Raw genomic sequence first — 72089 nt, forward strand, 5'->3', positions numbered from 1 at the left:
ACCTGGGGAACACCTTGGAGTGTAACAAACCCTCTCTCTACACCCCATACCCAATTTGTAGGCCTAATGCAGCGTAGTTTCCGACAACTACTAAACGAGAGCATGAAGATCGAAGCTCAGGAAAGGCAACCTGGGGAACACCTTGGAGTGTAACACACCCTCTCTCTACACCCCATACCCAATTTGTAGGCCTAATGCAGCGTAGTTTCCGACAACTACTAAACGAGAGCCGGAATATCGAAGCTCAGGAAAGGCAACCTGGGGAACACCTTGGAGTGTAACACACCCTCTCTCTACACCCCATACCCAATTTGAAGGCCTAATGCAGTGTAGTTTCCAAGAACTACTAAACGAGAGCCGGAAGATCGAAGCTCAGGAAAGGCAACCTGGGGAACACCTTGGAGTGTAACACACCCTCTCGCTACACCCCATACCCAATTTGAAGGCCTAATGCAGCGTAGTTTCCAACAACTACTAAACGAGAGCCGGAAGATCGAAGCTCAGGAAAGGCAACCTGGGGAACACCTTGGAGTGGAACACACCATCTCTCTACACCCCATACCCAATTTGAAGGCCTAATGCAGAGTAGTTTCCAAGAACTACTAAACGAGAGCCGGAAGATCGAAGCTCAGGAAAGGCAACCTGGGGAACACCTTGGAGTGTAACACAACGTCTCTCTACACGACGGAAGGGCTGATTCTTAGGAAGGAAGGCTGTTGGAAATAAGCATTGCGCGTCCGAGGGTGATTATATTCTTATTAGGTATATACTCACCCTCGGACGCGCCCTGCTTCTTTATTTGGAATGAATGTTTATTTGCAATGTGGTGTTGACTTTCTCTATTATTTTGGTAATTAATGATTTTATTATTTTCATTATTTTGCATCTTCTCGGCAATAATATAAAGAAGACGCGACAGGACAACACTCGGTGGATGCCATATGTGTGTTTTCAATTTAAAAAAACTTTCAGTTAACTACTTGCAGGAGAAAGTAATTGTAGCTGGTGGCCATTTTTAGTACTGTACCAGATTAGAGTTGTGTGTTTGTTTTTAATGTTAAAATGTCTGCATTTGATATCTCACCAGTATTTTCTTTTTTATAAGCAAAATACTTATTTTTATATTTTCTGATGTTGGTTCCAGGGGTACACGGCCAGCAGTGCCCTGGTCAGTGTAGTAGTAGTTGAAAGAATGGACCGCAGACAGGCATCGAAGGCCTAAAATAATAACACATGGCTGTAGGCAATTTTAAATTGGTTCCAGGGGTACACGGACAGCAGTGGTGTGGTCAGTGGAGGCCTAGTGGAAGGAGTGACCGCAGACAGGCATCGAAGGCCTAAAATAATAACACATGGCTGTAGGCAATTTTAAATTGGTTCCAGGGGTACACGGGCAGCAGTGACCTGGTCAGTGTAGTAGTAGTTGAAAGAATGGACCGCAGACAGGCTTAGAAGGCCTAACATAACAAACTTGGGCTGGCTGTAGGCACTTTTAAATTGGTTCCAGGGGTACACGGGCAGCAGTGGTCTGGTCAGTGGAAGTCTAGTGGAAGGAGTGACCGCAGACAGGCTTCCAAGGCCTAACATAACAAACTTGGGCTGGCTGTAGGCACTTTTAAATTGGTTCCAGGGGTACACGGGCAGCAGTGGTCTGGTCAGTGGAAGTCTAGTGGAAGGAGTGACCGCAGACAGGCTTCCAAGGCCTAACATAACAAACTTGGGCTGGCTGTAGGCACTTTTAAATTGGTTCCAGGGGTACACGGGCAGCAGTGGTCTGGTCAGTGGAAGTCTAGTGGAAGGAGTGACCGCAGACAGGCTTCCAAGGCCTAACATAACAAACTTGGGCTGGCTGTAGGCACTTTTAAATTGGTTCCAGGGGTACACGGGCAGCAGTGGTCTGGTCAGTGGAAGTCTAGTGGAAGGAGTGACCGCAGACAGGCTTCCAAGGCCTAACATAACAAACTTGGGCTGGCTGTAGGCACTTTTAAATTGGTTCCAGGGGTACACGGGCAGCAGTGGTCTGGTCAGTGGAAGTCTAGTGGAAGGAGTGACCGCAGACAGGCTTCCAAGGCCTAACATAACAAACTTGGGCTGGCTGTAGGCACTTTTAAATTGGTTCCAGGGGTACACGGGCAGCAGTGGTCTGGTCAGTGGAAGTCTAGTGGAAGGAGTGACCGCAGACAGGCTTCGAAGGCCTAACATAACAAAATTGGGCTGGCTGTAGGCACTTTAAATTGGTTCCAGGGGTACATGGGCAGCAGTGTATGGTCAGTGGAAGTCTAGTGGAAGGAGTGACGGCAGACAGTCTTCGAAGGCCTAACATAACAAAATTGGGCTGACTGTAGGCACTTTTAAATTGGTTCCAGGGTAACACGGCCAGCAGTGGCCTGGTCAGTGTAGTAGTTGTAGAAAGAAGGGACCGCAGACAGGCTTCGAAGGCCTAACATAACAAAAATGTCAAAACAATGGTATTGTCAGTGCCAGGCATTGAAGGATGTCAGCGGCTAGACTACACATTGGTGAAGCTGTGAGAGATAATTTTGCTAGTGGTAGAGCACTGTTTGAGCTGGGGGGGGGAACTGTCTTGTGGCCGGCGGTACAGGCACAGGGCCCCTCATATTACAACGGTGTGTCTGACGTTGGGTGCGCACCACCACCGCCAGAGACACTTTATTGTACTATGAGGGACCCAGTGGCAGTGCCGTCGACCAAAAGCGGCCACACCCACCTCTTCAGACAAACAGCACTCTCAAGGGTCCAAGCGCAAAGTGGCGATAGCACGGCCCCGTGTGGGGAGTTTGGCCATTTCGTGAGGTGGAAACATGTCGTATGCTGGACAATCAGGTGAAGAAAATTACGAGATTGGAAAAGTCATTCAGAATAGTCCACAGGCAAGACCTTTTCATAGGAAAGCTAGGTGTCAGCCGGGCAGGGTGGGGCAAAAGATTTTGAAATCCAGTTGTGGTTCATTTTAATGAAGGTTAGATCATCTACATTTTGGGTAGCCAGACGAGTCCTTTTTTCTGTTAGTATTGAACCTGCAGCACTGAATACTCTTTCTGATAGGACACTAGCTGCCGGGCAAGCAAGCTCCTGCAATGCATATTCTGCCAATTCTGGCCAGGTGTCTAATTTGGATGCCCAGTAATCAAATGGGAATGACGGTTGAGGGAGAACGTCGATAAGGGATGAAAAATAGTTTGTAACCATACTGGACAAATGTTGTCTCCTGTCACTTTGAATTGATGCTGCAGTACCTGTCCTGTCTGCGGTCATAGAAAAATCACTCCACAACCTGGTCAGAAAACCCCTCTGTCCAACGCCACTTCTGATTTCTGCCCCTCTAACACCTCTGGTCTGCTGGCCCCTGGAGCTCGTGTGAGAACGATCACGGGCGCTGTGTGCAGGGAATGCCAGAAGCAAACGGTCAACAAGAGTTGATTGTTTTGTTGCTAATATTAGTTCCAAGTTCTCATGTGGCATAATATTTTGCAATTTGCCTTTATAGCGAGGATCAAGGAGGCAGGCCAACCAGTAATCGTCATCGTTCATCATTTTTGTAATGCGTGTGTCCCTTTTGAGGATACGCAAGGCATAATCCGCCATGTGGGCCAAAGTTCCCGTTGTCAAATCTGCGGTTGTGCTTGGTTGAGGGGCAGTTGCAGGCAAATCTACGTCACTTGTGTCCCTCAAAAAACCAGAACCCGGCCTTGCCACGCCACCAATTTCCCGTGCCCCCGGGAAAGCTTCCTCATTAAAAATATACTCATCCCCATCATCCTCCTCATCCTCCACCTCCTCTTCGCCCGGTACCTCGTCATGTACACTGCCCTGACCAGACAATCGCTGACTGTCATCAAGGCTTTCCTCTTCCTCTGGTGCAGACGCCTGATCCTTTATGTGCGTCAAACTTTGCATCAGCAGACGCATTAGGGGGATGCTCATGCTTATTATGGCGTTGTCTGCACTAACCAGCCATGTGCATTCCTCAAAACACTGAAGGACTTGACACATGTCTTGAATCTTCGACCACTGCACACCTGACAACTCCATGTCTGCCATCCTACTGCCTGCCCGTGTATGTGTATCCTCCCACAAAAACATAACAGCCCGCCTCTGTTCGCACAGTCTCTGAAGCATGTGCAGTGTTGAGTTCCACCTTGTTGCAACGTCTATGATTAGGCGATGCTGGGGAAGGTTCAAAGAACGCTGATAGGTCTGCATACGGCTGGAGTGTACAGGCGAACGGCGGATATGTGCGCAAAGTCCACGCACTTTGAGGAGCAGGTCGGATAACCCCGGATAACTTTTCAGGAAGCACTGCACCACCAGGTTTAAGGTGTGAGCCAGGCAAGGAATGTGTTTCAGTTGGGAAAGGGAGATGGCAGCCATGAAATTCCTTCCGTTATCACTCACTACCTTGCCTGCCTCAAGATCTACAGTGCCCAGCCACGACTGCGTTTCTTGCTGCAAGAACTCGGACAGAACTTCCGCGGTGTGTCTATTGTCGCCCAAACACTTCATAGCCAATACAGCCTGCTGACGTATGCCAGTAGCTGCCCCATAATGGGAGACCTGGTGTGCAACAGTGGCAGGTGCGGATGGAGTGTTTGTGCGACTGCGGTCTGTGGACGAGCTCTTGCTTCTGCAGGAGGACGAGGAGGAGGAGGAGGAGGGGGTGCGAACGGCTACAGACAACTGTTTACTAGACCGTGGGCTAGGCAGAACTGTCCCAAACTTGCTGTCCCCTGTGGACCCTGAATCCACCACATTTACCCAGTGTGCCGTGATGGACACGTAACGTCCCTGGCCATGCCTACTGGTCCATGCATCTGTTGTCAGGTGCACCTTTGTGCTCACAGATTGCCTGAGTGCATGGACGATGCGCTCTTTAACATGCTGGTGGAGGGCTGGGATGGCTTTTCTGGAAAAAAAGTGTCGACTGGGTAGCTCGTAGCGTGGTACAGCGTAGTCCATCAGGTCTTTGAAAGCTTCGCTTTCAACTAACCGGTAGGGCATCATCTCTAACGAGATTAGTCTAGCTATGTGGGCGTTCAAACCCTGTGTACGCGGATGCGAGGCTAAGTATTTCCTTTTTCTAACCATAGTCTCATGTAGGGTGAGCTGGACTGGAGAGCTGGAGATCGTGGAACTAGCGGGGGTGCCGGTGGACATGGCAGACTGAGAGACGGTGGGAGATGGTATTGTTGCCGCCGGTGCCCTAGATGCAGTGTTTCCTACTACGAAACTGGTGATTCCCTGACCCTGACTGCTTTGGCCTGGCAAAGATACCTGCACAGATACAGCAGGTGGTGCGCTAAATGGTGGTCCTACACTGCCGGAAGGGATGTTGCGTTGATGACTAGCTTCATTGGCCGAGGGTGCAACAACCTTAAGGGACGTTTGGTAGTTAGTCCAAGCTTTCAAATGCATGGTGGTTAAATGTCTATGCATGCAACTAGTATTGAGACTTTTCAGATTCTGACCTCTGCTTAAGGAAGTAGAACATTTTTGACAGATGACTTTGCGCTGATCAATTGGATGTTGTTTAAAAAAATGCCAGACTGCACTCTTTCTAGCATCGGATACCTTTTCAGGCATTGCAGACTGAGCTTTAACCGGATGGCCACGCTGTCCTCCACCAGGTTTTGGCTTTGCCACGCGTTTTGGGCAAGATACGGGCCCGGCAGATGGAACCTGTGGCGATGTTGATGCCTGCTGCGGCCCCTCCTCCTCCTCTGCTTCAGAACTGCTGCCGCCTGCACCCTGTTCCCCCAATGGCTGCCAATCGGGGTCAAGAACTGGGTCATCTAATAACTCTTCTTGTACCTCCTGCGCAACTTCGTCTGTGTCACCGTGTCGTTCGGTGGTATAGCGTTCGTGATGGGGCAACATAGTCTCATCAGGGTCTGATTCTTGATCAGCACCCTGCGAGGGCAATGTTGTGGTCTGAGTCAAAGGACCAGCATAGTAGTCTGGCTGTGGCTGTGCGTCAGTGCACTCCATGTCAGATTCAATTTGTAATGGGCATGGACTGTTAACTGCTTCACTTTCTAAGCCAGGGACGGTATGTGTAAAGAGCTCCATGGAGTAACCCGTTGTGTCGCCTGCTGCATTCTTCTCTGTTGTTGTTTTTGCTGAAGAGGACAAGGAAGTGACTTGTCCCTGACCGTGAACATCCACTAACGACGCGCTGCTTTTACTTTTACCAGTTTCACGAGATGAGGCAAAAGAGCTAGAGGCTGAGTCAGCAAGATAAGCCAAAACTTGCTCTTGCTGCTCCGGCTTTAAAAGCGGTTTTCCTAATCCCAGAAAAGGGAGCGTTCGAGGCCTTGTGTAGCCGGACGACGAACCTGGCTCCACAGCTCCAGACTTAGGTGCAATATTTTTTCCCCCACGACCACCTGATGCTCCACCACTACCACTACCCTCATTACCAGCTGACAATGAACGCCCCCGGCCACGACCTCTTCCACTAGACTTCCTCATTGTTTTAAAAACGTAACCAAACTAACGTTATTTGTTGCAGTCACACAACTTACACGGTGAGCTATAACTTCAGTATGATTTAGCTACCCCTTTACAGGTTGGTGAGACCACAGCGAAAATCAGGCCCAATGTTACACACTCTTTTTTTGGTGGCTGCAAATTAGAGAGATGCCCCACACGCAGGACTGTCACTGAAGCACAAATGTTAATATTAATGTCACACTATTATTTTTTTTTTATTTTTATTTTTTTCAGGAACACTTTAGAAACCCCCCCAAAAAAAAAAAATAGATTTTTGCAGGGAGAATTTAGAAAACAAATGTAACAAACTATATGCTTTCTATGGGCCACTGAGTGAGAGATGACGCACACAGGAATCAGGAGTGGCACACAAGCCCAGAGGCCAATATTTTTCTACCAATGATTGATGGAGTTATTTTCTCTGGTAGATTTTGGAACCCAAATCAAGGAAAAAAAATGTAGGCTTTCTATGGACCACAATTGGAGAGAGAGAGAGAGAGAGATGGCACACCCAGGAGTCAAGACTGGCACACAAGCAGAAAGGCCAATATTAATCTCCCACTGTTTTTTTTGGTTGTTTTTTTTTTTTTTTTTTTCAGGGAGACTTTAGAAAAAAAAATAATAAAAAAAATATGATTTTATCAGGAAGAATTTAGAAACCAAATAAAATAAAATGATTTTTTCAGGGAGAATTTATAAAACAAATAAAACCAAAAATAGGCGTTCTATGGCCCACTGACTGAGAGATGACGCACCCAGGAGTCAAGACTGGCACACAAGCAGAAAGGCCAATATTAATCTCCCACTGTTTTTTTTGGTTGTTTTTTTTTTTTTTTTTTCAGGGAGACTTTAGAAAAAAAAATAATAAAAAAAATATGATTTTATCAGGAAGAATTTAGAAACCAAATAAAATAAAATGATTTTTTCAGGGAGAATTTATAAAACAAATAAAACCAAAAATAGGCGTTCTATGGCCCACTGACTGAGAGATGACGCACCCAGGAGTCAAGACTGGCACACAAGCAGAAAGGCCAATATTAATCTCCCACTGTTTTTTTTTTTTTTTTTCAGGGAGACTTTAGAAAAAAAAATAATAAAAAAAATATGATTTTATCAGGAAGAATTTAGAAACCAAATAAAATAAAATAATTTTTTCAGGGAGAATTTAGAAAACAAATAAAACCAAAAATAGGCGTTCTATGGCCCACTGACTGAGAGATGACGCACACAGGAGTCAGGAGTGGCACACAAACCCAGAGGCCAATATTTTTCTACCAATGATTGATGTAGTTATTTTCTCTGGTAGATTTTAGAACCCAAATCAAGGAAAAAAAAATATAGGCTTTCTATGGACCACAATTGGAGAGAGAGAGAGAGAGAGAGAGAGAGAGAGAGATGGCACACCCAGGAGTCAAGACTGGCACACAAGCAGAAAGGCCAATATTAATCTCCCACTGTTTTTTTGGTTGTTTTTTTTTTTTTTTTTCAGGGAGACTTTAGAAAAAAAAATAATAAAAAAAATATGATTTTATCAGGAAGAATTTAGAAACCAAATAAAATAAAATGATTTTTTCAGGGAGAATTTAGAAAACAAATAAAACCAAAAATATGCGTTCTATGGCCCACTGACTGAGAGAGAGAGAGAGATGGAACGCTTAGTACTGGCACACAAGCCCAAAGGGCAATATTAATCTCCCTTTTTTTTTCCAGGGAGAATTTCTGAAACCCAAAAAAAAAATAAAATAGGCTTTCTATGGCCCACTATTTGTGAGAGAGATGGGACGCTCAGGACTGGCACAGATGGCACGCTCAGGACTGGCACAGAAGCCCAGAGGCCAATATTAATCTCCCTTTTTTTCTGGGAGAATTTATAAAACCAAAAAAATATTTAAATAGGCTTTCTATGGCCCACTATTTGTGAGAGAGATGGCACGCTCAGGACTGGCACAGATGGCACGCTCACAACTGGCACACAAGCCCAGAGGCCAATATTAATCTCCCTTTTTTCAGGGAGAATTTCTAAAACCCAAAAAAAAAATAAAATAGGCTTTCTATGGCCCACTATTTGTGAGAGAGATGGGACGCTCAGGACTGGCACAGATGGCACGCTCAGGACTGGCACAGAAGCCCAGAGGCCAATATTAATCTCCCTTTTTTTCTGGGAGAATTTATAAAACCAAAAAAATATTTAAATAGGCTTTCTATGGCCCACTATTTGTGAGAGAGATGGCACGCTCAGGACTGGCACAGATGGCACGCTCACAACTGGCACACAAGCCCAGAGGCCAATATTAATCTCCCTTTTTTCAGGGAAAATTTATAAAACAAAAAAAAAAATTAAATAGGCTTTCTATGGCCCACTATTTGTGAGAGAGATGGCACGCTCAGGGCTGGCTGGCACAGATGGCACGCTCAGGACTGGCACACAAGCCCAGAGGCCAATATTAATCTCCCTTTTTTTCTGGGAGAATTTATAAAACCAAAAAAATATTTAAATAGGCTTTCTATGGCCCACTATTTGTGAGAGAGATGGCACGCTCAGGACTGGCACAGATGGCACGCTCACAACTGGCACACAAGCCCAGAGGCCAATATTAATCTCCCTTTTTTCAGGGAAAATTTATAAAACAAAAAAAAAAATTAAATAGGCTTTCTATGGCCCACTATTTGTGAGAGAGATGGCACGCTCAGGGCTGGCACAGATGGCACGCTCAGGACTGGCACACAAGCCCAGAGGCCAATATTAATCTCCCTTTTTTTCAGGGAGAATTTATAAAACCAAAAAAAAAAATAAATAGGCTTTCTATGGCCCACTATTTGTGAGAGAGATGGCACACTCAGGACTGGCACACAAGCCCAAAGGCCAATATTAATCTCCCACTGTATTTTTATCAGGGAGAATTTATACACCCCACAAAAAAAAATACAGAAAAATGAAAAGGCTTTCTATGGCCCACTATGTGAGAGAGATGGCACACACAGGGATGGCACTCTAGCAGAAATGCCAAATTGCCAATCTTAATCTCCCACCAAAAAAAAAAAAAAAAAAAAAACAGGGAATGTCCTACAATTACTATCTCCCTGCCTGCAGTAATCTCAGCCAGGTATGGCAGGCAGCTACTATCTCCCTGCCTGCAGTAATCTCAGCCAGGTATGGCAGGCAGCAATAAGGAGTGGACTGATGCACAAATGAAATAAAAAGTGTGGACAAACAAAAAAGATAGCTGTGCAGAAAGGAAGGAACAAGAGGATTTGTGCTTTGAAAAAAGCAGTTGGTTTGCACAGCGGCGTACACACAGCAATGCAGCTATCAGGGAGCCTTCTAGGGCAGCCCAATGAGCTACAGCGCTGAGGGGAAAAAAAAAAAAAAAAAAAATTCCACTGTCCCTGCACACCGAGGGTGGTGTTGGACAGTGCAAATCGCTGCAGCACAAGCGGTTTTGTGGTTAATGGACCCTGCCTAACGCTATCCCTGCTTCTGACAAAGCGGCAGCAACCTCTCCCTAAGCTCAGATCAGCAGCAGTAAGATGGCGGTCGGCGGGAACGCCTCTTTATAGCCCCTGTGACGTCGCAGACAGCAAGCCAATCACTGCAATGCCCTTCTCTAAGATGGTGGGGACCAGGACCTATGTCATCACGCTGCCCACACTCTGCGTTTACCTTCATTGGCTGAGAAATGGCGCTTTTCGCGTCATTGAAACGCGACTTTGGCGCGAAAGTCGCGTACCGCATGGCCGACCCCGCACAGGGGTCGGATCGGGTTTCATGAAACCCCGACTTAGCCAAAAGTCGGCGACTTTTGAAAATGTTCGACCCGTTTCGCTCAACCCTACTATTAAGTGTTCAAGGGCTTATATTGAGCAACCTCTTAAACACAATCAAAATAAACTATTTTTTAAATTATAATATACATCATTATGTGTAACAATTATATGTGGTGAAACTTACTGCCGTATGAAAAATCAGTCCGATTTTTACAGCCGAGAATCAAATTTTCTTTCAGCTTTGCAAAATTGACGTATAATGGTTTGTAGGCCTGAAATTGATTACAATCATAATCAGTAACCCTGTTTAATGGCTGATCAACAGGTGTGAGCCTCTAGTCTTTGCATCCCAGTCCGTGCTTGTGTTGTGGTATTGCTGCTTTGTGTCCAACATGTCAGACAGCGTTACTTACAGCACTACTGAGCAAGGGCTTTAGCACTGGGCTTTGTCCAGATGTTTTGAGGAGCCATACCCAGTGATTGTGGATCCGAGGAGGCTGAGACGAATGTGGGTACATCCGCTTTTGAGGCGATGGCTGACTAAAAGCCATTTCCACCGTCTGTATGCTTCTCTGCACAGCCATAGTGACAAGTTCTACCAATATGTGCCCTGGGATCACCTTCAGGGACACCAATATGCGCAAGTGTATGTTGATGATGTGTTTATGTTATTTTTCAAAATGCACTCATCTATTACCTTCTTTTTACCATGTTCTTTCATTAGTTTAAATATACAAATTGTCGTTTCACATTATATGCTGATTTTTAATAAGAACAAGCCATTGTATGGCGTCACATTTTTTAAAGACAGGCCTTATTAGATAATCTCCAGAACTGTTATGAATGCCTAAATTGCTTTATGTTAGCATGGATTCTTATTTTTTTGTTTGCTTCCATTATAGATTACGCTCTACTGGGCTCTACTATGCGGCACTGCATTTACAATATTTGATAAGAAAATCCACCATTTCAGGCATTGTCCGGTCTATGTGCAAGGAAATATGGTCCAGACTGCAGCAATCAGTCATGCCTGAGCCCAAAATGGAAGACTGGCTGCGTATAGCCTGTGGCTTTGTGGAGATGTGCCAGTTTCCAAACTGCATTGGAGCCCTAGATGGGAAGCACATCCGTGTGCGTAAGCCGCCAAACTCAGGGTCCCAATATTATAATTATACATAGTATTTTTCTGTAGTGCTATTGGCCCTGGTCGACAGTGCCTACAAGTTTATAATTGTAGATATTGGGACCTATAGAAGAACAGGAGACTCAAGAGTCCTTAATTCATCCATTATGGGTCAACGGCTGCTCAATAATGAGTTGGACCTCCCACCTCCACGTCAGCTACCAGGGTCCAGTATCGAAGCGGTGGCTTATGTGCTGGTTTCAGATGAGGCCTTTCAATTAACACGCAACGTCATGAGGCCCTATCCACGTAGAGCACCGGCGCACAATATTTAATTACCACCTATCCTGAGCACGACGATTGATGTAGTGTTCCTTTGGCATACTCTGTGCAAAATGGTGGATCTTGCAGTCAGCCTTTCAACTTAGTGAAGAAGGGGCTTTTAGTAGAGATGAAGGAAAAAAAGTTGTTCAAGCGTCTGGTAAAATAGTTATTTATTTTAAGTCCATTAAAAATTTCCAAAAATTATAAAGGTTGCATAGACAAGGAAAGGGGGCAAGACGCGTTTTGAATGCTCACTTGCGTTCTTTATCACAGCTTCAATTAGTAGAGATGCAAGTTCCAAAAGTTTCTGGTGCAGGCGTCTGTTTTTTTCCTACAGGTATCCTTTGAGACTAAGTCAAGTTTTGTTTACATGGCTGTATTTGTGGTTTCAGGTTCTACCTTGAATCTAATTTATGATTATTTTGCTTTCTGTGGTTATGATTTCTCCCCATCTACCAACTCAAGTCTCTGCTATTAATTACTCTCCTTTTTCACAAAGTCATGTTACTATAAAGGTACTTATGTATGAAGGTTGGAGGATTATACATTGAATCCATTCCATTTAAGGTACCACCTTCTGTGTCTTCCAAGTTAGTGCTGGGCCTGCTATGGTTATTTATTCAGAATCTAGCTATTAATTGGGAAACCCAAGAGGCTAGGTCATGGGGTTGTTCGAACATTTCTAGATATCTGTTGAGTATTCTTTGCTTCAGTAACTTGTGTCCCCTCATATAAGTATGTTAAGACTGCTGTTTTGTTGCGTAGTGTTGTCCCAGAATTGAGGGACAAAAAACGTCTATGTTCTGGGTTGGGGAGTGTTGGTAGGTACTCTGAGGGAAAGATCTCATACGGTGCATTTAAAATGCTCATAAGGATATTGATAAGTATGTCCATAGTTGCAAAGCCTGTGCCAGGCTTAACATCTTTTATCAGGTCCATGCAGGTTTTCTCTCCTAGCAAGGTTCTGTCAAGGCCCATTATTCATTTGTCCATGGAGTTTGTCACTGATTTTCCTAACCCAGATAAGGAGAGACTTCAGAATTAACTAAAGCTAGGAAACAGATAGAAGAGAGGGTCTTTTGGTAACTAGTGACCAGGCAAAAAATGGTGCTCACACAGATGTAGGAAGGACTCTGTCTTCAGGGTGGGGAAATTTGTGTGGCTGTTCTAAAAAAAATCTACTCCTTAAAGTTGCACCTATGAGGTTTGTAACTAAATTTGTAAGCTTTAAAATTAAGTTTTGAATTCTGTGACCATTAAACTTCAATTCCTCGTGGCTTGGAAGATCATTAACTCCTTTCATTCTTGCTTTTTAAAAGATTTTAGGGGGCACCTGGTTCTCGAGACATAATTAGGTGGATTTGAAAGGGGATTTCACTGTGGTGAGAGTTCAGGGTTCCAGGCGGGTCAGACACCATTTCTAGCATCTTGTCAAATGGAAGGATTGTGGTCCTGAGGATGGCTCATAGGTTCATTCAGATGCTCTTTATGTGGATCCCCTGATGAGAGTTCCATCAGCAACGTCAGATGGTGGGGACTGCTGAGGGACCAGTACCTCTCATAGATTTCTCAGGTTTAGCATTCGATCCGGTAACCTCTTCCTATGTGATCTGTTTCCCTCTCTGTTGAGCCACAGCCTGTTTGGTCTGTCTCCAACTGCTTATGGTTCTATTGTGTTTTTGTTCCTTTCTTTAGTTTGCTTCAATACAGATATTTGTCATTTCCCTATTTAGTTCCGTCATATCACATCTTGGGAGGGGATATTTACCATATACCCACCTTTACTTGTCTTTTTTGCTGGCTAGATTTCAAAACAGCTGGTGTTTTGAGATTAGGTAAATAATTTTTTATTGCTGCACATTGATTATAGAGAAAGTGCAGGAAATGACATTCAGGGTAAGTCAATGATGAGTGGGCGTGCCATTGTGCATACTGTGGCCGGATGATCACGTGTCACCACTCATTAAGATAATGAATATTCACCTCTCTACTCCCATATGCGTGGAGTGAAATAAATATTTATTCCCTTAATGAGTGGTGACATGTGATCACCCGGCTGCAGGAGCTGCTGGAAGCCGGAACGAGATGCTGCGAGAGCGCATGGGGAAGGTAAGTACAATGTTTTTTTAATACTGGAAGCCGGTGGCTGCGGATGTAACTGTGCACGCTATAAGAGATATGAATATTCATTGCATGTGCATTGAATATTCATTTATCTTTAGCAGCGGGCACAGGCTTTGCAGCCACCGGCTCCTGCCTCCTGTGACCCACCGGTTTGCTGCTCCCCCTCCCCTGCCATAAACTGGGACAATGACTCGTGTATAAGCTGAGGAGGGCATTTTCAGCACAAAAAACGTGTTGAAAAACTCGACTTATATGTGAGTATATATGGTATATGAAATTGGAATTGCATTACTGCAATATTAAATAGAAAAGAATGAAGATACTTGGTGCACAAATTAGACAATTCATGTGTTACCAGCAGCCAACGACAAGGTGATCATCTTTGCTGGGAACCTAATGTGATTTCTCTCATGGTGTGACAGCCCACATTTATATGGGTAGGTAGGATCCTTCTGTGATTAAAACCACTGTAGGCTGATGGGTAGAGCTCTCGGCCTGCGTATACAAATATCAAAGACTGACCGTCACTTCCAAATAATGACCAGGTTATAACAGGTGCAAACCAAGAGTAGCCATCTCCAAATAAACAGTGCAACTTTGTTAGTAATATACGGAGGTGGCTACTCTTATTATGCACCTGTTTACATCTGGTCTCTGTTTGTATGTGACATTCATACTTTGATATTTATACCCTAAATTGTATCTTCCTGGTGGATATAACTTGGTATATCTTACACAAGGTCACACATGGAAAACAACATTTGGATCATTGTATGCAAATATTGAACATTATTTGGTTTTGTTTTTCAGACTGCAATCCTCCAGTTACTTTATTAATGACATTTCCAAAGACTAGCAAGACCAATGTATGAAAATTTAGTCATTTATTTGTTTGATATGTTAATCTTTTCTAATGTTGCAGAAAAACATCGGAATCTTATGAGGACTAAAGAGATGAAGTGTCTAGAAACACATTACCTTTATATAAAGCTGGAGGATTGCAAATTCCATTTAACAGATATTCATTGACTCTGGCAACTAAAAGGTATCCTGTCAGTAGTATTTCTGCTATGCAATCTGAGCATAATGTAGGGGATGAGATGCTGATTCCAGCAATGTGTCACTTACTAGGCTGCGTGTTTCTGTTTTAATGAAATCACTGTTTTATCAGCAGATTATCATTTTAACAATAGTTGTCTCATGACTTCTAGCTAACAACTTAGTACAACCCTGCCTCCACCATTGATTATCAGCTTACTGTCAAAATACAGTGTACACAGAAAATTCCTAATCAGTGAGATGGGCAGCACTCACCATTCAGAGATCTGCAACTGAGAAAACTGTGATTGTTTGAAAATGACAATGTGCAGAAGCGACACCTCACTGAAATCAGTGTCTCTGTCCATACATCATGCTGTTTTCAAATTGCATGAAAAAAACAAGTTGACAGATTCCCTTTAAGCAAAATGAGTCTGTCAAGATAGTCAAGATAGCATCAAAGACGTCCAATGATTTGTGGGCTTTGCTAATTTCCACAGACTTCAAGATTCTTTTGCGTACAATTGTAATAACTTCCCAACGATTATACACAACCAACTCTTGCTAAGTATTGTCACTTTATTCATAAGAATATTAGCAATACTGAAAAGACATTTGTTTTTTTTTTTAAAAATAGAAGTTTAATAGTCATGCAGGAGTTTAATGCCAATATAGAAGTACAAAATGTAATAACTATTTATAGCAATGAGAACATTTTGTATTCTGATAGCAAATCTTTTTTTTAAAAAAAAGTAAGAGTTCTCTGTCAAATGTTGATTGATTGAGATGACAAGACATTATCCTTTTCAAAAAGAAGGTCAGCAGCATCACGGGAATATATTATATTATTTTGAGCTGCTGGTATTCAACTCTGTATACACAATGCAGCTGCAGAAGAATATATTTGAAAGCATAATTAAAAGTTAATGTTAACAATTAGTTGATAGTGAAAGAGGAATTTTCTGAAAAACTGAAAGAGCTGAGCAGTCTCTTTGTAGGATCACATATTACAGTATAATCATACAAACGTCAGGTTTTGATAGCAGAAATGAATGTTTATATAAATATTATTTACAGATGTGTCAAAATAAAATTTTCGTGGGTATGTTTTTTTTAGGAATACATTTATTCTACTTCTTGAATATTTTACAGTAAATAGCAAAGTGTACAAATTATGCAAATGAAAATGTAAAAATATATTTCCAGTTCATTGATTACTCTGACAAATTTCAGATGTGTCGGTACGATAGTGGAACACATGAGTTTGCTTCACTTTTAATGATGTCCATGCAAATACTGTTAAAAACTGTGGCAGTTGGGAGTCCCATTGGCTCCATGTTCCACAATTTACTCTAGAAGGCCACAACCCGCTTCCTGACTGTGGACTCCACAAGGTAAGGGCCACTCAGTAAATGTCAAGCGGTGCGATGACATCACTTGCATTGCATGTACCAGGATGCAGACTGCAGCGAGAAGGATTATATCACTGCTTGTTGTGGGAGCATAGTGAGGTAACTTTTAGCTTATTTTTATTTTATTGCCAGGCCATCAAGGGGGCAATTTTTGCTATGAGGAAGCAGACACAGGGCAATTTCACTATGAAGAGACAAAGAGGGTAATTTCAGTATGAAGAGACAAAGAAGGGACCATTTTACTATAGCGGATACTATTACTGTGCAGGGAACAGAGGGGGCTATATTACTTCCTGGGGCACTATGAATAATTGTATGTAGAAGTTGAAAAAATGGTCAAGGTGCTGGAAAAGTACTGAATCAAAGATAAACTGGATATAAAAAGTCTACACATCTCTGTTAAAATGCCAGGTTTTTGTCATGTAAAAAAAATCTTAACAAAGAGCAATAATTTCAGTGATTCTGAGATTTTTTTTGTGACATATATTCTTCACGCCAGTGGTGAAATTAGTTTGACATGACTTGCGTTTATTTGTGAAAAAAAATCTGAAATTTGGAGAAAATTTGGAAAATTTTACAATTCACAAAGTTTTAACCCCTTAAGCCCCAAGGGTGGTTTGCACGTTAATGACCAGGCCAATTTTTACAATTCTGTCCACTGTCCCTTTATGAGGTTATAACTCTGGAACGCTTCAACGGATCTTGGCGATTCTGAAATTGTTTTTTTGTGACATATTGTACTTCATGATAGGGGTAAAAATTCTTAGATATAATGTGCCTTTATTTGTGAAAAAATGGAAATTTGGCAAAAAATTTGAAAATTTTACAATTTTCCAACTTTGAATTTTTATGCCCTTAAATCACAGAGATATGTCACACAAAATAATTAATAAGTAGCATCTCCCACATGTCTACTTTACATCAGCACAATTTTGGAACCAAAATTTTTTTTTTGTTAGGGAGTTATAAGGGTTAATTTTTACATCACCAATATTTTTTAGGGACCACATCACATTGGAAGTCATTTTGAGGGGTCTATATGGAAGAAAATAACCAAGTGTGACACCATTCTAAAAACTACACCTCTCAAGGTGCTCAAAACCACATTCAAGAAGTTTATTAACCCTTCAGGTGTTTTACAGGAATTTTTGGAATGTTTAAAAAAAATGAACATTTAACTTTTTTTCACAAAAAATTTACTTCAGATCCAATTTGTTTTATTTTACCAAGGGTAACAGGAGAAAATGGACCCCAAAAGTTGTTGTACAATTTGTTTTAAGTATGCTGATACATCATATGTGGGGGTAAACCACTATTTGGGTGCATGGCAGAGCTTGGAAGGGAAGGAGTGCCATTTGACTTTTCAATGCAAAATTGACTGGAATTGAGATGGGACACTATGTTTGGAGAGTCCCTGATGTGCCTAAACCCCCACAAGTGACACCACTTTGGAAAGTAGACCCCCTAATGAACTTATGTAGATGTGTTTTGACAGCTTTGAACCCCCAAGTGTTTCACTACAGTTTATAACGCAGAGCCATGAAAATAAAAATTCTTTTTTTTCCACAAAAATTTTTTTTTAGCCCCCAGTTTTGGATTTTCCCAAGGGTAACAGGAGAAATTGGACCCCAAAAGTTGTTCTCCAATTTGTCCTGAGTACGCTGATACCCCATATGTGGGGGGGAACCCCCGTTTGGGGGCATGGCAAAGCTCGGAAGGGAAGGAGACTTAGATGGATTGGTCTGCAGGCGTCACATTGCATTTGCAGAGCCCCTGATGCACCTAAACAGTAGAAACCCCCCACAAGTGACCCCATATTGGAAACTAGACCCCCAAGGAACTTATCTAGATGTGTTGTGAGAACTCTGAACTCCCAAGTGTTTCATTACAGTTTATAACGCTTAACCTAACCCTAGTCCTAACCCTAACCCTAGCCCTAACCCTATCCCTAGCCCTAACCCCTAGCCCTAACCCCAACCCTTGCCCCAACCCTAACCCTAGCCCCAGCCCTAACCCTGGCGCTAACCCTGGCCCTAACCCTAGCCCTAACCCTAGCCCTAACCCTAACCCTAGCCCTAATGGGAAAATGGAAATAAAGACATTTTTTAAATATTTTTATGTTTCCCTAACTAAGGGGGTGATGAAAGGGGGTTTGATTTACTATTATAGCAGGTTTTTTAGCGGATTTTTATGATTGGCAGCCGTCACAAAGTAAAAGACGCTTTTTATTGCAAAAAATATTTTTTGCGTTACCACATTTTGAGACCTATAATTTTTCCATGTTTTGATCCACATAGTCAAGTGAGGTCTTTTTTTTTGCGGGATGAGTTGATGTTTTTATTGGCACCATTTTTGGGCATGTGACATTTTTTGATCGCTTTTTATTCCGATTTTTGTGAGGCAGAATGACCAAAAACCAGCTATTCATGAATTTCTTTTGGGGGGGGGGGGTGTTTATATTGTTCCACGTTTGGTACAATGGATAAAGCAGTTTTATTCTTCGGGTCAGTACGATTACAGTGATACCTCATTTAGGTTATTTTTTTATGTTTTGGCGCTTTTATACGATAAAAACTATTTTATAGAAAAAATAATTATTTTTGCATCGCTTTACTCTATGGAGTATAATTTTTTTATTTCTTTGCAGATGATGCTGTATTGTGGCTCGTTTTTTGCGGGACAAGATGATGTGTTCAGCGGTATCATGGTTATTTATATCCATTTTTTGATTGTGTGTTGTTTCACTTTTTGCTCAGCGGTATGATAATAAAGCGTTGTTTTTTGCCTAGTTTTTTTTTTTTTACGGTGTTCACTGAAGGGGTAAACTAGTGGGCCAGTTTTATAGGTCGGGCCGTTATGGACGCGGCGATACTAAATATGTGTACTTTCAGTGTTTTTTTTATTTAGGTAAAGAAATGTATTATGGGAACAATATATTTTTTTTTCTCTTTATTTAGGAATTTTTTTTATTTACACATTTAAATTTTTTTTTTTTACTTTGTCCCAGGGGTGACATCACTGTATAGTGACAGATCGCTGATCTGACACTTTGCAGAGCACTGTGTCAGATCAGCGATCTGACGTGCACTGCTCCTGGCTTACCAGCGCCTGCTCTGAGCAGGCACTTGGTAAGCCACCTCCCTGCAGGACCCGGTAGTAGCCCCGTAGACATTTTGGATCCGGGGCCTGCAGGGAGGAGATGCTCGGCACAAGGTGAGCACATCACCTTGTACCGATGGTCTCAGGGAAGCCCGCAGGGAGCCCCCTCCCTGCGCGATGCTTCCCTATGCCGCCGAAACACTGCGATCATGTTTGATCGCAGTGTGCTGGGGTTAATGTGCCGGTGGCAGTCCATGACCACTCCTGGCACATAGTGCCGGATGTCAGCTGCGATAGTTTGCTGACACCCGGCTGCAATCGGCCACGCTCCCCCCGTGAGCGCGGCCGATCGCATATGACGTACTATGCCGTCACTGGGAATTAAGTCCCAGGTCACCTTTACGGGATAGTACGTCATATGGGATTAAAGGGTTAATTTTTATGTCCTTAAACCAGTTATGTAACACAAAATAGTTAATAAATACCATTTACCACCTGTCTACTTTACATCAGCACAATTTTTGAAACTTTTTTTGTTAGGAAGTTAGAAGGGTTAAAGGTTGATGAGCAATTTCTCATTTTTCCAACAAAATTTACAAAACCATTTTTTAGGGACCATATAACATTTGAACATTTGAAGTTACTTTGTGTGGCCTATATGACAGAAAATACCCAAAAGTGACACAATTCTAAAAAATTGCACCCCTCAAAGTACTCAAAACCACTTTCCAAAAGTTTATTTATTTTCAGGTGCTTCACAGGAATTAATGGAATTTGGAAGGAAAAAAAATTGCATTTTAAACCCAATTGTTTTTACTTTTAATAGGTATCAGGAGAAAATTTACCTCAAAATTGTTGTGCAATTTCTCTTGAGTACGCTATTACCTCATATGTGGGGAAAAACTACTGTTTGACATACGGCAGGGCTCAGAAGGGAAGGACCACCATTTGACTTTTTGAATAAAATTGTCTAAACATTTAAAACCCCCAACACAAATTTCACCATTTTGGAAATAAGACCCATCAATGAATGTCTCTAGATGTGTGATGAGAACTTTAAACCCCCAGGTGCTTCACAGAAGTTTTTATCGTTCAGCTGTTAAACTATGAAATCAAAATTTTCCCATACAAATTGAAACGAATGGAAGCAGAGGTACAATTGGTGAAGTTCACATTTGTTTTTTATTGATATTTCTGTGGAACCTTGGGACCACGGCCCGGGCGGCTCCGAAGGGGGCTTAACTATGTGAGCCCCAGGCACCTGAGGTAAGTCCACTTGAACAGGGTCAGAATGGAATGCCTGGGGGACAGGGGTGCTACCTCCATTTAGACCCCGGACACATGGCAGCTGTCCCAGCGGGACCGATGGAGTAGCAGGGTTAACAGATGTTGTGGAGCTGACCGGCGGGTTCCAGGTGTACGGGTAAGAGCTGGCACAGGTAGTACTGGTGATGTCCAAAGGTATGGATGGCTGAACAGCGGGTCATGACGGAACTGGCATAGCCAGAACGGACATCTTTCAAGATTGCCGGGTAACAGGTAGCTCACTGTCTGTGGAGACAAACAGTGTAAGCGGAGCACTGGCAGAATACTTCAGAAGCTTAAGCACACACTAGCGGAAGCCGGAAGCTAGCAACAGAGGATACTTGTTGCTCTGGCACCCTCCCTATGGCGGAGCGGCTAGAAATAGTAATCACTAACATGCCATTGGTCAGAAGTACTTTTGAAAACATGCGCGCTGTCTCTTTAAGATACCGGGAGCGTGCGCGTGACCTAAGCACTTTACCTGGGAACTTGCTGGCCGCACGCCAGGAAGCAGGGGAAAGAGAGGAAGTAGAGGCTACAGCAGGATGGTGTGGGGCCGGCACAGAGCAAGAGTCCCGTCGGGGACCCCGCGAAGGTACGGGACCGGATCCGGGTGTAACAGAAATCATCTTTTAGCCCCATTTTTTAAATTTTCACAAGGGTAAAATGACAAAAAATGGAACCAAAATTTGTTGTGCAATTTCTACTGAGTATGCAGATACTCAACATGTGGTGAAAAACGACTGTTTGAGAGAACAGTAGGGTTCAGAACGAAAGGAGTGTTTTTTGGAACGTAGACTTTGATAGAATGGTCTATGTATCTAATGTCACATTAGGAGAGACCCTGATGTTCAGTAGGAGCTCCTAGAGGAGACATTCCGGCAGATCTGTAAGTACTGCTACCTTACTTCTGCTACAGAACATTTTGCAAGGTTCACTGTGGTTAGGTCCAAATTATGCATCTAGTGAGTCTATGATATCCTGGGATTTGTAGTCCACAGGCTGTTGCTGTGCTGCAGAACCTCTTATCTAATAATCCAGCTTTTTCTCCTGGGACTTCTAGTTCAGCAGTTACAGCTTGTTACTCTTTACCTGTCACCTGCTGGGGATTATGGTCCCACAACAGCAACTTTTGGACTGCAACAAGTCATTACTTTGTGTTGCTGCTGCAGAACATCTTGGCAAGGTTGCACTTTATCAGGTTTGCAACCTGTACCTAGTTAACACGTTTATGATATGCTGGTTATTATAGTTGTGTGGCTGCTGCAGAACATCTTGGCTGCATCTAGTGTTTGATCTACTGGGACTTGTAGTCCCATAGAAGTTGAACAATTACAGTTTGTAGATAGGAATGATGCAGAAATTTACCAATTAGGACAAATAGATCTGCTCTCAACTCAACCTTATGATACGGTGTGTTTTGTAAAGGTGGAAGCTGCTGCAGAACATCTTGGCCAATATTGACATATTCAGCAAATATTCCCATAAAAGTTGAAGAGGTTGAAGGTAAATATTTGGACTATTAGGACTATGCTCCAGTGTCCACTACCTAGTAATATGATTTGGTATGCAGGTGCAAGCTACTGCAGAACATATAGCGGATACTATTACTGTGCAGGGAACAGAGGGGGCTATATTACTTCCTGGGGCACTATGAATAATTGTATGTAGAAGTTGAAAAAATGGTCAAGGTGCTGGAAAAGTACTGAATCAAAGATAAACTGGATATAAAAAGTCTACACATCTCTGTTAAAATGCCAGGTTTTTGTCATGTAAATAAAATCTTAACAAAGAGCAATAATTTCAGTGATTCTGAGATTTTTTTTGTGACATATATTCTTCACGCCAGTGGTAAAATTAGTTTGACATGACTTGCGTTTATTTGTGAAAAAAAATCTGAAATTTGAAGAAAATTTGGAAAATTTTACAATTCACAAAGTTTTAACCCCTTAAGCCCCAAGGGTGGTTTGCACGTTAATGACCAGGCCAATTTTTACAATTCTGTCCACTGTCCCTTTATGAGGTTATAACTCTGGAACGCTTCAACGGATCTTGGCGATTCTGAAATTGTTTTTTTGTGACATATTGTACTTCATGATAGTGGTAAAAATTCTTAGATATAATGTGCCTTTATTTGTGAAAAAATGGAAATTTGGCAAAAAATTTGAAAATTTTACAATTTTCCAACTTTGAATTTTTATGCCCTTAAATCACAGAGATATGTCACACAAAATAATTAATAAGTAGCATCTCCCACATGTCTACTTTACATCAGCACAATTTTGGAACCAAAATTTTTTTTTTGGTAGGGAGTTATAAGGGTTAATTTTTACATCACCAATATTTTTTAGGGACCACATCACATTGGAAGTCATTTTGAGGGGTCTATATGGAAGAAAATAACCAAGTGTGACACCATTCTAAAAACTACACCTCTCAAGGTGCTCAAAACCACATTCAAGAAGTTTATTAACCCTTCAGGTGTTTTACAGGAATTTTTGGAATGTTTAAAAAAAATGAACATTTAACTTTTTTTCACAAAAAATTTACTTCAGATCCAATTTGTTTTATTTTACCAAGGGTAACAGGAGAAAATGGACCCCAAAAGTTGTTGTACAATTTGTTTTAAGTATGCTGATACATCATATGTGGGGGTAAACCACTATTTGGGTGCATGGCAGAGCTTGGAAGGGAAGGAGTGCCATTTGACTTTTCAATGCAAAATTGACTGGAATTGAGATGGGACACTATGTTTGGAGAGTCCCTGATGTGCCTAAACCCCCACAAGTGACACCACTTTGGAAAGTAGACCCCCTAATGAACTTATGTAGATGTGTTTTGACAGCTTTGAACCCCCAAGTGTTTCACTACAGTTTATAACGCAGAGCCATGAAAATAAAAATTCTTTTTTTTCCACAAAAATTTTTTTTTAGCCCCCAGTTTTGGATTTTCCCAAGGGTAACAGGAGAAATTGGACCCCAAAAGTTGTTCTCCAATTTGTCCTGAGTACGCTGATACCCCATATGTGGGGGGGAACCCCCGTTTGGGGGCATGGCAAAGCTCGGAAGGGAAGGAGACTTAGATGGATTGGTCTGCAGGCGTCACATTGCATTTGCAGAGCCCCTGATGCACCTAAACAGTAGAAACCCCCCACAAGTGACCCCATATTGGAAACTAGACCCCCAAGGAACTTATCTAGATGTGTTGTGAGAACTCTGAACTCCCAAGTGTTTCATTACAGTTTATAACGCTTAACCTAACCCTAGTCCTAACCCTAACCCTAGCCCTAACCCTAGCTCTAACCCTAACCCTATCCCTAGCCCTAACCCCTAGCCCTAACCCCAACCCTTGCCCCAACCCTAACCCTAGCCCCAGCCCTAACCCTGGCGCTAACCCTGGCCCTAACCCTAGCCCTAACCCTAGCCCTAACCCTAACCCTAGCCCTAATGGGAAAATGGAAATAAAGACATTTTTTAAATATTTTTATGTTTCCCTAACTAAGGGGGTGATGAAAGGGGGTTTGATTTACTATTATAGCAGGTTTTTTAGCGGATTTTTATGATTGGCAGCCGTCACAAAGTAAAAGACGCTTTTTATTGCAAAAAATATTTTTTGCGTTACCACATTTTGAGACCTATAATTTTTCCATGTTTTGATCCACATAGTCAAGTGAGGTCTTTTTTTTTGCGGGATGAGTTGATGTTTTTATTGGCACCATTTTTGGGCATGTGACATTTTTTGATCGCTTTTTATTCCGATTTTTGTGAGGCAGAATGACCAAAAACCAGCTATTCATGAATTTCTTTTGGGGGGGGGGGGTGTTTATATTGTTCCACGTTTGGTACAATGGATAAAGCAGTTTTATTCTTCGGGTCAGTACGATTACAGTGATACCTCATTTAGGTTATTTTTTTATGTTTTGGCGCTTTTATACGATAAAAACTATTTTATAGAAAAAATAATTATTTTTGCATCGCTTTACTCTATGGAGTATAATTTTTTTATTTCTTTGCAGATGATGCTGTATTGTGGCTCGTTTTTTGCGGGACAAGATGATGTGTTCAGCGGTATCATGGTTATTTATATCCATTTTTTGATTGTGTGTTGTTTCACTTTTTGCTCAGCGGTATGATAATAAAGCGTTGTTTTTTGCCTAGTTTTTTTTTTTTTACGGTGTTCACTGAAGGGGTAAACTAGTGGGCCAGTTTTATAGGTCGGGCCGTTATGGACGCGGCGATACTAAATATGTGTACTTTCAGTGTTTTTTTATTTAGGTAAAGAAATGTATTATGGGAACAATATATATTTTTTTCTCTTTATTTAGGAATTTTTTTTATTTTTTATTTACACATTTAAATTTTTTTTTTTTACTTTGTCCCAGGGGTGACATCACTGTATAGTGACAGATCGCTGATCTGACACTTTGCAGAGCACTGTGTCAGATCAGCGATCTGACGTGCACTGCTCCTGGCTTACCAGCGCCTGCTCTGAGCAGGCACTTGGTAAGCCACCTCCCTGCAGGACCCGGTAGTAGCCCCGTGGACATTTTGGATCCGGGGCCTGCAGGGAGGAGATGCTCGGCACAAGGTGAGCACATCACCTTGTACCGATGGTCTCAGGGAAGCCCGCAGGGAGCCCCCTCCCTGCGCGATGCTTCCCTATGCCGCCGAAACACTGCGATCATGTTTGATCGCAGTGTGCTGGGGTTAATGTGCCGGTGGCAGTCCATGACCACTCCTGGCACATAGTGCCGGATGTCAGCTGCGATAGTTTGCTGACACCCGGCTGCAATCGGCCACGCTCCCCCCGTGAGCGCGGCCGATCGCATATGACGTACTATGCCGTCACTGGGAATTAAGTCCCAGGTCACCTTTACGGGATAGTACGTCATATGGGATTAAAGGGTTAATTTTTATGTCCTTAAACCAGTTATGTAACACAAAATAGTTAATAAATACCATTTACCACCTGTCTACTTTACATCAGCACAATTTTTGAAACTTTTTTTGTTAGGAAGTTAGAAGGGTTAAAGGTTGATGAGCAATTTCTCATTTTTCCAACAAAATTTACAAAACCATTTTTTAGGGACCATATAACATTTGAACATTTGAAGTTACTTTGTGTGGCCTATATGACAGAAAATACCCAAAAGTGACACAATTCTAAAAAATTGCACCCCTCAAAGTACTCAAAACCACTTTCCAAAAGTTTATTTATTTTCAGGTGCTTCACAGGAATTAATGGAATTTGGAAGGAAAAAAAATTGCATTTTAAACCCAATTGTTTTTACTTTTAATAGGTATCAGGAGAAAATTTACCTCAAAATTGTTGTGCAATTTCTCTTGAGTACGCTATTACCTCATATGTGGGGAAAAACTACTGTTTGACATACGGCAGGGCTCAGAAGGGAAGGACCACCATTTGACTTTTTGAATAAAATTGTCTAAACATTTAAAACCCCCAACACAAATTTCACCATTTTGGAAATAAGACCCATCAATGAATGTCTCTAGATGTGTGATGAGAACTTTAAACCCCCAGGTGCTTCACAGAAGTTTTTATCGTTCAGCTGTTAAACTATGAAATCAAAATTTTCCCATACAAATTGAAACGAATGGAAGCAGAGGTACAATTGGTGAAGTTCACATTTGTTTTTTATTGATATTTCTGTGGAACCTTGGGACCACGGCCCGGGCGGCTCCGAAGGGGGCTTAACTATGTGAGCCCCAGGCACCTGAGGTAAGTCCACTTGAACAGGGTCAGAATGGAATGCCTGGGGGACAGGGGTGCTACCTCCATTTAGACCCCGGACACATGGCAGCTGTCCCAGCGGGACCGATGGAGTAGCAGGGTTAACAGATGTTGTGGAGCTGACCGGCGGGTTCCAGGTGTACGGGTAAGAGCTGGCACAGGTAGTACTGGTGATGTCCAAAGGTATGGATGGCTGAACAGCGGGTCATGACGGAACTGGCATAGCCAGAACGGACATCTTTCAAGATTGCCGGGTAACAGGTAGCTCACTGTCTGTGGAGACAAACAGTGTAAGCGGAGCACTGGCAGAATACTTCAGAAGCTTAAGCACACACTAGCGGAAGCCGGAAGCTAGCAACAGAGGATACTTGTTGCTCCGGCACCCTCCCTATGGCGGAGCGGCTAGAAATAGTAATCACTAACATGCCATTGGTCAGAAGTACTTTTGAAAACATGCGCGCTGTCTCTTTAAGATACCGGGAGCGTGCGCGTGACCTAAGCACTTTACCTGGGAACTTGCTGGCCGCACGCCAGGAAGCAGGGGAAAGAGAGGAAGTAGAGGCTATAGCAGGATGGTGTGGGGTCGGCACAGAGCAAGAGTCCCGTCGGGGACCCCGCGAAGGTACGGGACCGGATCCGGGTGTAACAGAAATCATCTTTTAGCCCCATTTTTTAAATTTTCACAAGGGTAAAATGACAAAAAATGGAACCAAAATTTGTTGTGCAATTTCTACTGAGTATGCAGATACTCAACATGTGGTGAAAAACGACTGTTTGAGAGAACAGTAGGGTTCAGAACGAAAGGAGTGTTTTTTGGAACGTAGACTTTGATGGAATGGTCTATGTATCTAATGTCACATTAGGAGAGACCCTGATGTTCAGTAGGAGCTCCTAGAGGAGACATTCCGGCAGATCTGTAAGTACTGCTACCTTACTTCTGCTACAGAACATTTTGCAAGGTTCACTGTGGTTAGGTCCAAATTATGCATCTAGTGAGTCTATGATATCCTGGGATTTGTAGTCCACAGGCTGTTGCTGTGCTGCAGAACCTCTTATCTAATAATCCAGCTTTTTCTCCTGGGACTTCTAGTTCAGCAGTTACAGCTTGTTACTCTTTACCTGTCACCTGCTGGGGATTATGGTCCCACAACAGCAACTTTTGGACTGCAACAAGTCATTACTTTGTGTTGCTGCTGCAGAACATCTTGGCAAGGTTGCACTTTATCAGGTTTGCAACCTGTACCTAGTTAACACGTTTATGATATGCTGGTTATTATAGTTGTGTGGCTGCTGCAGAACATCTTGGCTGCATCTAGTGTTTGATCTACTGGGACTTGTAGTCCCATAGAAGTTGAACAATTACAGTTTGTAGATAGGAATGATGCAGAAATTTACCAATTAGGACAAATAGATCTGCTCTCAACTCAACCTTATGATACGGTGTGTTTTGTAAAGGTGGAAGCTGCTGCAGAACATCTTGGCCAATATTGACATATTCAGCAAATATTCCCATAAAAGTTGAAGAGGTTGAAGGTAAATATTTGGACTATTAGGACTATGCTCCAGTGTCCACTACCTAGTAATATGATTTGGTATGCAGGTGCAAGCTACTGCAGAACATCTTGTAGATATTTCTGAACTAAATCCTAATTTGTGCTGCTAGAGTTAATCAATAATTCAGCCAATATTAGGTGACACATGATGCAGGAGACTGGATGCTAGGACCCCCATCATTCCCAGTGACTGCACATACGAGGTCACCCCATTAATGGGATTGTCAACAATTCTGCTTTGTTAGCGCCCTCTTGGGCTGTGTCTGGTATTGCAGTTCAGTCATATATATCTTTTTAATGTACAGTAGAGTGACTATTTGGGGATTTAGGGGGTCCTAAAGTTGGTACCCCCTGCACCATAACTAATCAGTTTTATATTAATATTTGCATATAAAATATGTACATTGTTGTGAATAGTATTTATATACATTTCTCACCCATCAGTTGTACAGTACATTACACCAAGATAAGCAACACAAACGGGCAACAATTGCTTTATGCTGCTGCTCCACCTCATGGGGTTGCATTAGATCCACAAGGTACTGCGACTGCGACAATCAAGTTGCAAAAAAAAATCCAACTGGTTCTGATTCTTTGTCGCAGTACCTAGTGGGTCACAATGCGACCCCATTCACCTGCACTATAAAAGTGGCTGTGTCATGGCCAAAGTCAACGTGTAGCCCCAGTTTATTGAATAATTACTATTTTCACAGCCAGAGGGTCCTGGTTGTTGGTGTCCCCCATGATTTGTTTTATTCCTTTAACGCTCTTTTATATAGCGCCATTAGTTTCATGTCACTTTACAGACATCATCGCTGTCCCAAATGGGGCTCACAATATACAATCCCTATCAGTATGTCTTTGGAGTGTGGGAGGAAACGGGAGAACCCGGAGGAAAGAAGGCGAGAAAATAGTAACTCCTTGGTGGTATATGAACCCAGGACCCAAGTGCCGAAAAGCAACAGTGCTAACCACTGAGCCACCGTGCTAATGCATTCTTACTGAGAACATCCCCTATAAAGCTGTTGTATATGAATGATATTTTCAACAATGTATTTCTTGCCTGATAATTGTCCATTATACCTAAAAATGTCTAAAAATCATCCAATACTCGACCTATCAATTTTCTTTTGGTTTTGTACGATTGTCGTTTAATGCCTGTCCATAATTACAGTTGAATCTGACAACAAGGCATTTACCTGCTCATCACTTGTCACATGGTTACCCATCCAAATCCTGCTGGTTAACTCTCAAATCCCATGATGTTGAGAAAAAAGGGAGCTGCACCTGACTCCAGCCATAATGTCATTAGCACAGAGCACAATGCCCCGACTTTAATAATTCAGCTGCCTTCATTCAGTACGCCATATGGATGTCCTTTCCTATCAGACTTGTTGTAAATAACTTGTTGAAGAGAAGCAAGGTTAAAAAGAAAGTTTACAATTGCATTAGTTCTTGTTGTATATTAATATTATTGTTGTTTATTAATTGCTATTGCTATTTGGACAACCCCTTCTCATTCCCCAGGTTTGCTCCCATTAAAAGGAAAATGCCTATGCTGACTCCTTATGGTATGTGCACACGTTGCGGATTTTGCTGCGGATCTGCAGCAGTTTTCCCTGAGCTTACAGTACCATGTAAACCTATGGAAAACAAAATCCGCAGTGCACATGCTGCGGAAAAAAGCGCTTGGAAACGTAGCGTTCTTTATTCCGCAGCATGTCAATTCTTTGTGCAGATTCCGCAGCGGTTTAAACATAATAGGAATCCGCAGGTGTAAAACCACAGGTGGAATCTGCACAAAAAACACATAAAATCCGAAGGTAAAATGCAGTGCTTTTTAACTGCAGATTTCTCAAAACAGGTGCGGAAAAATCCGCAGAGGTTCCATTTACGTGTCCACATACCCTTATACTGGCTCTGTTCCACCAATGTTGACAATTGCGGTGAGAAAAAAAAACACTGCTAGCAGCGATTTTTTTCCGTTGCTGCAAATACATTTGCTGGATCACGGCAAAACCTCAAGTGCCGCACATGTCCGCAAGTTCCATAGAGAATTAATGAGGCCGAACGCAGTGTTACCATAAGTGATCCGTTACGTGGCAGATGTGGAAAAACTGCCAAATCTGCCACAAATGGCAAAAATCGCTGATGTGAAAGTAGCCTAAGTCACTGCCGGCAGTGTCTACATTAGTCATACTTACCAATGGGGGAGGCAGCACTAAAAGTGCCTAGGGCAACATAAATTCTAAATACGGCCCTGGGTTAGGGGTGTTTTGGTGTAAGGGTTGGAGTTAGAATTGGGGGGTTTTCACTGTTTAGGCACATCGGGGGCTCTCCAAACGTGACATGGCGTCTGATCTCAATTCCAGCCAATTTCACATTGAAAAGTCAAACGGTGCTCCATCCCTTCCGAGCTCTGCTATGCACCCAAACAGTGGTTCACCCCCACATATGGGGTATCTGCGTACTCAGGACAAATTGTTCAACAACTTTTGCAGTTCAATTTCTTCTTATTTTTTTATTTTCATGGCTCTGTGTTATAAACTTTAGTGAAACACTTGGGGGTTCAAAGTTCTCACAAGACATCTAGATAAGTTCCATGGGGGGTCTAGTTTCCAATATGGGGTCACTTGTAGGGGCTTTCTGTTTAGGTTCATCAGGGGTTCTGCAAACACAATGTGACGCCCGCAGACCATTCAATCAAAGTCTGCATTCCAAAATGGTGCTACTTCCCTTCTAAGCTCTGTCATGCGCCCAAACAGTGGTCCCACCACATATAGGGTATCAGAGTACTCAGGACAAATTGCACAACAAATATTAGCGTCCAATTTCTCCTGTTTTTGTGAAAAAAATATGAGTTTTTATTTTTACAGCTCTACATTGTATACTTCTGTGAAGCACTTGGGGGTCAAAATGCTCACCACACATCTAGATATGTTCCTTAGGGGGTCTACTTTTCGATATGGTGTCACTTGTGGGGGTTTCCACTGTTTAGGCACATCAGAAGCTCTCCAAATGCAACATGGGGTCTGATCTCAATTCCAGCCATTGTTGCATTGAAAAGTCAAACGATGCTCCTTCTCTTCCGAGCTCTGCCATGCACCTAAACAATGGTCCCCCCACATATAGGGTTTCAGAGTACTCAGGAAAAATTGCACAACAAATTTTGGGGCCCAATTTCTCCTTTTACTCTTGGAAAAATAAAACAAATTGGATCTGAAGTAATTTTTTTGTGAAAACAAGCTAAATGTTCCTTTTTTTTTAAACATTCCAAAAATTCCTGTGAAGCACCTGAAGGGTTAATAAACTTCTTGAATGTGGTTTTGAGCACCTTGAAGGGTGCATTTTTTTTAGAATGGTGTCACTTTTGGGTATTTTCTACCATATAGACCCTTCAAAGTGACTTCAAATGTGATGTGGTCCCTTAAAAAAAAAGGTGTTGTAAAAATGAGAAATCGATGGTCAACTTTTAACCCTTATAACTCCCTAACAAAAAAAATGTTGTTCCATAATTGTGCTGATGTAAAGTAGACATGTGGGAAATGTTACTTATTAAGTACTTTGTGTGACATATCTCTGTGATTTAAGGGCATGAAAATTCAAAGTAGAAAAATTGCAAAATTTTCAACATTTTTATTTTTTTCACAAATAAACTCAAGTCACATCAAATAAATTTTACCACTTTCATGAAGTACAATATGTCCCGAGAAAACAGAATCACCAGGACCCGTTGAAGCGTTTCAGAGTTATAACCTCATAAAGGGACAGTGGTCCTTTGTAAAATTTGGCCTGGTCATTAACATACAAACCACCCTTTGGGGTAAAAGGGTTAAGGACATTCAGGGTAAGCCGCTGTCGAGTGGGAGCACAACATTATCTTAGGGTTCCAACCTCTTTTGTCAGTCAGGGACAAACCAGGGTCAGAGAAAGTTTTTTCCTAGCCTGAACAAGCACCTGTTAGGTTCTGGTATTTGTCTTACTGGTTTGTACATTTTTGTGAATTTGTTTTAGAAGTGATAACACTCCAGCAACGGCATGTGCAGCATTACCTGCTTCAGAGCTGACTGCAGGAAAAGCTGATTAAGGCCGGGATCACACATGCGAGAAACACGTCCGTGTCTCGCATGTGAAATCCAAGCTCTGGCGCCGGCACTCCAGAGCAGTACGTGCGGCTCCATGTGTTGCTATGCGGCCGCACGCTCCGCTCCACAGTGCCGGAGCCAGAGCTTGCTTTTCACATGCGAGACACGGACGTGTTTCTCGCATGTGTGACTCCGGCCTAAGGGTATGTGCACACGTCAGGATTTTCTAGCACAAATTTCCTGACAAAACCCAGACATTTCTGCCAGAAATCCACATGAGTTTTTTCGCGGTATTTTGGCGTTTTTGACACGCTTGTGATGCATTTTTGGTGCGTTTTTTGTAAGTTTTTACCCAAATGCATAGAATAGCGGGAAAAATGCAGAAAATCCGCAAAATTAATGAACATGCTGCTTTTTTTACCGCAACGCATCATGTGCACAAAAATTGCAGAATGCATTCTAAATGATAGGATGCATATGTCTGCAGTTTGTAATGCGTTTTTATCACGTTTTTATCGCAAAAAAATGCGGAAAAAAAAGCGAAAAAACTTGAATGTGTACACAAACCCTTAGCCCCAGAGGATGTTTCTGATGCAACCTTCCCCTCTGATGACCTCAACTAGTCATCACACCTGTCTGGTTCCTAGGTTTTCTTCAGCATATAATCATCATCCATGATTTGACTGACTGGTGCCACTGTAAATGAAGGGGTTAGTGCTCCATTCATTCCTACCTGATTCCCACTGTGACGTTTGCCCTGGATAAGTGCGCAACTACTATAGACATTTTCCCTCTCAATGTTTTTTAATGTCCTCTGGTACCATATCTTCAAAGAATAAAGACTGTTTGTTTATGTCTTTCAAAATATCAACAGGATGAAATTTTTCTAGTGTAGTATGCTACTTAGCCCTCAGGGTGTTGTGGATAAATCGACTTTGGAGCAAAATAGAAACAGATGTCCTTTATGGTTTGTAAATTATGCTCTATACAAAATTAACTGTTATGGCGGCAGAGGAAGTGAACTGAGGAGACTGTTCACTCCAGCTGGTAATGTCGCTATCAGAAGCTACATCATCCTTTTGTGATTTGGATGAGCAATGTAATATATACTACATTAATCCTCCATTTCCTCCTCTCTAATGCACTTTCCAGAGTTTACAAAGGAAAGAAATTGTGACTTGCTACATATCATAGCCCTAAAATAAGACATGGACTGCACATCAACATTTACATACATTTATCTATTGTTGCACCAGTGGTCAGCCACATCTTTGAGGTCAGGGACCTGCTGAGAAGTTCACCGTGACAGTGGGCTTTATGCAGTCTAATTAGAATCTTAAACTAAGAACCTATATGGAGGAGAAAGGTTATGGATGGCTTTGTAACTAACTAACTAGTTACTAACTGAATTTGTAAGTTAGAAAAGTGTATATGTCTAGGGTTGAGCGAAACGGGTCAGGTCATTTTCAAAAGTCGCCGACTTTTGGCAAAGTCGGGTTTCATGAAACCCGACCCGATCCCTGTGTGGGGTCGGCCATGCGGTACGCGACTTTCGCGCCAAAGTCGTGTTTCAATTACGCGAAAAGCGCCATTTTTCAGCCAATGAAGGTGGACGCAGAGTGTGGGCAGCGTGATGACATAGGTCTCAGTCCCCACCATCTTAGAGAAGGGCATTGCAGTGATTGGCTTGCTTTCTGCGGCGTCACAGGGGCTATAAAGGGACGTTCCCGCCGACCGCCATCTTACTGCTGCTGATCTGAGCATAGGGAGAGGATGCTGCTGCTTCGTCAGAAGCAGGGATAGCGTTAGGCAGGGTACATTAACCCCCAAACCACTTGTGCTGTAGTGATTTCCACTGTCCAACACCACCTTTTGTTTGCAGGGACAGTGGAGGCTACATTTTTTTTCCTCAGCGCTGTAGCTCATTGGGCTGCCCTAGAAGGCTCCCTGATAGCTGCATTGCTGTTTGTACACCGCTGTCCAAACCAACTGCTTTTTTTAAAGCACAAATCCTGTTGCTCCTTCCTTTCTGCACAGCTATCTTGTTTGTTTGTCCACACTTTTGACTTTTTTGTGCAGCAATCCACTCCTTGTTATTGCTGCCTGCCATACTTTGCTGAGATTACTGCAGGGAGATAGTAATTGTAGGACAGTCCCTTTTTTTTTTTTTGTTTCGTTATATCTCTTCAAGCCACTTTCTGCCACAGAATATATACTCTAATACAGTGGCCCAGATTCACTAGTCTCCCTGAAGAAAAAAAAAAGGGTGCAGATTAAAATTGGCAAATCTGTATCAGTGGCAGTCCTGTGTGTGGCATCTGTGTCTCATTTTCTGGCACAGAAAACATACAGTCTAACAGTGGGCCTGATTTCTTGCCAATTCTCCCATAAATAAAAAAAAAATAGTGGAAGATTAAGATTGGCAATTTTGCCTCAGTGCCAGTGCTGTGTGTGACATCTGTCTCAAATTTTGTGCCACATTAAACCTAGTTTGTAATACTGGGCCAGATGTCTTTTAAATTCTCCCTGAAAAAATAAAAATAGTGGGAGATTAAGATTGGCAATTCTGCCTCATTGCCAGTGCTGTGTGTGCCACCTGTCTCAAATTTTGTGCCACTAGGGTTGAGCGACTTTTGTTTTTATAGGATCGGGTCGGATTTCACGAAACCCGACTTTTTCAAAAGTCGGGTCGAGTGAAATCGGCCGATCCTATAGAAAAGTCGGGGTCGGCCGAAACACGAAACCCAATGCAGTGCATTGGGTTTCTAATGGTTCCCAGGGTCTGAAGACACTACCAATATATGACACATGGGCATCACGCGTCCAATCACAAGCCGCGACGTCATCTAAGGTCCTTCAAGCGCTGATTCTTAGGAAGGAAGGCTGCGGGTTAGAACTAGGGCGCGTCCGAGGGTGAGTATATACCTATTAGGAATAAATACCTATTAGGGCCTTCGATGACGTCACGGCTTGTGATTGGTCGCGCGAGCGGTCACATGAGCGTCACGCGACCAATCACAAGCCGCGACGTCATCGAAGGCCCTTCAGGTGCTCATTCTTAGGAAGGAAGGCTCCCGGTTACAACCAGCGCGCATCCGAGGGTAAGTATTTCAATATTTTTTATTTTGATTCTTTATTTTACACTTTAATATGAATTCCGATACCGATTCCCGATATCTTAAACATATCGGGAATCGGTATCGGAATTCCGATTCCAGTTCAGAAGATCGCCGACCTCATGGCCGACCCCATGGCCGACCCCACACAGGGGTCGGGTCGGGTTTCATGAAACCCGACTTTGCCAAAAGTCGGCGACTTCTGAATCTGGCCAACCCGTTTCGCTCAACCCTATGTGCCACATTAAACATAGTGTGTAATACTGGGCCAGATTTCTTTTAAATTCTCCCTGAAAAATAAAAATTGTGGGAGATTAAGATTGGCATTTCTGCTTCAGTGCCAGTCCTGTGTGTGCCACCTGTCTCAAATTTTGTGCCACATTAAACCTAGTGTGTAATACTGGGCCAGATTTTTTGACAATTCTCCCTGAAAAATAAAAATTGTGGGAGATTAAGATTGGCAATTCTGCCCCATTGCCAGTGCTGTGCGTGGCATCTGTCTCTAATTTTGTGCCACAGAACATATACTGTATAAGAGTGGGCCACATTTCTTCAATATTCTCCCAGAAAAAATAAAAAGGGGGAGATTTTTATTGGTAGTGTCTGCATCAGCGTCAGTCCTGTTAGTGGCATATCTGTCTGCCACTGAAGCTGTGTACTGTTATACATTGGGCCTGATTTTCCCTGCAGTCACACCCACCTATAAAGGGATATATACATCCAACAGAAGTTTGAGTTCACCTTGTAACTGGTTTTACAAATACCGTTAGTTTGGTTACGTTTTTCAAACAATGAGGAAGTCTGGTGGAAGAGGTCGTGGCCGTGGGCGTTCATTGCCAGCTGGTAATGATAGTAGTGGTGGTGGAGCATCAGGTGGTCGTGGGAAAAGCAATATAGCACCTAAGTCTCGAGTTGTTGAGCCTGGTTCGTCGTCTGGCTACACAAGGCCTCGAACGCTCCCTTTTCTGGGAGTAGGAAAACTGCTTTTAAAGCCAGAGCAGCAAGAACAAGTTTTGGCTTTCCTTGCTGACTCAGCCTCTAGCTCTTTCGCCTTTTCTTCTGAAACTGCTAAATGTAAAAGCAGCGTGTCGTTAGTGGATGTTCACGGTCAGGGACAAGTCGTTTCCTTGTCTTCTTCACCAAGAACAACAGAGAAGGATGCGTCAGGCGACACAACGGGTTACTCCATGGAGCTCTTTACACATACCGTTCCTGGGTTAGAAAGTGAAACAGTTAACAGGCCATGCCCATTACAAGTTGAATCGGAAATGGAGTGTACAGATGCACAGCCAGATTACTATGCTGTTCCTTCGACTCAGACCAGAACATTGCCCTCGCAGTGTACTGATCCAGAATCAGACCCTGATGAGACTATGGTGCCCCGTCACGAACGCTATACCACCAGCTTACACAGTGACACAGACGAAGTTGCACACGAGATAGAAGAGGAGGTCATAGATGACCCAGTTGTTGACCCCGATTGGCAGCCATTGGGGGAACAGGGTGCAGGCGGCAGGAGCTCTGAAGCGGAGGAGGAGGAGCCACAGCAGGCATCAACATCGCAACAGGTTCCATCTGCCAGGCCCGTATCTGGCCAAAAATGCGTGGTAAAACCAAAACCAGTTGTAGGACAGCGTGGCCATCCGGTTAAAGAAGCTCAGTCTGCAATGCCTGAAAAGGTATCCGATAGTAGAAAGAGTGCAGTCTGGCATTTTTTTAAACAACATCCAAATGATCAACGTAAAGTCATCTGTCAAAAATGTTCAACTACCTTAAGCAGAGGTCAGAATCTTAAAGTCTAAATACAAGTTGCATGCATAGATATTTAACCACCATGCATTTGCAAGCCTGGACTAACTACCAAACATCCCTTAAGGTTGTAGCACCCTTGGCCAATGAAGCTAGTCAACAACGCTACATCCCTTCCCTCACTGTAAGCCCACCATTTCCCGCACCACCTGCAGTAAATGTGCAGGTTTCGTCGCCAGGCCAAAGCAGTCAGGGAATCACCAGTTTCGTAGTAGAAACACTGCATGTAGGGCACCAGCAAGAATACCATCTCCAACCCTCTCTCAGTCTGCCATGTCCACAGGCACCCCCGCTAGTTCCACGATCTGCATCTCTCCAGTCCAGCTCACCCTACATGAGTCTCTCGTTAGGAAAAGGAAGTACTCATCCTCGCATCCGCATACACAGGGTTTGAACGCCCACATTGCTAGACTAATCTCATTAGAGATGATGGAAACAGGAACAACGTATCAACCAAATACCCTGTTTTTTACATTTTTTACTAGCACTTGCGGATTACTGCAACATTTTTTCAAACTGAGTGTTTTTGGTTTTACTATTCTCTTTTGTGTCTTCAGGTTTCTTGGTGGTGTGTGAACATGATCATACAGACTTGTTCACTGTGCAAGTAGCCCATGTGTTCCTGTTTCCATAATTGTTCTCTTGTGTCTACAAGACTGGGGAGTTCCACCACTCCTCTTGGGCTATCTGCACAAAAGCTGTTCTACCCTGTATGCACACATGGATTTTTCCTCTCTGAACCCTGTTCACACAGGTTATATACAGATGATCAGGTTTTTAAATACATCAGATAGGGATTGCATACATTAGTTAGGACTGCTCTGATAAGGGTATACCGTGAAGATTGGTAAAGCAGCTTAGTATACATTTTTTGCAAAAAACATATCAACCAAATACCCTGTTTTTTACATTTTTTACTAGCACTTGCGGATTACTGCAACATTTTTTCAAACTGAGTGTTTTTGGTTTTACTATTCTCTTTTGTGTCTTCATTAGAGATGATGCCCTACCGGTTAGTTGAAAGCGAAGCTTTCAAAGCCCTGATGGACTACGCTGTACCACGCTACGAGCTACCCAGTCGACACTTCTTTTCGAGAAAAGCCATCCCAGCCCTCCACTAGCATGTAAACGTCCGCATCGTCCATGCACTCAGGCAATCTGTGAGTACAAAGGTGCACCTGACAACAGATGCATGGACCAGTATGCATGGCCAGGGACGTTACGTGTCCATCTCGGCACACTGGGTTAATGTGGTGGATGCAGGGTCCACAGGGGACAGCAATATTGGGACAGTTCTGCTTAGCCCACGATCTAGGAAACAGTTGGCTGTAGGCGTTCGCCACCCCCCTCCTCCTCCTCCTCGTCCTCCTGCAGAAACGAGAGCTCGTCCACAGACCGCAGTCGCACAACCACTCCATCCGCAGCTGCCACTGTTGCACACGAGGTGTCCAATTATGGGACAGCTAGTGGCAAGCGTCAGCAGGCTGTATTGGCAATGAAGTGTTTGGGCGACAACAGACACACCGCGGAAGTTCTGTCCGAGTTCTTGCAGAAAGAAACTCAGTCATGGCTGGGCACTGTACATCTTGAGGCAGGCAAGGTAGTGAGTGATAACGGAAGGAATTTTATGGCTGCCATAGCCCTTTCACAACTGAAACACATTCCTTACCTGGCTCACACCTTAAACCTGGTGGTGCAGTGCTTCCTGAAAAGTTATCCGGGGTTCCCCGACCTGCTCCTCAAAGTGCGCAGACTTTGCACGCATATCCGCCATTCGCCCGTACACTCCAGCCGTATGCAGAACCATCAGCGGTCTTTGAACCTTCCCCAGCATTGCCTAATCATCGACGTTGCAACAAGGTGGAACTCCACACTGCACATGCTTCAGAGACTGTGCGAACAGAGGCGTGCTGTTATGTTTTTGTGGGAGGATACACATACACGGGCAGGCAGTTGGAAGGCAGACATGGAGTTGTCAGGTGTGCATTGGTCGAAGGTACAAGACCTGTGTCAAGTCCTTCAGTGTTTTGAGGAATGCACATGGCTGGTTAGTGCAGACAACGCCATAATAAGCATGAGCATCCCCCTAATGCGTCTGCTGATGCAAAGTTTGACGCACATAAAGGAGCAGGTATCTGCAGCCGAGGAAGAGGATAGCCTTGATGACAGTCAGCCATTGTCTGGTCAGGGCAATCTACAGGATGAGGTAGTGGGCGAAGAGGAGGCGGACGAGGAGGATGATGGGGATGAGTATTTTTTGAATGAGGAAGCTTCTCAGGGGCCAATAGAAATTAGTGGCGTTGCAAGGCCGGGTTCAGGTTTTTTGAGGGAGACAAGTGACGTAGATTTGCCTGAAACTGCCCCTCAACCCAGCACAACCGCAGATTTGACAACTGGAACTTTGGCCCACATGGCGGATTATGCCTTACGTATCCTCAAATGGGACCCACGTATTATTAAAATGATGACCGATGATGATTACTGGTTGGCCTGCCTCCTTGATCCTCACTATAAAGGCAAATTGCAAAATATCATGCCACATGAGAACCTCGAACAAATATTAGCAACCAAACAAGCAACTCTGGTAGACCGTTTGATTCAGGTATTCCCAGCACACAGCGCCGGTGATGGTTCTCACACGAGCTGCAGGGGGCAACAGGGCAGAGGTGTTAGAGGTGCACAAATCAGAAGTGGCGTTGGACAGAGGGGTTTTCTGACCAGGTTGTAGAGTGATTTCGCAATGACCGCAGACAGGACAGGTACTGCAGCATCAATTCAAAGTGACAGGAGACAACATTTGTCCAGTATGGTTGCTAACTATTTTTCATCCCTTATCGATGTTCTCCCTCAACCGTCATTCCCATTTGATTACTGGGCATCCAAAATAGACACCTGGCCTGAATTGGCAGAATATGCATTGCAGGAGCTTGCTTGCCCAGCAGCTAGTGTGCTATCAGAAAGTATTCAGTGCTGCTGGTTCAATATTGAACGAAAAAAGGACTCGTCTGGCTACCCAAAATGTTGATGATCTAACCTTCATTAAAATGAACCACTCATGGATTTCGAATTATTTTGCCCCACCTTTCCCGGCTGTCACTTAGCTCTCCTATAAAAAGGTCTCGCTTGTGGACTGGTCTTACTGACTGTTCCAATCTCTTAATTTGCAGCAGCTGTTTGTCCAGAATACGACATGTTTACACCTCCCTAAATTGGCTAACTCCCCCCACAGGGCCGTGGTCTCGCCACTTGGCGCAAGCACCCGTGAGAGTGCCGTTTGTCTGAAGAGGGGGGTGTGCCCATTTTTGGTCGATGGCACTGCCACTGGGTCCCTCATAGTACAATAAAGTGTCTCTGGCTGTGGTGGTGCGCAACCAACGTCAGACACACCGTTGTAACATGAGGGGCCCTGGGCCTGTACCGCCGGCCACAAGAGAGTTCCCCCCCAAGCTCAAACACTGTTCTACCACTTGCAAAATTATCTCTCACAGCTCCACCAATGTTTAGTCTATGCGCTGACATCCTTCAATGCCTGGCACTGACAATACCAATTTGTTGACATGTATGATGCTAGTTAAAATAGTCAGGGTCAGTGTCCTATATTGACACCAGTAAATACTTAGTGCCAAATTACTATGTCTGAAACTCAGCAGAGGAGCCCACCCCTCTACCTAAGTATGCCACCCTTTTGTTTTTGTTTTTTGTTTTTGTTGTTGTGCGAGACATTAACATCTATTTATTTTTTGGGAGTACTAACTGCGTCAGACACTCCGTCCAATCGTCCTCCGCTGACCACACCAATGCTGCCTGTGTACCCCTGCAAGATAATTCAAACTGATTTAAGCCTATTTTTTAAAATTTTAGGCCTACTAAGTCTGTCTGCGGTCCCTCCTTCCATTTGTCTGAGCACACCAATGCCGACCGTGTACCCATGTAACTTTTTTCATCCTGCAGTGAGCCTACTTTGTGGTGTAAGGCCTACTAGCAGTGTCTGTCTGCGCCACTTAATACAGCTGTCCTCCTCCTTTAACCCCTTCCCGACCCATGACACCACGTAGGCGTCATGAAAGTCGGTGCCAATCCGACCCATGACGCCTATGTGGCGTCATGGAAAGATCGCGTCCCTGCAGATCCGGTGAAAGGGTTAACTCCCATTTCACACTATCTGCAGGGACAGGGGAAGTGGTAGTTTAGCCCCACGTGGCTACGATCGCTCTGATTGGCTGTTGAAAGTGAAAACTGCCAATCAGAGCGATTTGTAATATTTCACCTATTATAACTGGTGAAATATTACAATCCAGCCATGGCCGATGCTGCAATATCATTGGCCATGGCTGGAAACACTAATGTTCCCCCACCCCACCCCACCGATCGCCCCCCAGCCCTCCAATCTGTCCGGTACACTGCTCTGGCTCCCCTCCATCCTGTGCTCCGCTCTCCCCGTGCTCTTGTCCGCTCCCCCCGTGCTCCAATCACCCCCCCTGCACTCCGATCCACCCCCGTGCTCCGTTCCACCCCCCCGTGCTCCGTTCCACCCCCCCGTGCTCCGTTCCACCCCTCCCGCGCTCCGATCCACCCCCCCATGCTCCGATCCCCCCCCCCGGGCTCCCCCCCACCCCATCATACTTACCGATCCTGCCGGGGTCCGTCCGTCTTCTCCCTGGGCGCCGCCATCTTCCAAAATGGCGGGCGCATGCGCAGTGCGCCCGCCGAATCTGCCGGCCCGCAGATTCGTTCCAAAGTGCATTTTGATCACTGAGATATAATCTATCACAGTGATCAAAATAAAAAAAATAATAAATGACAACCCCCCCTTTGTCACCCCCATAGGTAGGGACAATAAAAAAATAAAGAATTTTTTTTTTCCACTAATGTTAGAATAGGGTTAGGGTTAGGGGTAGGGCTAGGGTTAGGGGTAGGGTTAGGGCTAGGGCTAGGGTTAGGGCTAGGGGTAGGGTTAGGGCTAGGGCTAGGGTTAGGGGTAGGGGTAGGGCTAGGGTTAGAGTTAGGGTTTCGGTATGTGCACACGTATTCTGGTCCTCTGCGGATTTTTCCGCTGCGGATTTGATAAATCCGCAGTGCTAAACCGCTGCAGATTTATGGCGGATTTACCGCGTTTTTTTCTGCGCATTTCACTGCAGTTTTACAACTGCGATTTTCTATTGGAGCAGTTGTAAAACTGCTGCGGAATCTGCACAAAGAAGTGACATGCTGCGGAATGTAAACCGCTGCGTTTCCGTGCAGTTTTTCTGCAGCATGTGTACAGTGATTTTTGTTTCCCATAGGTTTACATTGAACTGTAAACTCATGGGAAACTGCTGCGGATCCGCAGCGTTTTCCGCAGCGTGTGCACATACCTTTAGAATTAGGCTATGTGCACACGGTGCGGATTTGGCTGCGGATTCGCAGCAGTGTTCCATCAGGTTTACAGTACCATGTAAACCTATGGAAAACCAAATCCGCTGTGCCCATGGTGCGGAAAATACAGCGCGGAAACGCTGCGTTGTATTTTCCGCAGCATGTCAATTCTTTGTGCGGATTCCGCAGCATTTTACACCTGTTCCTCAATAGGAATCCACAGGTGAAATCCGCACAAAAAATGCTGGAAATCTGTGGAAAATCCGCAGGTAAAACGCAGTGTCTTTTACCCGCGGATTTTTCAAAAATGATGCTGAAAAATCTCACACGAATCCACAACGTGGGCACATAGCCTTAGGGTTAGTGTTGGAATTAGGGTTGTGGTTAGGGGTGTGATTAGGGTTAGGGGTGTGGAGGGGTTAGTGATGGAGGTAGAATTGAGGGGTTTCCACTGTTTAGGCACATCAGGGGTCTCCAAACGCAACATGGCTCCACCATTGATTCCAGCCAATCTCGTATTCAAAAAGTCAAATGGTGCTCCCTCAATTCCGAGCCCCGACGTGTGCCCAAACGGTGGTTTACCCCCACATATGGGGTACCAGCATACTCAGGATAAACTGCGCAACAATTACTGGGGTCCAATTTCTCCTGTTACCCTTGTGAAAATAAAAAAATGCTTGCTAAAACATCATTTTTGAGGAAAGAAAAAGGATTTTTTATTTTCACGGCTCTGCGTTGTAAACGTCTGTGAAGCACTTGGGGGATCAAAGTGCTCACCACATATCTAGATAAGTTCCTTGGGGGGTATAGTTTCTAAAATGGGGTCACTTGTGGGGGGTTTCTACTGTTTAGGCACACCAGGGGCTCTGCAAACGCAACGTGACGCCCGCAGAGCATTCCATCAAAGTCTGCATTTCAAAACGTCACTTCTGAGCCCCGGCATGTGCCCAAACAGTAGTTTACCCCCACATATGGGGTATCACCGTACTCAGGAGAAACTGGACAATAACTTTTGGGGTCAAATTTCTCCTGTTACCCTTGGGAAAATAAAAAATTGCAGGCTAAAAGATCATTTTTGAGAAAAAAAAAATTTTTTATTTTCATGGCTCTGCGTTATAAACTTCTGTGAAGCACTTGGGGATTCAAAGTCCTCACCACACATTTAGATTAGTTCTTTTGGGGGTCTAGTTTCCAAAATGGGGTCATTTGTGGGGGATCTCCAATGTTTAGGCACACAGGGGCTCTCCAAACGTGACATGGTGTCCGCTAATGATTGGAGCTAATTTTCCATTTAAAAAGCCAAATGGCGTGCCTTCCCTTCCGAGCCCTGCCGTGCGCCTAAACAGTGGTTTACCCCCACATATGGGGTATCAGCGTACTCAGGACCAACTGGACAACAACATTTGGAGTCCAATTTCTCCTATTACCCTTGGCAAAATAGGAAATTCCAGGCTAAAAAATCATTTTTGAGGAAAGAAAAATTATTTTTTATTTTCATGGCTCTTCGTTATAAACTTCTGTGAAGCACCTGGGGATTTAAAGTGCTCAATATGCATCTAGATAAGTTCCTTGGGGGGTCTAGTTTCCAAAATGGGGTCACTTGTGGGGGAGCTCCAATGTTTAGTCACACAGGGGCTCTCCAAACGCGACATGGTGTCCGCTAACAATTGGAGCTAATTTTCCATTCAAAAAGTCAAATGGCGCGCCTTCCCTTCCGAGCTCTGCCGAGTGCCCAAACAGTGGTTTACCCCCACATATGAGGTATCGCCGTACTCAGGAGAAATTGCCCAACAAATTTTAGGATCCATGTTATCCTGTTGCCCATGTGAAAATGAAAAAATTGAGGCTAAAAGAATTTTTTTGTGAAAAAAAGTACTTTTTCATTTTTACGGATCAATTTGTGAAGCACCTGGGGGTTCAAAGTGCTCAGTATGCATCTAGATAAGTTCCTTGGGGTGTCTAGTTTCCAAAATGGGGTCACTTGTGGGGGAGCTCCAATGTTTAGGCACACAGGGGCTCTCCAAACGTGACATGGTGTCAGCTAAAGAGTGGAGCCAATTTTTCATTCAAAAAGTCAAATGGCGCTCCTTCCCTTCCAAGCCCTGCCGTGCGCCCAAACAGTGGTTTACCCCCACATATGAGGTATCAGCGTACTCAGGACAAATTGGACAACAACTTTCGTGGTTCAGTTTCTCCTTTTACCATTGGGAAAATAAAAACATTGTTGCTAAAAGATAATTTTTGTGACTAAAAAGTTAAATGTTCATTTTTTCCTTCCATGTTGCTTCTGCTGCTGTGAAGCACCTGAAGGGTTAATAAACTTCTTGAATGTGGTTTTGTGCACCTTGAGGGGTGCAGTTTTTAGAATGGTGTCACTTTTGGGTATTTTCAGCCATATAGACCCCTCAAACTGACTTCAAATGTGAGGTGGTCCCTAAAAAAAAATGGTTTTGTAAATTTCGTTGTAAAAATGAGAAATCGCTGGTCAAATTTTAACTCTTATAACTTCCTAGCAAAAAAAAATTTTGTTTAAAAAATTGTGCTGATGTAAAGTATACATGTGGGAAATGTTATTTATTAACTTCTTTGTGTCACATAACTCTGGTTTAACAGAATAAAAATTCAAAATGTGAAAATTGCGAAATTTTCAAAATTTTCGCCAAATTTCCGTTTTTATCACAAATAAACGCAGAATTTATTGACCTAAATTTACCACTAACATGAAGCCCAATATGTCACAAAAAAACAATCTCAGAACCGCTAAGATCCGTTGAAGCGTTCCTGAGTTATTACCTCATAAAGGGACACTGGTCAGAATTGCAAAAAACGGCAAGGTCTTTAAGGTCAAAATAGGCTGGGTCATGAAGGGGTTGAAAAAAAAAAAAAAAAAAGCTGATTTTCAGCTTGTCAGAATTATAACACTGCATTGGGGCCACAAGTTTCGTTGTGGTCTACAAACTTAGTCTTCCGCTCCACGGTGTTCTCTCTGTTGCCTCTACCTCGCTTCTATCTTGAAGCTCTTGTTAAGTAGTTGTTGAAACAACGCTGCATTAGGCCTACAAGTTGGGTCTAGGTTGTAGAGACGGTGTCTGCCGCTCCAAGGTTTTCTCCTGGTTGCCTTTTCTGAGCTTCAATCTTCAGGCTCTTGTTAAATAGTTTTTTAATCGAACAACTGCAGTGGGGCTACTAGTTTGGTTGGGGCCTACTAACAGTGTCTGCCGCTCCAAGGTGTTCTCCTGGTTGCCTTTCCTGAGCTTCAATCTTCAGGCTCTTGTTAAATAGTTTTTTTAATCGAACAACTGCAGTCGGGCTACTAGTTTGGTTGGGGCCTACTAACAGTGTCTGCCGCTCCAAGGTGTTCTCCTGGTTGCCTTTCCTGAGCTTCAATCTTCAGGCTCTTGTTAAATTGTTTTTTAATCGAACAACTGCAGTGGGGCTACTAGTTTGGTTGGGGCCTACTAACGGTGTATGCCGCTCCATGCTGTTCTCCAGGTTTCCTGTCCGGAAATTCCATTTTCAGGCTCTCGTTAAGTAGTTGTTGAAACAACACTGCATTAGGCCTACAAGTTGGGTCTGGGTTCTAGACATGGTGTCTGCCGCTCCAAGGTGTTCTCCAGGGTGCCTCTCCCTAGCTTTTATCTTCAAGCTCTTGTTAAGTAGTTTTTGAAACAACACTGCATTTGGCCTACAAGTTGGGTCTGGGATGTAGGGACGGTGTCTGCCGCTCCAAGGTGTTCTCCAGGTTGCCTCTCCCTAGCTTCTATCTTCAAGCTCTTGTTAAGTAGTTGTTGAAACAACACTGCATTTGGCCTACAAGTTGGGTCTGGGTTGTAGGGACGGTGTCTTACGCTCCAAGGTGTTCTCCAGGTTGCCTTTCCCTAGCTTCTATCTTCAGGCTCTCGTTAAATTGTTTTTAATATAACACTGCATTTGGCCTACTTGTTTTGTTGGCCCTACTAACGGTGTCTGCCGCTCCTTGATGTTCTCCTACACTGAACAAACCAGTGCTGCCTGTTTACTTCTGTTACCAATTTTGAACTGCATTTAGCCTGCTTCCTGATTTGGGCCTACTCACTGTGTCAACCTCTCATTACAGTTGTACTCCACTGAACAAAGCAATGCCCCCTGGTTAGTCCTGTTACCAATTTTGAACTGCATTTAGCCCACTTTATTCTTTGGGCCTATATCTGTGTTTCCTCCTCATCCTGCCCATTGCCCAGCCAGTGATAGATGAGTCTGCTGGTACATTGACCCAGAACCCTACATTCCCCGTGCACGCAACACAGCCAGAATGTGACCCTGCTGAAAGTCAGGTTCCCCTTCCCGCATACCATACCACCTTACACGGGGACAAAGAGGAAGGTGCAGATGAAAGTGCAGGTTCCTTCATCAGGTGGGGGGGAATACTCGTTGGTGACGTCACTGGCACAGGGCCCCTCATAGTACGCAAAAGTGTCGCTGCCGGTGGGAGGCGCCCCAACGTGCAAACACACCGCCGTACTTTGAGGGGCCCTGTGCCAGTGCCAATGCCAACGAGTGGGCCCCCCCTGCTTGCTCAGGATCACAGCACTTGCAAAGTTTAAATACTTATCTTTCCCTGCTCCACTGCCGTGACGTGGTCCAGATTTCCTGGGCCCACTAAATACTTGAACCAGCCCTACCCCCCACAACTTTTGCCAAATGACCACCAATTTCCAATGCCTTACTATTATTATAAGGTAAATTAAGATTGACAAGCTTCAGTAACAAGAATGGATGTTATTTAGCCATTAAAATGGGCACTGTAGGTGTTTTCCTGGCCTCCACTCACTGCCGACTATGCTCCCCCGTTGACTTGCATTGGGTTTCGTGTTTCGGTCGATCCCCGACTTTTCGCGATAATCGGCCGATTCTACTCGACTCGACTTTTGAGATAGTCGGGTTTCGTGAAACCCGACTCGACCCTAAAAAACTAAAAGTCGCTCAACCCTATATATGTCCACAGAGATTGAAGCTCCAGATACTGGGAGATATTTGTAAACAACTTGGGTAAGAATACAAGTAGAAAATAGTGATGGGCGAGCACTAAAATGTTCGGGTGCTCGTTTATCAGGTCGAGCAAATTGGAATGTTTGGGTGCTCGACCCGAGCAATGAGCCCAATGTAAGTCTATGTGAAACTCGAGCATTTTTCCGGTGTCCCCTTGGCGGTCTGCAGAAGGACTAGAAATGGCATAAATTGATGGGAACAGTGCTCAAATGACATGGGAACAGCATGGGGAAGACCCCTGGAAGCATTTGTGACTCCCAGGTCACTGCTGTGAACAGTGCTGTCAGAGTCTTACCCCACTTATACAAACTCACAATAAAACATACAAAAACAAAACCAAACTGGATTTTCCTTAGAAATATGTTAAGAAACATCCTTTCCAGGGTAATGACTTGTATATAAGGCAAAATAAATAGCCAAAACCAAAAATGCCCCTCCACACCTTGGGCTATGTTCACATGCAGCATTTTTGATGCATTTTTGAACTGTAGCATTGTTTTCAACCAAGACAAATGCATTCACTGGGAAACGTAATTTTAAAATTTTACAACCTTATCTGGCCATGTGGCGTGTGACACATCATCAGACACATCCTGTTTCATTTATGAAGGAGGTTTTAGGGCTAGCGGAACACACTGAGTATTGATAGGTAACTACAAGGTGCGTTTGCAGCCCGGGGTCCACCGTGCAGAGATATCTGCTGCAAAGTAACGGCGGATAAACTCTGAGCTCACACGTGGGTTAAGCTTCACCCCGTGTGAACTGGAAGCGATCTCTGTTGCCTCACAGAGTCGCACTGTACACAAAACTATTACCCTAACTAGGGTTGTGCTTGCTCTGGAACTCTTCTGTGCTAACCGCACACATGAAGGAACCAGATGCTAAGTAAAGTGACTAATAGCCCCACTGACGCTAGCTGCCTGCCTGAGTGTACAGTCCCAAAGCTACAGCCTTTCACCAGATATGTTTAGAGTGGTATAGTATCCACTGGCATAAGCCAAAACACATTTGATACTAGCACATGGCCGTGCGGCCATGCAAACCTTTTATAGCTGCAGCTCTTCAGGACCTTCCTGGTGGACCAATAGGAGCTGCTACAGGGCCTAAGCATTTGACCCTCGACCTTCAATGAGGGGTCCTCCCGTGGGCATGCTCAGTGCGTGAAAAGCAGGACATAGTCCCAGAAAAGCCTGCTGGCTGCTGACCAGTGCTGGCTACAAAAACAGAGCCTGGAAAGGCAGCAGTAACCATTCTCACAGTATCAGGCTGAGCCAGATGCTGAGGCAGATGTCTCAACCGAGCAGGTTCCACTGCGGCTGGAGGAGAATGGGAGACTGCAGCAGACATGGTTCCAGATTCCCCCTGTGCAGCAGCGGGAACTCGACACCTAACAGGAGGGACTCTGAAAGTCACAAAGCTTTTTTTATAGGGCCATCAGGCGGCCTTTACTATTCCAGCAATCGGCCCTCACTATTCTTAGAGAGCCATCAGCTGGATATTCTTTGTTGTTTTCATTATTAAACAGTGGGTCTCCTATACTGTTATTGCATATGCAGTGAGTGGCAGTGCTGGCCAAAATTTGGATGCACCCCAACACCCCTATGAAGAGACATACAGGCGGGCCTCCTAAAAACAATGGTCCCATTATTAGGAAGTGGGTCTCCCTTACTGTTTTCCTTTGCAGTAAATGCAATGGCTGCCAAAAATTTGGAGGCACTCCAATGGCTATTTTAAGAGACGTAGAGAAGGGCCTCAGGAAAAAAGTTACCATTAGAAAGCGATGACAAACATTTACCCCTGAGGGTATACATAAAGATACTGTCTAACAAATTGTTTTTATGGGCATCATAAACACCCTTTAAAAAAATGATGTGGGTGTTGCATCACGGAGTACGGTCACCCTGGTGATATGGTGGTGGAGGATGAGGATGAGGAGAAGGACAACAACAGCAAAAAGCCAAAATCAGGAAGCATATACCCCTGTGTGGGTGCGAAGAGGTGCATGGGACTAGATCTCCCAAAAAAAGAGACTGGATTTAAGTTTATTTTATGCTGCTATCATTCCGTGGTGTTGAGAAGTCTGGCCCAATCTAGCCCTTGTTTATTTTTATAAGAGTCAGCTCGTCAGCTTTTCAGTTGACAGGCGGATGCGCTTAGCAGCTATAATTCCACCAGCGGCACTAAAAACCCACTCTAACCAAATGCTAGCTGCAGGGCAGGCCAGGACCTCCAAGGTGTAGAGAGCCAGTTCATGTCATGTGTCCAGCTTTTATACCCAATAATTATAAGGCACAGAGGAATCAAGGAGGACGTTGGTACTGTCAGCAAGGTTTTCCCTCAGCATCTTCCCAAACTTGCACTCTTTGTTAGAATACCCGTTGCCTCAGCCCCTGTACGATAGGAGGGTCTGAGAAAAGTCTCCCAGAACTTTGACAGTGTTCCCCTGCCTCTGCTGGATTGGAGTTCAGTCTCTCTCCCCTGTACTGCTTGGTTGTCCAACAAACTGTGACCTCTGCCGCCAGCATTTTCAGATGGAAATTTTTTAAATAATTCTGCAACTAGGGCATTGTGGTACTGCACTATTTTAGTAGACCTGTCCGCCTTGGGAAAAAAAAATAGAAAATGGAAACTGTCGCTTGGGTCTAGAAGTGTCACTAACCAGTAATGACTGTCACCCAAAATAGTGAGAATGCGAGGGTCACAGAAAAGGCAGCATAACATAAACTCAGCCATGTGTGCCAGACTGCTAACAGGCAAGACTTCCGTGTCCCCACCAAGAGGACAACTGACCATGCTCCCCACCTCCTCCTCCTCCCTGTCTTCATGCCATTCATGCTGAATAGATAATATGACAGATGTGCAGGTAGTACCATCTATAGAACATGAAACTAGCTAATTTTCTTCCTCCTCCTCTTCCTCATTGTCACCCAATCCACATTGAGATGAGATGAGGCTAGTCTGTGTGCAATCACCCTGTATGGTTCCTTGCTCCATCTCATCATGCTCCACCTGCAATGCATACTCTTTGATTGTGAGCAGAGAGCATTTCAGAACACAAAAGTGGGATGGTGGTGCTAATTATGGCGTCATCACCGCTCACCATCTTGGTGGAGTCAAAGTTTTGGAGGATGGTACATTCAGTGCCTTGCGAAAGTATTCGGCCCCCTGGAACTTTTCAACCTTTTCCCACATATCATGCTTCAAATATAAAGATACCAAATGTACATTTTTGGTGAAGAATCAACACCAAGTGGAACACAATTGTGAAGTTGAATGAAATTTATTGGTTATTTTAAATTTTTGTGGAAATTCAAAAACTGAAAAGTGGGGCATGCAATATTATTCGGCCCCTTTACTTTCAGTGCAGCAAACTCACTCCAGAAGTTCATTGTGGATGTCTGAATGATCCAATGTTGTCCTAAATGCATAATGATGATAAATATAATTCACCTGTGTGTAATCAAGTCTCCGCATAAATGCACCTGCTCTGTGAAAGTCTCAGGGTTCTGTTTGAAGCACAAAGAGCATCATGAGGACCAAGGAACACAAAGGCAGGTCCGTGATACTGTTGTGGAGAAGTTTAAAGCTGGATTTGGATAAAAAAAATTATTTCCTCAACTTTAAACATCCCAAGGAGCACTATGCAAGTGATCATATTGAAATGAAAGTAGTATCATACCATTGCAAGTCTACCAAGAACGGGCTGTCCCTCTAAGCTTTCATCTCAAATAAGGAGAAGACTGATCAGAGATGCAGCCAAGGCATGATCACTCTGGATGAACTGCATAGATCTACAGCTGAGGTGGCACAGTCTGTCCATAGGACAACAATCAGTCGTACACTGCACAAATATGGCCTTTATGGAAGAGTGGCAAGAAGAAAGCCATTTCTCAAACGTATCCATAAAAAGTGTTGTTCAAAGTTGCAACAAGCCACCTAGGAGACACACAAAACATGTGAAAGAAGGTGCTCTGTTCAGATGAAACCAAAATCGAACTTTTTGGCAACAATGCCAAATGATAGGTTTGGCTTAAAGTCAACACAGCTCATCACCCTGAACACACCATCCCCACTGTCAAACATGGTGGTGGCAGCATCAAGGTTTGGGCCTGCTTTTCTTCAGCAGGGACAGGTAAGACAGTTAAAATTGATGGGAAGATGGATGGAGCAAAATACAGGACCATTCTTCAAGAAAACCTGTTGGAGTCTGCAAAAGATCTGAGACTGGGATGGAGATTTGTCTTCCAACAAGAGCTGAGCTCGAGCTGTTTGCCAAGGAAGAATGGTACAAGACTGATAGACACATACCCCAAACGACTTGCAGCTGTAATCACCGCAAAAGGTGTGCAACAACGTATTAAGTTAAAGGGGCCGAAGAATATTGTACGCCCCACTTTTCAGTTTTTGAATTTCCACAAAAATGTTAAAATAACCAATAAATTTCATTCAACTTCACAATTGTGTTACACTTGTTGATTCTTCACCAAAAATTTACATTTAGCATCTTTATGTTTGAAGCATGATATGTGGGAAAAGGATGAAAAGTTCCAGGGGGCCGAATACTTTTGCAAGACACTATATGTCTGACATCCATGTCCACTCCTGAGGTCTTATTTGTGGAGTCTGAAATGAATACCGATGGCTTTGTCGATGCTGGTAGTCGATAACTGCCCTCTTCTGCTCACCATTCCTTTCCAGAAGAGGGCAGTGTAGAGTTCCAAAGCATGGGGATATCACACACCAGTCAGTGAGCCGGAAGCTGCAAATGCTGCTGAAGCACGGCAAGGGCAGCTGAAACTGTAGCTGACTTTGTAAAATGGGCACACAGGTGGTGTATTTTGCAAGCAGATCTGGCAGCTCCGGGTAGGTTTTGAGAAACTGCTGAACCACGAGGTTAATAACATGGGCCAGGCATGGTATGTGTGTGAGCTCACCACTCCTCAGAGCAGCTACCAGGTTCCCGCCATTGTCAAACACGACCATGCCTGGCTGTAGGTTCAGCGGTGTCAGCCACAGATCTGTCTGCTGTTTCAGAGCTGTCCACAACTCTTAAGCATTGTGCGGTTTGTCACCTAAGTATAGAAGCTTCAGCACAGCCCGTTGCCACTTGGCTGAGGCAGTGCTGCAGTGCTTCCAGCTTGTGACTGATGTGGTCATTTTGGAGATGGAGGCTGAAGTGCAGGAGCTGTAGACATTGGGAGCAACCCTGATTGACCTAGGGCCCGCAATCCTTGGTGTCATGAGGACGGGTTCCATCCCAAGGTCTAATTGGGTCCCGGTTTCCACTATGTTAACCCAGTGTGCCATCAGTGAGATGTTCTGTCCCTGCCCACAAACATATATCTTCGCGTCTGTGGTTAGGTGGACTTTCCCAGTAACTGCATTGATGAGGGCATGACTAATTTTGTGGGAAGCTGTTGTGAATTCTGCTTTTGAGCTCCCTCTGGTGGTAGCAGATGGTAATGCAGTTGTTTCTGGGCTGCAGTTTTGGACAGGTGTATCTGCTAATTGCAGTTCTGACTGGGGTATTTAGGCGTGCAGGACTCATTAGTCCTTGCCAGTTGTCAATGTCTTTTGGGATATGAGTGATCTCTGCCTGGCTTCTCCTGCTTGGCTGCTATTTCAGCAAAGATAAGTGTCGTTTATTTTTCTGTGGCACACAAGCTGTGTGCTTGTTTTTGATTGTATTCCTGCTCTGAATGTAGGATTCGCTGGAGTTGCAGATTTACGCTCCTACGTCTTTAGTTAGATTAAGGAAGTTTTTGTATATTCTGCTGTGGATATTTTTGAAGGGTTTTAATACTGACCGCACAGAACTCTGTCCTATCCTGTCCTATTTTAGCTAGAGTGGCCTCGTGTGCTAAATCCTGTTTTTCTGCCTGTGTATGTTTTTCCTCTCCGACTCACCGCCAATATTTGTGGGGGGCTGTCTTTCCTTTGGGGTTCTGCTCTGAGGCAAGATAGTATTCCTATTTCCATCTTTAGTGGTATTTAGTCCTCCGGCTGTGACGAGGTATCTAGGATTGTTAGGTACACTCCACGGCTACTTCTAGTTGCGGTATTAAGATCAGGTTTGCGGTCAGTATAGTGACCACCTACTCCAGTGAAAGTTTTCATGCTGCTCCAAAGTCACCGTATCATAACAGTACAACTGGCCTATAATGAGTTAAATGCATCTCAGAAGAAGGGAAGGAAGGTCTTGAGCCATTTTTTTATCTTTAGTCTACTTTGTCTTCTCCTCCCTCTTAATCTCTGGGTGACTGAGGAGCATTGTGCTAGCATGAGTGTTCAGGAATTAGCTTCTCGTGTAGACCAGCTTACTGCTAGGGTACAGGGTATTTCTGATTATATTGTTCAAACTCCTGCCTTAGAACCGAAGATTCCTACTCCTGATTTGTTTTCTGGTGACAGGTCTAAATTTTTGAGTTTTAAAAACAACTGTAAATTGTTTTTTGCTCTGAGACCTTGATCCTCCGGTGATTCCATTCAGCAGGTAAAGATCGTAATCTCCCTGCTGCGTGGTGACCCGCAGGATTGGGCATTTTCCCTGGAATCTGGGAATCCGGCTTTGCTTAATATAGACTCCTTTTTTCAGGCTTTGGGATTATTATATGATGAACCTAATTCTGTGGATCAAGCTGAGAAGACCGTGTTGGCCCTGTCTCAGGGTCAAGAGGCAGCAGAATTGTACTGTCAGAAATTCAGAAAATGGTCTGTGTTGACTAAATGGAATGATGATGCTTTGGCGGCAATTTTCAGAAAGGGTCTTTCTGAATCCGTTAAAGATGTCATGGTGGGGTTTCCCACGCCTTCTGGTCTGAGTGATTCTATGTCTCTGGCCATTCAGATTGACCGGCGCTTGCGGGAGCGCAGAACTGTGCGCGCTGTGGCGTTGTCCTCAGAGCAGATTCCTGAGCCAATGCAGTGTGATAGGATTCTGTCTAGAACAGAACGACAAGGATTCAGACGTCAAAATGGGTTGTGTTATTATTGTGGCGATGCTTCTCATGTAATTTCAGTCTGTCCTAAGCGGACAAAGAAGATCGCTAGTTCATTTACCATCAGTACTGTACAACCTAAGTTTCTGTTATCTGTGCCTTGATCTGCTCATTGTCATCATTTTCTGTCATGGCGTTTGTGGATTCAGGCGCCGCCTTGAACTTAATGGACTTTGGGTTTGCCAGGTGTTGTGGTTTTTCCTTGCAGCCTTTGCAGAACCCTATTCCTTTAAGGGGCATTGATGCTACACCCTTGGCTAAAAATAAGCCCCAGTTTTGGACACAGGTGACCATGCGCATGGCGCCAGCCCATCAGGAAGATTGTCGATTTCTGGTGTTGCATTATTTGCATGATGCTATCGTGCTGGGTTTTCCGTGGTTGCAGGTACATAATCCTGTGTTGGATTGGAAGTCCATGTCTGTAACTAGTTGGGGTTGTCAGGGGGTTCATAATGATGTTCCTTTGATGTCAATCTCCTCTTCTTCCTCTTCTGAAATTCCAGAGTTTTTGTCTGATTTTCAGGATGTATTCGATGAGCCCAAGTCCAGTTTCCTTCCACCGCACAGGGACTGCGATTGTGCTATTGACTTGATTCCAGGCTGTAAGTTTCCCAAGGGTTGACTTTTCAACCTGTCTATGCCTGAACATACCACCATGCGGAGCTATATTAAGGAGTCTTTGGAGAAAGGGCATATTCGACCATCTTCTTCACTGTTGGGAGCGGGGTTCTTTTTTGTTGCTAAAAAAGATGGTTCCTTGAGACCCTGTATAGATTATCGCCTCTTGAATAAGATTACAGTCAAGTTTCAATACCCTTTAGCTTTGCTTTCCGATTTGTTTGCTAGGATTAAGGGAGCTAGTTTGTTTACTAAGATTGACCTTCGAGGGGCATATAACCTTGTTCGTATTAAGCAGGGTGATGAATGGAAAACTGCGTTTAATACACCCGAAAGCCATTTTGAATACCTTGTGATGCCATTCGGACTCTCTAATGCTCCATCTTTCTTTCAGTCCTTCATGCATGATATCTTCCGGACTTATCTTGATAAATTCTTGATTGTATATTTGGACGATATTTTGATTTTTTCCGATGATTGGGAGTCTCATGTGCAACAGGTCAGGATGGTATTTCAGATCCTTCGTGACAATGCTTTGTTTGTGAAAGGGTCTAAGTGTCTCTTTGGGGTGCAGAAGGTTTCATTTTTGGGCTTTATTTTTTCTCCCTCATCTATAGAGATGGATCCGGTTAAGGTTCAGGCCATTCATGATTGGATTCAGCCCACATCCGTGAAGAGCCTTCAGAAATTTGGGGGTTTTGCAAATTTTTATCGCCGTTTCATTGCTAATTTTTCCAGCGTGGTTAAACTTTTGACCAGTTTGACGAAGAAAGGCGCTGATGTGGCGAATTGGTCCTCTGCGGCTGTCTCTGTCTTCCAGGAGCTTAAACATCGATTTACTTCTGCTCCGGTGTTGCGCCAACTGGATGTTTCTCTTCTGTTTCAGGTTGAGGTTGACGTTTCTGAGATTGGGGCAGGGTCCGTTTTGTCTCAGAGGGATCCTGTTGGTTCCTTAATGAAACCGTGTGCCTTCTTTTCCCGTAAGTTTTCGCCTACTGAACGCAATTATGATGTTGGCAATCGGGAGTTGTTGGCTATGAAGTGGGCGTTTGAGGAATGGCGACATTGGCTTGAGGGAGCTAAGCACCGTATTGTGATCTTGACTGATCATAAGAATTTGATTTACCTCGAGTCTGCCAAATGGCTGAATCCTAGACAGGCTCGATGGTCCTTGTTTTTTTCCCGTTTTGATTTTGTGGTCTCGTACCTTCCGGGTTCTAAGAATATTAAGGCTGATGCTCTCTCTAGGAGTTTTTTGCCTGATTCTCCTGAGGTCTTAGAAACGGTCGGTATTCTGAAAGAAGGGGTGGTCCTTTCTGCCATTTCCCCTGATTTACGACGGTTTCGTCAGGAATTTCAGGCTGACAAACCTAACCGCTGTCCTGTGGGGAAACTGTTTGTTCCTGACAGATGGACTAGTAGAGTGATTTCTGAGGTTCACTGTTCCGTGTTGGCTGGTCATCCTGGCATTTTTGGTACCAGAGACTTGGTTGGTAGGTCCTTTTGGTGGCCTTCTTTGTCGCGTGATGTGCATTCTTTTGTGCAGTCCTGTGGGACTTGTGCGCGGGCCAAGCCTTGTTGTTCCCGTGCTAGTGGGTTGCTTTTGCCATTGCCAGTCCCTGAGAGGCCCTGGATGAATATTTCGATGGATTTTATTTCTGATCTTCCGGTCTCCCAGAAGATGTCTGTTATCTGGGTTGTTTGCGACCAGTTCTCTAAGATGGTTCATTTGGTGCCTTTGCCTAAATTGCCTTCCTCTTCAGATTTGGTTCCGTTGTTTTTTTAGCATGTGGTTCGTTTGCATGGTATTCCAGAGAATATTGTGTCCGACAGAGGTTCCCAGTTTGTCTCTAGGTTTTGGCGGGCATTTTGTGCTAGGCTGGGCATTGATTTGTCTTTTTCTTCTGCATTTCATCCTCAGACAAATGGCCAGACCGAGCGAACTAATCAGACTTTGGAGACTTATTTGAGATGCTTTGTGTCTGCTGATCAGGATGATTGGGTGGTTTTCTTGCCATTGGCCGAGTTTGCCCTTAATAATCGGGCTAGTTCGGCTACCATGGTTTCGCCTTTCTTTTGTAATTTTGGTTTTCATCCTCGTTTTTCTTCTGGGCAGGTTGAGCCTTCTGACTATCCTGGTGTGGATTCTGTGGTGGACAGGTTGCAGCAGATTTGGGCTCATGTGGTGGACAATTTGGTGTTGTCTCAAGAGGAGGCTCAATGTTTTGCTAATCGTCGTCGGTGTGTTGGTTCCCAGCTTCAGGTTGGGAATCTGGTCTGGCTGTCTTCCCATCATGTTCCTATGAAGGTTTCTTCTCCTAAGTTTCAGCCTCGGTTTATTGGTCCTTATAGGATTTTTGAGATTATTAATCCGGTGTCTTTTCGACTGGCGCTTCCGGCCTCTTTTGCTATCCATAATGTCTTCCATAGATCTTTATTGCGGAAATATGTGGAGCCCGTTGTTCCCTCTGTGAATCCTCCAGCCCCTGTGTTGGTTGATGGGGAGTTGGAATATGTTGTTGAGAAGATTTTGGATTCCCATTTTTCGAGGCGGAAGCTTCAGTACCTGGTCAAATGGAAGGGTTATGGCCAGGAGGATAATTCTTGGGTTTTTGCCTCTGATGTCCATGCTGCTAATTTGGTTCGTGCCTTTCATCTGGCTCATCCTGATCGGCCTGGGGCTCTGGTGAGGGTTTGGTGACCCCTCCTCAAGGGGGCGGTACTGTTGTGAATTCTGCTTTTGAAATCTGGTGGTAGCAGATGGTAATGCAGTTGTTTCTGGGCTGCAGTTTTGGACAGGTGTATCTGCTAATTGCAGTTCTGACTGGGGTATTTAGGCGTGCAGGACTCATTAGTTCTTGCCAGTTGTCAATGTCTTTTGGGATATGAGTGATCTCTGCCTGGCCTCTCCTGCTTGGCTGCTATTTCAGCAAAGATAAGTGTCTGTTTATTTTTCTGTGGCACACAAGCTGTGTGCTTGTTTTTGATTGTATTCCTGCTCTGAATGTAGGATTCACCGGAGTTGCAGATTTACGCTCCTACGTCTTTAGTTAGATGGAGGAAGTTTTTGTATATTCTGCTGTGGATATTTTTGAAGGGTTTTAATACTGACCGCACAGAACTCTGTCCTATCCTGTCCTATTTTAGCTAGAGTGGCCTCGTGTGCTAAATCCTGTTTTTCTGCCTGTGTATGTTTTTCCTCTCCGACTCACCGCCAATATTTGTGGGGGGCTGTCTATCCTTTGGGGTTCTGCTCTGAGGCAAGATAGTATTCCTATTTCCATCTTTAGGGGTATTTAGTCCTCCGGCTGTGACGAGGTATCTAGGATTGTTAGGTACACTCCACGGCTACTTCTAGTTGCGGTATTAAGATCAGGTTTGCGGTCAGTATAGTGACCACCTACTCCAGTGAAAGTTTTCATGCTGCTCCAAGGTCACCGTGTCATAACAGGACACTTGCTTGTGTAATGCGTGGATGGCACATTGGGAGAATTAGTGGTGGCTGGAGACCGAATACTGAGGGACAGCTGCCGCCAAAAGGTTGCAGAAAGCTTCAGTTTCCACAAGCCTAAAATACAACATTTCAAGCGCAAGCAGTTGTGAAATATGTGAATTTAGTAGTGTGGCCTGTGGAGCGTTGGCTGCATATTCGCGCTTGCGTTCCAGGACTGGGGTATGGACAACTGAACTCTGCTTTGGGACAAGGATGTGGATGTGCTTGCTGATGATGCTAGTTGAGTGTTTGCAATGACAGGTGCAGGGCATCTTCGCTTGCACCATGGACAGGGATTGGCTTGAACGCACAACAGCAAAAGAAGCAGTGGTGTCACCCACAGACACTGTTCCTGGACCCTGGGGTTTGGCCCACAAACTCGGGGACTTTGCTGCCATATTCCTGATCATACTGGTGGTGGCCTGGCAGGTGGTACAAATGGCCTTTTTGGGTTATCGGCAGAGTCTTTAAAAAACAACCGGACTCGGGAAGACCTAACAGTTGTACTGGCAACTTCCATCATTTTGGTGTTACGGGGAACGGTTGCATGCCTTCTGTCTGCGGCCACCACATCGCTTCTTCCTCCCTGTTGGGGTGCTATGCCTCTCTACTAGTGATGAGCAAATATAGTTGTTACTCAAGATTTCTCGAGCATGCTCGGGGGTCCTCCAAGTATTTTTTAGTACTAGGAGATTTAGTTTTTCTTGCCACAGATGAATGATTTACATCTGTTAGCCAGCATATGTATATGTGGGGATTCCCTAGCAACCAGGCAACCCCCACATATACTTATGCTGGCTAACAGATGTTAACCATTCAGCTGTGGCAAGAAAAACAAAATCTCCGCGCACTAAACAATACCCGGAGGACCCCCGAGCATGCTCGAGAAATCTCGAGTAACGACTATATTCGCTCATCACTACTCTCTACCCCTGTGTGCTACTGTTCTCGCTCTGCATGTCCTCCTGCCAGTTACTATATTTTATCCACCACCTCGTTTTCAACTTCCACACACTGGTTTTCCTTCTGACTTTCTCGCAATTGTGTCTCATCATTGTCTACCTCTTGTCACACTTTCCTACCATCGCCTTCATGTGATTGGCTGCTCAAATAATTGGGCATTGCTACATGCAATCTCCTCTTGCCCTGCTTCAAGTGGACTGGACGAGAGACCCAAATCTATAAATGGAAAAGTGAACAGCTCTTAGGAGTTTCCAAGTGTGGGATCAGTTGTCTCTGGGCACGTGGCATGGTGGGAGGAAGGAGAATCAGGGTGAGGAATCTGTGGTCTAGACTCATGGCTACTGAGACTTGACTGCGTGGAAGACAGGGTTGTAGTGGTGGTGGCAAAGTAACTGGAAGCATTATCCATTATCCAAGCAACAACCTTTTGACACTGCTTTGGGTTCAATAGTGATGTGCTGCGGTCCCCTAATAATTCGTCAGGAAGGTCAGGTGAGAAGATGGGTGTTTGCTGTGGCACAATTTCAGCTTGCCCACTGCCACGGCTCAGCAAGCACCTTTACCATCATGTCCAGTTGCCCATTGCTTTCCACTCACCTTGCCCATTTTAAATGGAGGACAATATTTTCCACGTTCACTACAAATGGCTGAATTTGGAGCTAACTTATATGTGATCGGTGTGACAGACAAACCACAGTTTTAAATAGCTGGTCTGTAGGTAACTATTTTTACCAGCAATTTGGTGTTAATAACTTCACTAACACACTGCGACAAATTTGAAGGGAGGCCAAAAATTGCAGAATTTAAAGTGCAGTTTTAAATAGCTGACCTGTAAAAAAATATTTCTGGCCCCTGATACCTGGGGCTATGTCTAGAAATATCTGTAATAGCAGCAGGAGACAGAACTGGAATGGACCCTCTTGCTATATGCACTGCAGTCTGCCGCATACACTGCCTGCCTACCTAGCACTGCTATCTATGCAGCTGGATTAGTCCTCAGAAGGACTGTTAGTTGAGATGGATATGTGTATAATATATGGTATACCCACACTAAGTAAAAACCAAGCAAATCTCTCCCTAGCTCAGCAGCAACTCTCCCAACACTGCCTGATTCCATAGTAGACTGTGAAAAGCATGGCGGTGCCATGTGTGAAATAGACCTGATGACGCTGTGCGGCCATCCAATCACTGTAATGCCACAACCAACATGGCTGCGGCATTAGTGTGTGGAAGATCATCTCTGCATGTTCATTGGCTCTCTAAAGAGCGCCAATCATGCAGGGTGGGGACCCAAGCTCCCGCTGAGCAACCCCTAAAATACTCAGCGAGCTCCGAGCATCTCGGGCAATGAGATGCTCGGGCGAGTAACAAGTAGTGGTGAACATGCTCGCTCATCACTAGTAGAGAACAATGAAAAGAACACCATTGTAGGCATTTACTACAGGCCACCTGGGCAAGCTGAAGACATGGAAGGCCTTGTTATGCATCAGATGGCCAAGTTGTCAAAAAAATATGACGTAGTGATAATGGGAGATTTCAACAATCCATACATTTGTTGGGAATCTCTTCTCTTGCTGACAACTTTGTATTTAAAATGTATATGAGAAATCAAAGTTATCTGCTACCTTGGACCTAATCCTTATAAACATGGAGGAAATGTTTGAGGAGTTAAGGGTGGCTGGTACCCTAGGAGGCAGTGATTATGGTATCATACACTTTTAGATAACTAGAGGAGGAAGACATGTGAAGACTCAGACTTCAAGATTGGATTTCAGAATGGCACATTTTAAGGGATTTAGAAAGAGGAAAGGAGGGATCCAATGGCTCGATGTAATTAGAGGGAACCTGTCACCTAAATTTGGTGGGACTGGTTTTGGGTCATATGGGCAAAGTTTTCGGGTGTTTGATTCACCCTTTCCTTACCCGCTGGCTGCATGCTGGCCGCAATATTGGATTGAAGTTCATTCTCTATCCTCCATAGTACACGCCTGCGCAAGGCAAGATTGGCAAAAATTATGGAATCATCGGCCTTGGAGGATGTTCATTCAGATGTTTAATTTTGTAGAAAAAAAGCACAGCACAGAGATGGTACAAAAGTAAAGTCATTTCAAATGGCAACTTTCTTGCTTTAAGAAACAGTAAACTAAATCAAGAACAAAAAATGTGGTAGTCAGTAATGGTTGCTTTTTTTAACCAAGCGTAGGGGAAAAATTATGGAATACCTCAATTCTGAGAAAAAAATTATGGAATCGCCCTTTTAATTTTCATACCCAAAACTGACACCTGCATCAAATTAGATCTGCTTGTTAGTCTGCATCTAAAAAGGAGTGATCACACCTTGGAGAGCTGTTGCACCAAGTGGACTGACATGAATCATGGCTCCAACAGGAGGGATGGCAATTGAAACAAAGGAGAGGATTATCAAACTCTTAAAAGAGGGTAAATCATCAGGCAATGTTGCAAAAGATGTTGGTTGTTCACAGTCAGCTGTGTCTAAAATCTGGTCCAAATACAAACAACATAGGAAGGTTGTTAAAAGCAAACATACTGGTAGACCAAGGAAGACATCAAAGTGACAAGGCTGGAAACTTAAAGCAATATGTCTCCAAAACAGGAAATGCACAACAAAACAAATGAGGAACGAATGGATAGAAACTGGAGTCAAGGTTTGTGACCGAACTGTAAGTAACCGCCTAAAGGAAATGAGATTTACATACAGAAAAGCAAAACAAAAGCCATCATTAACACCTAAACAGAAAAAAACAAGGTTACAATAGGCTAAGGAAAAGCAATCTTGGACTGTGGATGCATTGGGCAAGGTGATGATGCTGGAACTTTTTGTTTGGTGCTATTCCAGTGAGATTTATAAAAATGACTGCCTGAAGAGAACATGTAAATTTCCACAGTCATTAATGATATGGGGCTGCATGTCAGGTAAAGGCACTGGGGAGATGGCTGTCATTACATCTTTAATAAATGCACAAGTTTATGTTGATATTTGGACATTTTTTATCCCATCAAGGCAAGATTGCTTTGTGCATGTGTGTACTATGGAGGACAGAGAATGAACTTCAATCCAATATTGCAGCCAGCATGCAGCCAGCAAGTAAGGAAAGGGTGAATTAAACACCCGAAAACTCCGCCCATATGACCCAAAACCAGTCCTGCCAAATTCAGGTGACAGAGTCCCTTTAAGTCCATGCCTCAGAGACTGCAAGCTGTTATTAAAGCCAGAGATGGAGCAACACAATACTAGTGATGTTTTGGAGTGTTTTTTTGTTTGTTTTTCATGATTCCATAATTTTTCACCTCAGAATTGAGTGATTCCATAATTTTTTTCCTATGCTTGGTTAAAAAAAGTAACCATTACTGACTACCACATTTTATTGTTCTTGATTTCTTTTAGTGTTGCTTAAAGCCAGAAAGTTGCCATTTGAAATGACTTTAGTTTTGTGTCATGTCTGTGATCTGCTTTTTTTTCTACAAAATTAAACAACTGATTAAACATCCTCCAAAGCCGGTGAGTCCATAATTTTTGCCAGGGTTGTATAATGCTGTCTGCAGAATCTGCAGGGCATGCGTCAGATGAGCTAAATCTGAAAATGAATTAAGACTTTCAAGAGACATCAAAAGCATTAAGAAAGGGGGTATGTCAAAAGTAAAAGAAAAGTCAAAGATGCTATATAATTTTAACAGGATGAAAATGAAGTGGTAAAAAATGATGTTGAGAAGACCGAACTTCTAAATTCTTATTGTGCATTTGTTTTCTCTCATAAAATAAATGTAACAGCAACTGATCTTCATTGTACTATTTAAGGAATAGAAGAATCCACACAATCTATAAACAAAAATATAGTGAGGGAATACTTAGCTAACATAAATTAATTTAAGTCTCCAGGTCAAGATAAATTACATCCTAAGGTACTGAAGGAGATAGAGGAAATTATTGAACCACTCTCCATAATCTTTGAAAATTCTTAGAGAACAGGAGAAGTCACAGAATACTGGAGAAGAGTAAATGTTGTCCCTATCTTCAAAAAAGGGAGGAATATGGACCCAGGGAACTATAGGCCTGAGAGCCTGACTTCTATAAAAGGAAATATCTTTTAGGAAATTATTAAACAACATGTATGCAAGTACCTGGATGAGAAAGAAGTAATTATTCAGAGCCATAATTGGTTTGTAACTAATAAGTGATGTCAAACTAAGGCCTGTTTCACACATCAGTTTTCCACCGCCAGGTTAAATCTGGCATAAATCCAGCACAATGGATCCAGCATAAATTGTGGAAAACTGATGCGACGGATCTGGTTTTTCACCGAAATTGTCTAGCGGATCCGGCTAAAAACCTGATCCGGCCCATCCATTTTGCATCCGTTTCATCCATTTTTTATCTGTTTTACGACGGATTCAGTTTTTAACCCCTTTTTGCCAGCTGACGGAATAGTACGTCAGCTGGCAGATCCCCTGCTTTGAGGTGGGCTCCGGTGGTGAGCCCACCTCAAAGCCGCGACATGTCAGCTGTTTTGTACAGCTGATATGTGCCCGCAATGAGCGTGAGCGGAATCGCGATCCACCCGTGCCCATTAACTAGTTAAATACCGCCGTCAAGAGCTGACAGCGGCATTTAACTAGCGCTCCCGGCCACGCGGCCGGAAGTGCTCGCACCGCTGACCCCCGTCACATGATCGAGGGTCAGCGGTGCATTGCCATAACAACCAGAGGTCTCCTTGAGACCTCTTTTGGTTGTTGATGGCCGATTGCTTTGAGCGCCACCCTGTGGTCGGCGTTCAAAGTACACCTGCATTTCTGCTACATAGAGGTGATCTGTACTTCACCTCTATGTAGCAGAGGCGATCGTGTAGTTCATGCTTCTAGCCTCCTATGGAGGCTATTGAAGCATGCCAAAATTTAAAAAAAAAAGTGTTTAAAAACATTAAAAAAATAAAAAATATATAAAAGTTCAAATCACCCCCCTATTGCCCCAATCAAAATAAAACAATTAAAAAAAATTGGTATTGCCGCATTCAGAATCGCCCGATCTATCAATAAAAACATAGAATTAACCTGACCGCTAAATGGCGTAGCGAGAAAAAAATAAAAACGCCAAAATTATGTTTTTTTGGTCGTCGCGACATTGCATTAAAATGCAATAACGGGCGATCAAAAGAATGTATCTACACCAAAATGGTATCATTAAAAATGCCAGCTCGGCACGCAAAAAATAAGCCTTCACCTGACCCAAGATCACGAAAATTGGAGACGCTACGGGTATCGGAAAATCGCGCAATAGTTTTTTGGTTTGTTTTTTAGCAAACTTTTGAATTTTTTTCACCACTTAGATAAAAAATAACCTAGACATGTTAGGTGTCTATGAACTCGTAATGACCTGGAAAATCATAATGGAATGTTAGTTTTAGCATTTGGTGAACCTAGCAAAAGAGCCAAACAAAAAACAAGTGAGATTGCACTTTTTTGCAATTTCATCACACTTGGAATTTTTTTCCCATTTTCTGTTACACGGCATGGTAACACTAATGGTGTCGTTCAAAAGTACATCTCGTCCCGCAAAAAATAAGCCCTCACATGGCCATATTGACGTAAAAATATGGCTCTGGGAAGGAGGGGAGTGAAAAATGAAAAAATGGAAAAAGCTCCGGGGTGAAGGGGTTAAAAACGCCCATGGGAGGCTCCCAAACGTGATTGGTTACTGAAAACCTATATATACAGTGTTCCTACAGCCCATCTTTGACAGATTGTAGAGGAGCAAGTGGCTGGGGAAAATGGAAGACGTGATGGCAAACATTCTGAAAATTACCGTGGATTTTACTGATGAGGCGAATCGTTTGAAAGCGATTGTTCTCGAGAAGGAGCGAGAGAGACAACAGTGCATCATGCGTCAGCGGCGACGGTGATTTTGCATTCACCCAATAACAGCACATAGAATGATGCATGGGTTTTTTATACTTTATACATGGAGTTACAAAAAAACCCCTGAGAAGTTTTTCAGATGCATGCGGATGAAAGCAGGGAACTTCGACTTGTTGGTGGAGCGAATTGGACACCTCATCGCAAGAAGTGATACATATTGCCGCTTCTCTGTTTCACCGGCGGAGCGTCTGATGGTGACTCTTAGGTAAGCCATTTTTATTGTATCTCCTACTGTTAAATGACACCTATAACTGTAATGTTGTTGCTGGTAGTTTTTAATATTATTTTTATTGTATCTCCAACTATTAAAGCTGATTTATAACTGTAATGTTATTGCTGGTATTTTGTACTAATTTTCGTCATCCTTTTTTTCAGATTCCTTGCAACTGGAGAATCCCTTTCGTCACTACATTTTCAGTTCAGATTTGGATTTCTACAAAATCAGAAATTGTGAAGCACACGTGCCGTACATTGTGGGACTCTTTACTTGGTGAGTCTTTACCACATCCCACAATGTAGAGTTGGCTGGAGATTGCCGAAAAATTCCAACAAATTTGTCAGTTTTTCCAATTGTGGTGCTCTGGACGAGAAACATATCCACGTTGTGAAACCTGCTACATCTGCATCGGAATTTTTTAGCTACAAAAAATATTTCTCCATTATGCTCATGGCCATCACCGATGCAAAATACAAATTTATAGCAGTCGATATTGGGGTCTATGGCCTCTCCAATGATTCCCAAGTCTTTAAAAGTATCTGCAATGGGGCGTCATCTCTATGGAAACACATTCCAATTTCCACCACCAAGACTGCTGCCTGAAACCTTGGTGCCACGAATGCCTTTTGTATGTGTTGGAGATGAAGCCTTTCAACTCTTAGAACACCTGCTTAAGCCTTACTCAAGTAGTGGATTGACGCCAACTAAAAGAATTTTTAACTACCGACTAACACAAGCACGGAGAATGGTGGTGTGTGCTTTTGGGATTCTAACAGCAAAATGACGACCTAAAGACTGACACTGTTGATGAGGTGGTTAATGCTTGTGTGGTCCTTCACAATTTTGTTATATGCAAGGAACAGATTTCCATTCATGACAACTTAGAAGAAACCACCTTGCCTGATTATCCGACCATTACTTATAGAAGTTCTGTGTCAGTTTCCAGCATGAGGGACAAATTTGCTGAATACTTTATTTCACCTCAAGGAAAAGCAGACTGGCAGGATGAGAGAGTGTGAAAATTTATCTTGGACCATATTACCCAAAGTATTTGACCTGGTTGGGATTTATCCAAAGTTTTTAACATGTTTAACCCAATGTATTGTGCCTGTTTGGTTGTATTGTACCTGGTTGGGATTTACCCAAACTGTTTAACATGTTTAACACAATGTATTGTACCTGTTTGGTTGTATTAAACCTTTTTAATCCAAAGTATTGTACCTGGTTGGGTTTTACCCAAAGTATTGTACCTTCTCTTACCCAAAGTATTTAACCTTACAATGTAATAAATGAAAGTCAAAAATTTTAAAACCAAGAAACTGTTTTTTTTTTTCAAATTAACAAAAGTTTAATAAATTTAAAAGTAAGGGGTGAGGATAATACTGGAGGGGCTGTCAGATTGGGACACTACGACAGTGGGAGTGTGAAGAGAGGAATATGGTGGTGGTGGTGATGGATCAGTAGGTAAAACAGGTGAAGGGGTGGAGAAAGAAATAGAACGTGTGGACATAAAAGCGGGAGTAGTGTTTGAATTTTGGAAGGTTTGAGGGGTGGATTGGAGGGATTGGGAGGCAGAAAGGGTGGTGGGTGGAGAAGAGGGTTGTGTTAGGGGCATGATGGGTGTGGAAGGAGACTGGTGGTAGTGGGCAGGGAGTAGAGGTTGGGCAGGGAGTGGAGGCGCTGGTTAGGTGGTTGTGAACTGGTACGGGGCAGAATGCTGGTACAGTGAAGAATGCTAGTACGAGGCAGAATGCTGGTACGGGGCAGGATACTGGTATTGTATAGGAATGTGAGGAGGGACATTGGCTGGAGGGGGGCAGGTGTGGGAGGAACTACCGAGGCAGGTGGAGGGGCTTGGGAGCTAACATGCGTTAGAGCAAACTGGCATGATTGCATTACATGCATCTGCTGATGAGGAAATAGCTTGTCCTTGCACCTGAGTTCTGACTGGAAAAGGTGTGGTTTGGAGAATTACTTGCATCTGAAGGCATCCTATCCAGGCGTGTGTGCAACTCAAGAATACTGTTGATGAGCAAATTAAATCTTGCAGTCATTTTCTCAGGTAACAGTTTGAGACAGTTCTGGAAGGCTGCATTCAGATGCAAGAACTTGGGCGCAGAGCTCTTTTCCTGACCCCTCTGGGGCTGCTGCCCAGAACCAACAGGTGTTGTAGCGGTGGCAGCATCAGAGGGGAGGAGTAAAGGAAAAGCTATATCCTCACCAGCAGCTTCATGTAACGCAGTCAGCCACGATGCTCCAGCACTGGTGTATGGGACCGAGGGATCAGATGTGAGGGAAGGCTGGGAAGGTGCAGAGGGGTCAGGTCTGTTGAAGTGTCCCTCGGTGGCAGACTCCTGAGGGATCGCTTCAGAAGGGTTCAAGTATGCGGGCTTCTGAGTGCTGCAGATGGTGCTGTGGAAAAAAGAAAGAAAAATGAATTAATATATTAATATTGCTTGGCCCTGGCTGAAACCTCAAAAAAGTGTTAGACATGTAAATATTTTTTATTAAATTGGGTTGGGTAATATTTACTTTCTGCTCACCATCGTCGACCGAAGAAACGACAGGGCTCGAGCATATTTATATTTGCTCCTGCGTCCTCCCAATCCACTCAGGGCCGGCATCTCTTTGTTGAATTCCTTCTTGAAGCGATCCCTGATTGACCACCACTGCTTGACAACTCTTTTGCCTGTAAAGTGAAAGCACAAATTGGTTAGTATACAATACATTACATCCAGCAAGATAACTGAACTGTGAATACTTACGCACTTGATTCTGGGCCCGACCATCGAGGTCCTCCGAGTAGTTCACAAGTTGTTGGCATATTTGCTCCCAGAGCAGACGGGTAACACCAAGATATGTGTGGCGGCAGTCCCCCATGTTCCACAGCAGCTCCCGACCTTGTATTAGATCGATGAGGAGGTCGATATCTAGCCCGACCTCCTCACCGTCCGAGTCAGGAGAATGCTGAGAAGCCTGTTAAAAAAGACAAAAAACAAAGATATTAGACTCTAAACAACATAAAGTGGAAATTAAAAAATAATTAACAAAAAGATACTTACTCGATGTCGACCGCCCTGATGTTCACGCCGATGACCCTGGGAGGCACTTTGAGGACCTCTAGATTGGGCCGCAGAATCACAAGACTAAAATAAAAAAAAATCATGTGCTTGGATGTAGGCTATGTGTTGTGCCTAAGATGATGTCTATAATAATCTGTTTTTATGTTGTGTGTACTGTGAGGTGTGATGATGTGGTTCTCCAATGGTAAACTTATTAATTGTGAGCCCGCTCTGGGTGTCTCTCCACCCCTTATGTCTCCTTCTGGAAGCATCTCTTCAGCAGCTTCCTGTTATACAACAATGATATATTAATTACATATACTGTGTATATTATGTGAACATTGACAAAAAAGAAAACATTTACCTCACAGCGCTGACGACGGGGGGGAGGGCTCCCAGATGAAGACATGGCTGCCTATGGCTGGCTGCGGATGGAGCTGGCTGCGGCTGGAGCTGGCTGCTGGCTGGAGCTGGCTGCTGGCTGGCCTGGCTGCTGGCTGGCTGATCTGGAGCAGATTCAGCTCTGGCGGCACCTTTGGCTCTAGCTCTGGTGGCAGGTTTGGCTCTGGCTCTGGTGGCAGGTTCAGCTCTAGCTCTGGTGGCAGGTTCAGCTCTGGCTTTGGTGGCAGGATCAGCTCTGGCTCTGGTGGCAGGTTCAGCTGTAGCTCTTGTGGAAGGTTCAGCTCTGGCTCTGGTGGCAGGTTCAGCTCTTGAGTCAGGTGTTCTCTATGTCTTGCTGGCTGGTAAATGCATGAGTGAAGGTCTACTTGGCTGGCTTTATATCTGTTTCCAAATTGGGGTCTGGCCAATTGTATCAGAGCATGCTCAGATAAAAAAAACGGAATCCGGCTCCGGATCCATCATTTGCCAGATCCGGCGCATTTCGGAGCCCATAGGCTTTCATTGTAGCAAAAGCCGGAAGCGCCGGATCCGACGCTGTCCAGTTTTCACCGCAGACAAAAAAACTTAACTTTGTATGTTTTTTCCAGATGCCGGAAAACCAATTTTCGCCGGACCCGAACGTGAGACCATCTGGCGCTAATACAAGTTTATGAGGAAAAAAAACAGATCCCACGAAAGCTTTTGCCAGATCCGTTTTTTAAAAAAAAATAGCTGGATTTAGCCTGACGGCGAAAACCTGATGTGTGAAAAGGGCCTAACTTAATTTCCTTCTATTGCAGAATCAATGACTGGGTAGATCAGAGAAACAGAGTAGATATAGTATATCTTGACAAGCAAAGAATTTTGACAAAGTATCTCATACTATCATTAAAAAAAATGACCAAACATGGAATGGACAAGGCAACAGTTAGGTGGATCTATAACTGGCTCAGTGATTGGACCAAAAGAGTGATCATAAATGGCTGCACATCCAGTGTGAAGAATGTCTCAAATGGGGCTATCACAGGGCACAATTCTGGGTACTGTGTTATTCAAAATCTTTATCAATGATTTAGATGCAGGAATTGAGGGTAAACTGATTAAATTAGCTGATATGACAAAAAGCTAAAAGGGATAGCTAATGCTAAAGAAGAGAGTGAGATAGGATTCACAAAGATTGAAAAAAAAGAACTGTGGGCAGCGACTATAAGAATGGTTTTTAATAGAGAGAAATGCAAATTCCTACAGCTGGCCAAGAAAATGAAAAAGCATGTACAGAATGGGAGGAATAGAGCTAAGCAACAGCACATGTGAAAAAGACTTAGGTATACTAGTAGATAACAGACTGAACATGAGTCAACAGCAGCAGCAGAAAAGACAAGCACAATTCTGGGTTGCATTTAAAGAAGCATAAAGTCTAGATCACGTTAAGTAATGCTCCCCCTCTTCTCCTCTTTGGTTAGACCTCATCTGGAATACTGTATCTAGTTTTGGGCACCACATTTTTACCCTGCTGTTCCGATCGCATTTACTATATGCCTGCACTGTTTCGGGTCCATATGACTCGACCTATTAAAATGTATATTTTAGCTACTGTAAGTGTTTTATTTGAATACCTATTTCATTATAAAAACATTCTTAAATCACTTGTTTTTATTTCAAAAATTACTAAAAAATATTTAAAAAATATTAAATATCCAAGCAGGGGAACACAGACCAAGTGACGTGATATTACTGATGGTATGATTATTAAGTCCCGTTTAAGGTCAACATCACAAGCAAAACTTTCTTATAGGTAAATATAACAAACTAAACAAAATAAACAAAGTAAACAAAAAAAGGAAAAAATTATGAATGTGGCAAATCCTACTTCAAAAAAATTACATATCAATAGGTTCAGCAGCTTTCCAATATAAGGTGCATGTGCATATAATTAATTCTGAAGCTATTAACCTTATCGCTATGTTGCTTGACAAAGAAAGATATTTACTACATGCATCAGAAACAGAAGCATCAGAAGCAGAGTTTTATCAGAAAAAAATAGATGTACTTACAAAGTGCCCCGTGCTTGTGAGATGATTAATAGTGTGTCACCACATCGGACAACTCCGTTTCGCTGAGTGCTTTTTCATACTTGCTTTTCATACTTGCTTTCTTTCTCAAGGGGATGCACTGATCCGAACTGATGTCTTTTTGCCTGCTATATAAACTGGTAAGCGCTGCTCAATGGGTTTTTGTTGCAATTTCTTACTCGTATGATTGGTACTGATATCACACTGAGCAGCTCTCTGCCTATATATTTACTCATTTAGCCGGCTAGTCACATCATGGGTTCTTCTCCTTATTCCATCCTTGTACACTTTATTATTGTAATTGTGTACCTTTTTGTATTATTTTATTATGTGCTGTGATTAAAATATAATTTGTTACACCTACGTACTCCTTCATTCTCTTTCTTAAGTGTAACAATCAATGTGTAGCAAAAAGTAAACATAGAAACAAAAAAAACAACACTCTTAGTAGGATCCCCGGAAATGAGAAAAAGTCAATTAATCACAAGTTTCAGATCCACATAAAAAATAATCTGCTGGGTCTCAAATTTCATTTCGGGTCAAATGGACCCAAACAGAACAGCATGGCTAAAAAATAATGAACAAACTAGAGCAAATGCAGAGAAATGTGACCAGAATGGTGACCGTTCTGCAAACAATGTGTTATGATAACGGTTAGAAGATTTGGGCATAAGCAATTGGGATTGAAATTGAATGGGGGGAGACACAGATTGGATATTAGAAAATTTTTTGTCAGTAAGCATGATCAATGAGTGGAACAGGCTGCCACGAGACTTGGTGAGTTCTCCTTCAATGGAAGTCTTCAAACAGAGGCTGTATAGATATCTGTCTGGGATGATTTAGTAAATTCTACAGCTATGGTGTTTCAAATGTGAATACTGTTTGGTACTTCTACTGCCAGGTCAGTTGCTACCAGCATTACCCATGATTGCTGCCAGCATTACCTATTGTGTTAGC

The sequence above is a fragment of the Ranitomeya imitator genome, chromosome 1, assembly GCF_032444005.1.
Source record: "Ranitomeya imitator isolate aRanImi1 chromosome 1, aRanImi1.pri, whole genome shotgun sequence".
NCBI lineage: Eukaryota > Metazoa > Chordata > Amphibia > Anura > Dendrobatidae > Ranitomeya > Ranitomeya imitator.